We start from the raw sequence: 72089 nt of genomic DNA, 5'->3' as shown, positions 1-72089 counted from the left end.
TACGGGGATCGGGTGGAATATGTGTCGGTGCAGGCTCGATGGGCCGAAATGGCCTCTACCTGCACTGTGGGGTTTCTGTGATTCTGTGAGTACACCTCAATACGTTCCACATATGTCGCCCAATCTTCGACTTCATTGTCGAACGTAGAGATACTGCCACTCTTCGGCATCCCTGGGTGTGATTTAACTGTCAAAAATGGCATCTCCCGCGCTTCCCCTTCTTCTCCGCTGGCACAAAATGGCTTCTCCCGCGCTTTCCTTCCTTCCCGCACTCGCCGTTCTTCTCCACTGCGGCTTCTAAAAATGGCATCTCCCGCGCTCTTCCTTCTTCTCCGCGGCTCAATGGCGTCTCCCGCACTCTCCCTTCTTCTCCCTGCGGACACTGTTCAGCCCTTGAGCCCTGGCTGTGCTCTGCGCGTTCTTTTTTTTTTTTTTTCTCGACGCCGCTCGGTCCTGAACCCGGCTGTTGCTTTATCCTCGCTCCCTCCGTTTTTTTTTTTTTTTTTTCTCGACGCCGCTCGGTTTTCAACCCCTGGCTGCACCCTGTGCGCTTCCCCCTCTGTCTTACCCCGTCGACGCTGCTCAGCTTTCTCTCCGCCGTCGGTCGGCTCCAGCCGCCGCTGTCCGGGAAGGGTCTGCGCTGGACCTGTCATCAGTCTCTTGCTGATTGTCGTGGCTGGGTAACCAAGCCCGGCTCTCCACAGCCTCACCTGCGATGTTCACTCTCTGCCGGACGACTGGGCGGTTGCTCGTGGTCGACGCCCGTGTTCCTGGCTTTGACTTTTTTTTTTTGTTACACCGCCCTCCCGGAGCGAATCCTCGAAGGGAAATGCAGAGTTGCAGGTAGATTCGAATCAACACTCGTCGCCACAGAATCCGTGATTCTGAGAGTATGCTGTTTTTCAATAACCACACGGATGCTGTAACTTAACGATAAACAGGTATTTACTGGAGGAGGGTAGTCTCAAGACTGGGGGTACAGAGGCATGCGCAAGGCTTATATACAGGTGTGGTCATTGTCGGTACTACAGTATACAGGAGCTGTAAAAGTAGTTCTGTCTTAAAGGCACATACACTACAGGTTGCACATGTCAAACAGTTAGAGCATTGCATGGGTTGGTAGTGGTATAAACAAGGAATCAGTGCTGTATTCACATTTGTTCTTGGTATATACTAAAAGGTACAAGGCTGTTTTAAAAGCAGGGATCCTTGGCTTTATTAATAGAGGCATTAGGCTAAATTTTAATGGGGAAAGCAGGTTGGGGGGGTGGGGTGTTGGGGGGCTCTGAGGTGGGCGGGAAACCTGGGAGATCAGGTTTCCCGCAGGCCCTGCCGACTTTAACAGTAGGGTCTAATTTGCATGCGAGGCCTCTGTTTTCCACCTGCAGCCAACCAGATTGAGAGGCTAGCTGGCTCCAGGTGGGTAGACCTGCGGCATTAGGCCGCACAGAGGAGGGAGGGATCGCGCGGGGGCCAAGGTCAGCTGGGGCAGCAAGGGGGTGGGGGTCAGACTCACCATGATCGCGAGTTGGCGGGGGGACGTTGGACACACCCCGCTCGCAGGCTGGGAGGAGCACTGGGTGGGGGCTACTCAGCCGATGATCGCAGGCTGGGAGGAGCACAGGGGGAAGGACTCAGCCGACGATCGCGGGCTGGGAGGAGTACGGCGGCGTAGGGGGGTGGTGTCAGCCGACGATTGCGAGTCAGGAGGCGAATGGGGGGGGCTATGCGGAAGGTTGGGCGATGTGCTGTGGGTCGGCCAGTGGAGCAGGTGGGGGGTGAGGGGGGGGGGGGAAGACCTCGTGGAGGAATTGAGGCCTGGTGGGGGGGGATTAGGCAGGGTCCCTGGATCCAGGAGGTAGGTGTAAAGGCACTTGCCTCCTGGATGCAGCAGTCCTCGCCTTGCTGTAGCTGGCGGGTTTTACAAGGTGTGTAAAATCTGGCCAGCTACAGTTAAACATCAAGGGGTTGATTTTCCTGGAGCCATCAGACGGGGTTTCAGGCGTGTGGGGGGGGGGAAATCCCGAATTCGGGGGTCCCGACACCATCCCGCCCAAAACCCGCCTCCACGTAAGTTTCAGGGGAGGCAGGTACCCGCCCCGCACTGGGACCCGCCGACCCGAGGCGGGAAGGGATTAGCACCAATTAACTGCCTGTTAACAGATAGTTAACAGGCAGTTTTTAGCCTAATCCCTATTTTGAGGGGTGTCGTGTGGGATTCCCGACGGCTCCAAACCATGCCAGTTTAGAGCAGGCGGGCCGTCAGGTTGAAGGGCTTGGCGGGGTCGTGGTGTCGGTGTTCAGGTGAGTGATGGGTGCATGAGTGCAAAGGTAAGTGTGTTTGGTGTGTCTAAAGTGTGTAAAGAAGTTTAAATTACCTGTACTTACCTTAACAGCCTTTCTTCCTCTAGGTTTCGGGAGTCCATCACTCAGCCGGCACTGAAAGCAAAATGGCTGTGAGCTGTCAAAAGTGACAGCCTTCAGCTTTCATTGCCGGTGAGACTTCTAACTGAGTCTGTGTAGAAGAACTCAGGTTAGATGTCAGACTGTCAGTGCTTGACAGCTTCAAACAGCTGTGATACACTGATATTTCATCTGTCAAGACCTCTTCACAGATGAAATTTCAGTCTGTGACGTCGCCTGTTGCCGAGTGGCCCTTAATTGGCCTGCTGGGCAGGCTCAACAAGGTCAATCAAGGGAAAATCGCGTGGATTGGCCGGACATCGATGTAGGCGGGACTAAAACCCGGAAGTTGTAGTCACGCCTCCTTCCTGACAGCTTTATGAAAATCAACCCCCAAATGTAGGTTAAAGAAGAGGCTTCCAGCCTCATTGTAATATTTAAATTGGCATCCTGCCTCCTGGCAGCAGGTTGGCTGCCTGCCCCGTTGTGCCTCCCACCTGCCTCCGGTAAAACTGGAAGTGGGCGGGTTGGAGGCGGGTTGAAGTTGGAATTGTGATTTTTAACACTTTAACTGCCCCGCGTTCCTAACCCACCTGTTCTTCTTAGGTTAAAATTCCCCCATAGAGTACTAAAACAAGGAAGTTATGCTAAACCTTCATAAAACACTGGTTCGGCCTCAGCTGGCATATTGGCCCAGTAATTCCGTTCCAAACGTGTGAGTACGGTCGGGGTACTCACGCGTCTGGCCGGAGGAAATGCCGGTTTTCAGCATGCACAGCGCATGCGGAGAAAACCAGCATTTCCTGTCCTCTGAACGAAGGGGTTCAGAGGCACAGCGCGTGCGACTGCACAGGCAGCGCGTGCGCAGTGAACTTCGTCGATTTCATTCATGGATTCAGTGAGGTTAAGTCCTTACAACTTACACATGAAAAAAGCATGTGTAAAGTTGCTCCAGAGGCTGCGGAGGAAGATATATTTTATTGTGGAGCTTCTGAAAGGCAATATTTTTGTTTGGGAAAGGGAGGAAAGTTATTTTAAGAAATGATGAGGTAAGTTTTAAAGTTTAATTTTTTTTTTAAAATGGGTTTTCAGTACTGTGGGTAGAAGGAGCAATTGTGGCTGTGTGAATTGAATTTGCTGTGTTTATTAAATGTGAAAATGACTGTTCTAAAATGAGTAATGTAACATTTCCAACACTTTTAAGAAAGAAACTGTTCATCAGTAATCACAGAATCACAGAATCACAGAAACCCCACAGTGCAGATAGAGGCCATTTCGGCCCATCGAGCCTGCACTGACACATATCCCACCCGATCCCCGTAACCCCTACACCAACACATGTCCCACCCTATCCCTGTAACCCCACGTATTTAATCCCCCTAACACTAAGGGTCAATTTATCATAGCCAATCAACCTAACCCGCACATCTTTGGACTGTGGGAGGAAACCGGAGCACCCGGAGAAAACCCACGCAAACACGGGGAGAATGTGCAAACTCCACACAGACAGTCGCCCGAGGCCGGATTCGAACCCGGGTCTCTGGCGCTGTGAGGCAACAGTGCTAACCACTATGCCACCGTGCTGCCCCAAGTAATATATTCTTTTAAGTAATTATGTATGTATGTCCGTATATATTCCTTTACGTATATGTATATATTCCTTTACTTATGTGTATGAATGTATGTATTTAATTAGGATTTTCCAATAAGTTACTTTCTCTGAAAGTCACAATTAAATACATACATTCATACACATAAGTAAAGGAATATATACATACATATACGCAAAGGAATATATACAGACATACATACATAATTACTTAAAAGAATATATTACTGATGAAAAGTTTCTTTCTTAAAAATGTTGGAGTCATTTTCACATTTAATAAACACAGCAAATTCAATTCACATAGCCACAATTGCTCCTTCTACCTACAGTACTGAAAACCCGTTTTAAAAAACAAAAATAAACTTTAAAACTTACCTCAGCATTTCTTAAAATAACTTTCCTCCCTTTCCCAAACAAAAATTTTGCCTTTTAGAAGCTCCACGATAAAATATATCTTCCTCCGCAGCCTCTGGAGCAACTGTACTCATGCATTTTTCATGTGTAAGTTGTAAGGACTTAACCTCACTGAAAGCATGAATGAAACCGGCGAATTTTACTGTGCACGCGCTGCCTGTGCAGTCGCACGCGTTCTGCCTCTGAACCCCTTCGTTCAGAGGACAGGAAATGCCGGTTTTCCCCGCATGCGCTGTGCATGCTGTGCATGCATTTCCTCCGGCCAGACGCGTGAGTACCCCGACCGTACTCACGCGTTTGGAACGGAATTACTGGGCCAACATTTTACATGTCAATAAAATGAAAAATTTAACAATTGCACGATTTGCCCCCTCGCATCTGCGACTGAGGGTCCAAGGAGGTGCATTGCGCAAGAGGTCATCATCGTACGTATCCTCACACTGTTCCCTTTCGGGAACTGTATGAAGTGGTGGAAGGATTTCTGGCCACGTTAACGCCCCTTCCGTGACCATAACCATCTTCATACCAGCCATTAGGGTGGTTAGTCCTATGGCGTGAGGGTTTTACGGGCTCCCACAACCCATCTGAGGGGGGGTGCCACCCACACCCGCGGACGCAAGTATCCCGCTGGATGTCCACCCAGAATTTATAGTTGGAGCTCCGACTCCACTTGCCGGGACTGTCTGGAGCGGGGCTCGAAACCCTACTCCTTCTGGCCCAGCAGCGGGGATGCTTACCGCTACGCAAAAGGCCCACTCCGCGCAAAAGGTGACACCCATACGTTTCCTGCGCCTTTTCCCTCCCCGCGACTGGAGCCCTATGCTGCCACTTGAAAGACCAAGCTATCATCTGTCCTTTTTGCGGCGCCTTGGACTTCTCATTACCAATGATGAGCAGGCGCTGCGCCTCCACCTCATTGAGGAGATTGCTGAGGTCATCATCAGTTCAATTGTGAGTTCTTTTAATGCCGTGAATTGCGCTCATTCCAGCCATTTCACGTTGCTAATCTGAGTGGGCCTTTGGTGTAGCGGTAGCATCCCCGCCGCTGGGCCACACGGCGTAGGGTTTCTAACCCTGCTCCAGACAGTCCCGGCAAGTGGAGTCGGAGCTCCGGCTCTAAATTCTGGGTAGACATCCAGTGGGATATTTGCGTCCGTGGGTGTGGGTGGCCCCCCCCCTCGTATAGGTTGTGGGAGCCCGTAAAACCCTCCCGCCACAGGACTAACCACCCTAATGGCTGGTACAAAGATGGTTACGGTCACGGAAGGAGCGTTAATCACGGCCAGAAATCCTTCCACCACTTCATACAGTTCCCCAAAGGGAACAGTGTGAAGACACGTACGACGACGATGTTGCTAATTAAATAAATGGAATGAAAAAATGCTTTCAGGGCTTTTAAAAGTCTTTAAATCACTTTAATTCTGTTTAAAACCACTTCAGATTCTTCAAAATAATGCAAACGTTTTTAAAAGTTTATAAAAGTTACCAAAAGCTTCTTAAAAATACCAAAAACCTATTTAAAATGCTGCTCTACATGTAAAAATGCTTTGCAGCTTGTGAGAAACATTGGGGGCGTGTCCTTTTAAAATGAGACCTCAAGGGGCGTGTCTCACTTGCACTGCGCGCTCCAGGCTTCGCGCTGGCTGCACTCCTGGGCGGCGTGACGCCAGACACTGCCCGGGAGTCAACATTTTAAAACAGGAATTCCAGGCGTCCCTGAAGCTCAATGGCCGGCGCGTCGGGTAAGTGCAGATCGGGGGCTTGCACGCGCGGCAAGCCTCCGACCCGAATTTCTGCCCCATTGTTTTCAGTACTGGGTACCATACTTTAGGAAGGATGTTAAGGCTTTGAAGAGGATGCAGAAGAGATTTACTAGAATGGTACCCAGGATGAGGGATTTCATTTATGTGGATAGACTGGAGAAGCTGGGGTTGTTCGCCATAGAGCAGCGAAGGTTAAGAGGAGATTTGATAGAGGTGTTCAAAATCATGAATGGTTTTGATAGAGTAAATAAAGAGAAACAGTTCCAGTTGCAGAAGTGTCAGTAAACAGAGGACACAGATTTAAGGTAATTGGCAAAAATGCCAGGGGTAAGATGAGATTTTTTTATGCAGCAATTTGATGACCCTGAATTTGCGGTCAGCATGACGGTGAACTGTCAGCATTCGCCGTCATATCACCTTTGAAACTGACCGCAAGTTTGGATTTCCGCATCTGTGCTAAATCCTGGACTTGTGATCTGTCAAGTTATGAATACACAGAGGCTTCACTGCGTCCTTCACCTCCTGATAGAAATCAATGTGCTGCAAAAGGTTGGGCTAATTGCCCACCTACTCTGAAGTAATTACACTTTCAATTTTTAAGTCTTATGCAAGCAGATGCAAGCAGGATGCCTGTTGCACAGTGTAAGGGGACCCGAAGAAAGGTTTTTATTGGCAATGAAGTTCTAACACAAAACAATTAATAGGTATCATCGATTGTATATTATACATAGCCCTGTTAGCTGTGTATCCAGCAAGAAAATGGTTTACAATCAGCAAATGCAAATTTAGAACAATCATTGTAAATTGCCATTTTTGTTTTAATTTAAATCATGAGAACGGAAGCATTTTTATTTTTAGATGTCCTGAACATGTGTCACCAGATGGTATGTTTAGTGTTATAATTACTGAAGAAATTGACCTAGATATTTCGTAGAATATATGCTGCCAAGGACAATGACTGTCTCGCTATCTACAGTAACATAACCACATCACAGAATGATCTCGTGTCAGTCTCTCAGCCAAAACATGAACTCGTTTCCTAGCCCAGTTCAAAAGTGAAGCATGATGATTAATGCAGTTCGAGATGAAGCTGTTTGTTCAGTGCGTGTACAAATCTTTGTTGCAGAATGCGTTGCTGTAGTAAACACTAGTAAATGACAGTGCGCCACAGTGCTGAGACAGGCTCTGGCAATGATTATTGCAGCCACTTTGTCCAGCGGTCTAGATCAAATGAATGACATGGTGCTGATTTATTTCTGCCAGCAGAGTCAGCTGCTAGCTGAAGCTAAGCACAGACACACCAGCTACAGGCGGCATTAAAGCTGGAGAGACCTGAATGAATAGCTTATAGGCTAAGAATCAGCAAGTAAAAGAACCACCGCCCCACGTGATCCCAGGTTTGCATATGCACAATGGTGCACTCCTGGGCTTCATAGGGAAGTACCCTGCACGGAACTCTGCAGCGTTTTGAAGGAATTCTTGCGGGGGGAATCGCACAAGGTAGGTGGGGATTTACTTGCGATGTGGGCGTCGTACTCCTTAGCTTCACCGCCAACTGCAAATTCAGGCCCATTATGATCTGGAATGCATTGCCAGAAAGGGTGGTGGAAGCAGATACAATTGTAACTTTCAAAAGGGAATTGGATAAATACTTGAAGGGGAGAAAATTGCAGAGCTATGGGGAAAGAGCAGGCGAGTGGGATTAATTGGATAGTTCCTTCAAAGAGCTGACACAGGCTCAATGAGCCAAATGGATGTCTTCTGTGTAAGGGGTTTTGGTTTTTTTTTTTTTGCCTGGTCAGTCAGCCATGTGTCTGAGCTGTTCTAGCCCCGTGCGGTTCGAATCACTTCCCCTTTGGTTCTGACCACCGGACTTATTTCAGTAGCGATATAGACAAAACGAGACCAGTGGTTTGGTGCAAAGAAAACCAATGTTTTATTGAAAATGAAGAATAAATTGCTATACAGTGAAAATAATTATGAATACAGCACACTTTTACTTAATGGGGAGGAGAAAAGACGGACACATCGAGGGAAAATTGACTAAAAATTGCAATTTAACAAAATTCCCCTTTTGTTCCCACCCCTTATACCTATCTAGGTTGCCTTGTAATGGGCCAGAAAGTTTATGCTCACCAGTCTATGATGTTGAAACGCCTGCTCTGTGCCCTGCAGTCTGCTTTGGATTTTTCACCGCCCGAAGTAGAGATACCCCAGTAATTCAAAAGTAACTGCGGTTATTCCACTTCTTTGGGCAGGCTGTGACGGCCCTCTTGAAGGCAGGGCACCGGAGGTGAGGCGGTAGGGAGAGAGAGAGTGGCTCCCTGAGGGGCTACCTTTATACCCCATTGGGAGACCTTATATCCGCGCCCAAAACTGGACGTATCTGGGTTACACAAAAGGGACTAATCTGGCCCCATTGTCCGTAATGGGTTTGAATGCGACTGTAATGCATTTCCCATTCATTTAACTGGTTTGTGAATGGAGCTGTCCCAGTTTGAAATGTCCCGCTGGTATTTTGAGTGCTTGGTAAACAGTACCTGAATGCTCGTGTAAACAATCCTTTGTCCTGTGGTTACCGCCCAACCGCAACTTGATTGACAACAACCACTTAAGCCCTTGAGTCAACACTGCTGAGGGCTTGTGTAAATAGAGTCCTTTGTTCCGTGTTGAAACTTCCTAACCGCAGTTGATTGACAGCTTCAAGTGCTTAAGTACTCAGAAGCTGGGTTTTTTTCAATCCTTTCGTCAGCCAGTGCTGGGAGATTCTCCTTTCATATTCATACAGGCTGTCTTTCTCTTTTGCCACGGGGCCAGCTACAGCCATCTTTGATGTCCTGGGTTTTTAAAGTACATTCCAACCAGGTTTTCTTTAATCAAATAATCTTTGGGGGCTGCTGAAATTTTGTGAACCTTACAGTCCCCACTTGGATACTAAAACTTGCTTGCAGTATCCTATTAAAGGTGAGCAAAAATCTCTGACCCCCCACAAACAACCTTCCCTTATACGTATCTATATCTATCTCTGATCGCTCGACATCTCCATTCTCCTTACTCAGAGAGAATCGCAGTGCACGGTAGGCATCTATCAATAGAAAAACACGATTATTTACAATAATTCAAGCACGGAGGGGGTCCAATACCCCTGCACCACTTGTGACATCATAGAGCTTTATCACGATACAACATCTTTAATGAAATTAACACCAAGCCAAAACATATTTGTTAAAAATACAAACGGAAGAAAACGAGCTTCCCTTTTTTTTAAGAGAAAAAAACCAAACAAATCTGCCATCACTCATGATTAGCTACAATTCAGTCTTATTGACCTCCATAAAGTCAAATTTACAGAATCTCCGAAACATCTTTTCCTTGGGGTGACAATTCATATCCTCGGGCACTGGAGGGAGGCCTCCCCATACGTGAAGCCATACTGGGTTGAATTGGACCCCAGTCACCCTGGCCAGCTCCCCTCATGGGCATCTGCCTCCCGCAGACCCCTCCCATCGTGGGCTAGGGGTGCTCCCTTCCCAAGCATCCAAAGACACGATGGTCCTCTGCACCTTTCGAAACTCTGAAAAGACTTAAAAAAACATCTAGCCAGGTTCCCTGGCTCGGGGGAATGTGACCGGGTCCCGCGACCTCGGCTCACATAGACAACGCTCTGGACATACTTAAAACTTATACTTTAATACTTAAAACGACCGATTGCAATATAAAATTAAAATTAACACACTCTAACTTACTTGTACACATTATTAAACTTAAACAAAGCTATATACAAGTGCTGCCCATCTCCGGGCGGCTAGCCTAATCTCTGTTAGGACTGTTGCAGGCTACTGCCTGCAGCGAAGCTGGACTGATCCCAACTTCTGGTCCCTCGCAGCTTATGGCTGCTGGTTGGGTACCTCTGTCTTTTGGCTTCTCCCTGACTTGGGAGACTGCCCTATTCAACTGGAAAGCTGGTGACCATACATTCCTGGGCTGGGGTACCCAAAGAGACCTCCTAGGGAGTGTTGCTGATGGGGCTACCTTGGCGAGCGGACCCTTAGCTCGGGTCACAGTCCTTGCTGGCTGGGGACATTCTCCCTCAGGTCCCTCCCTTCCCAAACCTGGGCTGGGGATGGGCAATCCCTCGCCACCGGCTGCCGGTGGCTGAGAGTCTTCCCCTTCAGGTTTAAAACCTGGTTCAGGCTCCTCCCCGGAGTCCCATAAGAGAGGGGGAATCACTCGGGCCAAGTGCTGGGGAACTTCTCCCTTGAAGCACGCGACTGCGCCTGCGTGTGCAGTCTGTGTGAGTGTACCCGCTGCAGGCTGAGAATTTCTATCCTCAGACCTTGTCTCAACTGGCTGCTCTTTCTTTTCAGGTTTAAACAACTTTTAATATAACTAGCAGCCTGCCAGTAACCCTGTTCTAAATTCTTTCTCCTTACCAGGGCGGCCTTAAAGGCGGAACCTTGGGCTTGGACCTGCTTTTGGTCCGGGGCCAAAGCTATCCCCTGTGTGCCTCCCTTGTCCCGGATTGCTGCTATCGGGCCTGCTCTACAGGGGTCCCAGAACTCTCCTTCCCTGACCCCTGCTTGGCCACCTCATCGGTCTTTTAGTTACCCTCCCATGTGGTATGGAGGGAGCCTAAACCTATGGCCAAAGGTTTTGACCTTTCCCCAGCCTGCTCGTTTCCTGTGGGTCCCATTAAGCTAAATGGGACCTTGTTAGACCGGGGTGACTTGGTCAGGTCTTCTGAATGGACCACCGTGCTGGAAGCTCAAGTGTCCACCGAATATCTCCCCTGCACCGTCTTCACCCCCATACTAACATAGGACCTGCTCCCCTCAGCGTTTTCGCGGGGACACAGGTCGACAGGCTGCACTGGCTCTAGTCATTGCTGGGAGTGGGATGGGGCTGACGGGGTCAAAGCACTGGTGGTGGCTGCTATTCTCCCCTGGCTGGTCAGGAGGAGAGATTGTATCGACTCCAAGAGTGGCTCGATCGCAGCGGGAGGGATACCTGGCTCTGCCTTTTGGGCTGGGGCTGTTGGGTTCTTGGCTTTATTGTCCTTCCAAGGATTTCTACAATCCTTGCGCCAGTGGCTGTCCTTCCCGCACCCGTAACAGTTTAAATTAGTCTGGGAGGGACGGTTCCCCTCCTGGTGCCACTCTTTCTTATTCGGGCCCCCAGGTTTAACCTCATGGACTTTTCCCTTGGGTTGGTGCATCTCGGTACCCCTCATGTTTCTAAATGCTACTGTGAGCCGGCGGATCACTGCTTCTTCGGTGGTCTGGGGGTTTTGGGGGTCAAACCATGCCGCGGCCTGGGCTTGGATCTGGGGTAGGCTGCTTGTCATAAGACAACGAAGCCAGTGAGTCAATTGGGCTGGGTTCAGTGCTGCCTGCCCTGGCATTCCCGGGCATGCACCCTGGTTGACTGGCCACAGCCTGTCTGCGAACGCCTGCGGGGACTCCCCTGGGAGCTGTACCGTTCTTTCTACCCGGGCGAACGGACTACCATCATTGAGTCCCATGGCCTCCAATATCTCATTCCTCAAATCCTCATATTCTTTCTGCCCCCTTTTGCATTCGCCAGATAGGGTCTGGAGGAGATCACCTCCCAGGGAAAACAGTAGCATTTTAGCTTGCTCTGCGTCATCGCAATCATTAACACAAGCTGCTTGTTCTATCTCCCTGAAGTGCAGAGAGAGGTCTCCCTTTTTAGTGAGCTTGGGGATGTGTCTAACCATGGCCCTGAGCTGTTGGGTGCCATACGGCACCACAAACTGATTCTGGATGGCCTCTGGGTCATCGTCATCAACGGGTGCACCGTACCTCCGTTGTCGGAGGGTGTACACTGGTCCTGGTCCCGGCCTATCTAGCGGGGCCTGCTGTGCATCCTCTACCACCTCATCCTCCACCCCCCCTTGCTGCCAGAGCTCCTGAAAGCTCAGAGCTATGGGTGGCGGTTGTGGGACCTCTGATTCCCAAACCAACTTTGTTCTGTGTGTTGCCTGTGGGACGGTTCTATTTGGGTTGCCGGTAAAGTCCGACTGGCCTATCTTCGGGCTGATAAGACATATCATCCCCTTTGCCCTCTTTAAAGCCATATTCAAGCTTTCTATCTCTTCCCTACAGGGGCCATGATCTGCTTCCTCGAACCCTTGGTCGCAGGCCAGCTTATACGCTGCCTTTACCTCCCTAACCTTTTCCTCCTGCTCGCTTACTTCTTGTATGAGGCGGGCGTTCTCCTCCTGCACCCTCATCTCATTACTCTTGGCCTCTGTAACTAGGCACTTCAGGTACTCTAACTTGTGCCTCATGTGGCTTTTGCCCTCATTAAACTGGCCCACCAGGTGCTCTATCTTGGCCTGGTATTCTTCAATCTCCATTTCCTTATCCCAACTCTCTGCTTTAACTTCCCTAAGCTTGCGGGTACCTAACCACAAACAGATCAGTGGTGTGATAAAAAGAAAACCAATAACTGCTGCTCTGTCAGACCCAGACCACCGTCTGCTACATCGCATACTGTAGCCGACGCTCCTGCCACGGTCGCCATTCTGTAAGGGGTTTTGGTTTTGTTTTTTTGCCTGCTCAGTCAGCCGTGTGTCTGAGCTGTTCCAGTCCCGTGCAGTTCGAATCGCTTCCCCTTTGATTCTGACCGCCGGACTTATTTCAGTAGCGATATAGACAAAACGAGACCAGTGGTTTGGTGCAAAGAAAACCAATGTTTTATTGAAAATGAAGAATAAATTGCTATACAGTGAAAATAATTATGAATACAGCACACTTTTACTTAACGGGGAGGAGAAAAGACGGACACATTGAGGGAAAATTGACTAAAAATTGCAATTTAACAAAATTCCCCTTTTGTTCCCACCCCTTATACCTATCTAGGTTGCCTTGTAATGGGCCAGAAAGTTTATGCTCACCAGTCTACGATGTTGAAATGCCTGCTCCATGCCCTGCGGTCTGCCTTGGATTTTTCACCGCCCGAAGTAGAGATACCCCAGTAATTCAAAAGTAACTGCGGGTATTCCACTTCTTTGGGCGGGCTGTGATGGTCCTCTTGAAGGCAGGGCACCGGAGGCGAGGCGGTAGAGAGAGAGAGAGTGGCTTCCTGAGGGGCTACCTTTATACCCCATTGGGAGCCCTTATCTTCGCGCCCAAAACTGGATGTATCTGGGTTACACAAAAGGGACCAATCTGGCCCCATTGTCCGTAATGGGTTTGAATGCGGCCATAATGCGTTTCCCATTCATTTAACTGGTTTGTGAATGGAGCTGTCCCAGTTTGAAATGTCCCGCTGGTTTCCTGAGTGCTTGGTAAACAGTACTTGAATGCTCGTGTAAACAATCCTTTGTCCTGTGGTTACCGCCCAACCGCAACTTGATTGACAACAACCACCTAAGCCCTTGAGTCAACACTGCTGAGGGCTTGTGTAAAGAGAGTCCTTTGCTCCGTGTTGAAACTTCCTAACCGCAGTTGATTGACAGCTTCAAGTACTTAAGTACTCAGAAGCTGGTTTTTTTTCAATCCTTTCGTCAGCCACTGCTGGGAGATTCTCCTTTCATATTCATACAGGCTGTCTTTCTCTTTTGCCATGGGGCCGGCTACAGCCATCTTTGATGTCCTGGGTTTTTAAAGTACATTCCAACCAGGTTTTCTTTAATCAAATAATCTTCGGGGGCTGCCGAAATTTTGTGAACCTTACATCTGTGCTGTAAGATTCTATGATATTGATAATTTGGACTTGGAATTTGCTGATGACTCAAAAATAGGAGGTTTGACAGACAGTGAGGAATACCGTGAAAGTCGTCAGGCAGATTTAGACAGGTTCATGGAATAGGCAGACAAGTGACAGATGCAATTTAAGTTTAAGGTAATAAATTTTAAGAGATAACAAGAAATACAAGTATACACTTAATTGAAAGGCATTGTATGCGATGGATGAACTGAGGTATCGAGGAGTTCATATACATAATTCCCTGAAAGTGCAAATTTAAGTAGATAAAGCTATAAAAAGGCAATTATAATTTTGGAGTTTATAAATAAGGGCATAGAGTAAAGAAGTGATCATGAATTTATACAGAATATGGAGGATAGTAACAGACTTCAGGTGGACATAAACAGACTGGCGAAATAGGCAGACACATGGCAGATGAAATTTACTGCAGAGATGTGTGAAGTGATACATTTTGGTAGGAAGAATGAAGAGAGGCAATATAAACTAAATGGTACAATGTTAAAGTGGATGCAGGAACAGAGAGACCTGGGGGTATATGTACATAAATCTTTGAAGGTGGCAGGACTTGTTGAGAAGGCTGTTAAAAAAAAGCACACGGGATCCTTGGCTTTATTAATATAGGCATTGAATACAAAAGAAAGGAAGTTATGCTAAACTTTTATAAAACACTGGTTCAGCCTCAGTTGGAGTATTTTGTTCAGTACTGAGCACCACACTTTAGGAAGGACGTTAAGGCCTTAGAGATGGTGCAGAAGCAATTTACTGGAATGGTACCAGAGATGAGGGACTTCAGTTATGTGGAGAGACTAGAGTATTTGGTGTTGGTCTCCTTAGAGCAGAGAAAGTTAAGAGGAGATTTGATAAAGGTGTCCAAAATTATGAACCTTTTTGATAGAGTAAATAAGGAGAAACTGTTTCCAGTGGCAGAAGTGTCAGTAACCAGAGGACACAGGTTTAAGGTGATTGGCAAAAGAACCAGAGGAAATGAGGAAATTTTTTTAACTTATTGAATTGTTATGATCTGGAATGCACTGCCTGAAAGGGTGGTGGAGGCAGTTTCAATAATAACTTTCAAAAGGGAATTGGATAAATACTTGAAGGAAAAAAATTACAGGACTATGGGGAAAGAGCAGGGGAGTGAGATTAATTTGTCAGCTGTACCAAAGAGTTGGCACATGCACGATGGGCCAAATGGACTCCTTTTGTCCTGTATGATATTATGAAAACATTCGTTAAGCCATAGCTAGAATACAGTGTGCAGTTCTCGGTGCCCCATTATAGGAAGGACATAAAGAGCACAACTGTAGATTCAGCAGGATGGTGCCAGTGATGGGAAATATAGTTATGAAGAGCGTCTATTTCTACTGGAGCAGACACGTTTAAGAGGATATTTAAGTGAGGTTTTTAAACTTATAAAAAGTGAATAGAGAAAACCTTCCTGATGTGGAATCATCAATTTAAAATTATCACTGTGACTGAGAAGAGAGGTTAGGAGACATTTATCTACACAAAGAGCTGTTCGAAGATGGACAGCTCTACCACAGGGAGTATTGAGAGAGCGACCATTGCTGCAAGCAATTTCCTTGGGGCTTCTCCTGCTCCCCCACTGCAACTTTGGCGGAAGTTTGACAGGAATTCTGTTTGTGTGAGTAAACAGGGTTTCCACATTGGAGTGGGAGAAGGCTCAAGGAAATTCCAAGTGTGCATCTGTTCAGAGAACATTAGATAAATATTTGAATCAGAGGAAGATCCAGGTTTATGAGTAGAGAGCAGGACAGTGGAATTAGTTTTAGATTGCTCTGCAAATGCTGGCTCAGAAAAGATATTCAAAATGTCTTCCTGTAAACTTATATAGCTCTAGTAATGATATACTACATGATTTGCTATTAAACCAGATTATTTGACAAGCACTGGTATCAGGGTTTATTTAATTGAATGATACAGTGGAATCTATTGCTTGTATTGATAATACGATTTAAATACATATTTTTAAAATTACAACAAATTTAGCAGCAATCTTACCAATATTAACCATATTTGAAAAGCAAAAATTATTTTCTGAGGATTTCATTGCTGTGTCCAAGAGTGCAGTTGCATCTAAATCAACCAGGCATTGCTGAACAGTATTTACTGGTAGCTTGGTACCTACGACATGATTGAGCTTACAAGAGCACACTCGATGGGCTGGATTTTACCAGCCCTGAGGAGGCGGGGTTGGAGGCAGGATTGCTGGGAAAATCAAAAAGAATGGGAGCTGATACTGAACCCGCTCCCAACCCGCCTCCAAGCAATCTTCCCGGGAGTCGGGTCCCCGATTTGCGCAGGGACCTGACTCCTAGTGGTGGGAAGAGGATTGTAGCTACTTAACTGCCTATTAACAGGTAGTTAACAGGCAGTTAAGAGGCTTTTTCCAACCTTTAGACTTCTGCTGCAGGCTTCCCGACATCAGGGAACCCTGCCAGGTTAAGTGAGGTGTGCTGTGGGTCTGTTGTAATGTTTGTGTATAGATGACAGCTGCAGGAGTGGTGTGAAGGATGCAATGGAACACTGGTGAGTATCAGAGGTAAGGAAATGTTGGGAAAGTTATTTTTAATGTGTTTAGGTTTTTCTGTAGGTGACAAGCTTTGAAGTGTTTGTGTGGCCTCACCTCATTGGGAGAAGTGACAGATTGCTTCTATACCCTCACCTGCAGCTGCCATCTGTTTTATCCTAAGGAGAGAGTCAAAGGAGAGCCTGTGTGCAAGGACTCACCTTTGTATAGTGATTGTCAGTGTTTGACAGCACCTCAATGCTGTCAAACACTGTCAAAAATAAATGTTTCATGCCCCTTTAAGAAAACCGGCAGATGAAGCATCATCAACTGACATCATCTGCCACCAGCTTTCCCTTAATTGGCCAGCAAACCCGCAGGGTGGGCTTAACAAGGCCAATCAGGGGAAAATAGCGTCTGTGCGTCGGACGTCGCTGGGGGCGGGACTAGACCTGGAAGGCAGCAGTCCCGCCCCCAACTCATCTCGGTAAGTAAAATCCAGCCCAAAGTATTTCAGAATGTTTAGGAAAAAAAATCTGATGCATCCAATTTCAATTTCAATTTCAATTTTATTTGTCACATAACCAAATACAACAAGTGAAATCCAGTCAGTGAAATGCTATTTCCTTAACGAGCCGAGCGCACCAAGCAGCAAAGGACACTTAGCTGCTGGTACGCACGGAGCCCGCAAGGACGGCAGCCATCTTCATCAGCACCATCACAATAGGGTCCGCTCTCGCCTCGCTCCGCCTTTCCCGCACTTCTGCCCGACAATCTTCAGCCGCCGTGATATGGACGCCATCTACTGGACCGACAGCGACTCTTTAATGTCCTGCCCATGGCGCTGGTGACTCTAGTAGCCTGCGTGTCTCCTCCACACACGTGGCCTGCACATTACCCCTGGCTGTCCCACTTGATGTCCTGGTAACCGGGTTCCCTCTCCAGCTCCCGCTCCTTTCAAACTGTCCTCTCCAGCTCTCGCTCCTTTCAAACTGCTCTCCTCTCCGGCTCCTGCTCCTTTCAAACTGTCCTCTCTGGCTCCCGCTCCTTTCAAACTGCCCTCTCCGGCTCTCGCTCCTTTCAAACTGTCCTCTCCGGCTCTCGCTCCTTTCAAACTGTCCTCTCCGGCTCTCGCTCCTTTCAAACTGCTCTCCTCTCCGGCTCCTGCTCCTTTCAAACTGTGCTCTCCGGCTCCTGCTCCTTTCAAACTGTCCTCTCCGGCTCCTGCTCCTTTCAAACTGTCCTCTGCGGCTCCTGCTCCTTTCAAACTGTCCTCTCCGGCTCCTGCTCCTTTCAATCTGTCCTCTCCGGCTCTCGCTCCTTTCAAACTGTCCTCTCCGGCTCCCGCTCCTTTCAAACTGTCCTCTCCGGCTCCCGCTCCTTTCAAACTGTCCTCTCCGGCTCCTGCTCCTTTCAAACTGTCCCCTCCGGCTCTCGCTCCTTTCAAACTGTCCTCTCCGGCTCCCGCTCCTTTCAAACTGTCCTCTCCGGCTCTCGCTCCTTTCAAACTGTCCTCTCCGGCTCTCGCTCCTTTCAAACTGTGTTCTCCGGCTCCCGCTCCTTTCAAACTGTGCTCTCCGGCTCCCGCTCCTTTCAAACTGTCCTCTCCGGCTCCCGCTCCTTTCAAACTGTCCTCTCCGGCTCTCGCTCCTTTGAAACTGTGCTCTCCGGATCCCGCTCCTTTCAAACTGTCCTCTCTGGCTCTCGCTCCTTTCAAACTGTCCTCTCTGGCTCCCGCTCCTTTCAAACTGTCCTCTCCGGCTCCTGCTCCTTTCAAACTGTCCTCTCCGGCTCCCGCTCCTTTCAAACTGTCCTCTCCGGCTCCTGCTCCTTTCAAACTGTCCTCTCCGGTTCTCGCTCCTTTCAAACTGTCCTCTCCGGCTCCCGCTCCTTTCAAACTGTCCTCTCTGGCTCCCGCTCCTTTCAAACTGTCCTCTCCGGCTCTCGCTCCTTTCAAACTGTCCTCTCCGGCTCTCGCTCCTTTCAAACTGTCCTCTCCGGATCTCGTTCCTTTCAAATTGTCCTCTCCGGCTCCCGCTCCTTTCAAACTGTCCTCTCCGGCTCTCGCTCCTTTCAAACTGTCCTCTCTGGCTCTCGCTCCTTTCAAACTGTCCTCTCCGGCTCTCGCTCCTTTCAAACTGTCCTCTCCGGCTCTCGCTCCTTTCAAACTGTCCTCTCTGGCTCCCGCTCCTTTCAAACTGTCCTCTCCGGCTCTCGCTCCTTTCAAACTGTCCTCTCCGGCTCTCACTCCTTTCAAACTGTCCTCTCCGGCTCTCGCTCCTTTCAAACTGTCCTCTCCGGCTCTCGCTCCTTTCAAACTGTCCTCTCCGGCTCCCGCTCCTTTCAAACTGTCCTCTCCAGCTTTCGCTCCTTTCAAACTGTGCTCTCCGGCTCTCGCTCCTTTCAAACTGTCCTCTCCAGCTCTCGCTCCTTTCAAACTGTCCTCTCCGGCTCTCGTTCCTTTCAAACTGTGCTCTCCGGCTCTCGCTCCTTTCAAACTGTCCTCTCCAGCTCTCGCTCCTTTCAAACTGTGCTCTCCGGCTCTCGCTCCTTTCAAACTGTCCTCTCCAGCTCTCGCTCCTTTCAAACTGTCCTCTCCGGCTCTCGCTCCTTTCAAACTGTCCTCTCCGGCTCTCGCTCCTTTCAAACTGTCCTCTCCGGCTCTCGCTCCTTTCAAACTGTCCTCTCCGGCTCTCGCTCCTTTCAAACTGTCCTCTCCGGCTCCCGCTCCTTTCAAACTGTCCTCTCCGGCTCTCGCTCCTTTCAAACTGTCCTCTCCGGCTCTCGCTCCTTTCAAACTGTGCTCTCCGGCTCTCGCTCCTTTCAAACTGTCCTCTCCGGCTCTCGCTCCTTTCAAACTGTCCTCTCCAGCTTTCGCTCCTTTCAAACTGTCCTCTCCGGCTCCCGCTCCTTTCAAACTGTCCTCTCCGGCTCCCGCTCCTTTCAAACTGTCCTCTCCGGCTCTCGCTCCTTTCAAACTGTCCTCTCCGGCTCTCGCTCCTTTCAAACTGTCCTCTCGGCTCTCGCTCCTTTCAAACTGTGCTCTCCGGCTCTCGCTCCTTTCAAACTGTCCTCTCCGGCTCTCGCTCCTTTCAAACTGTCCTCTCCGGCTCTCGCTCCTTTCAAACTGTCCTCTCCGGCTCTCGCTCCTTTCAAACTGTCCTCTCCGGCTCTCGCTCCTTTCAAACTGTCCTCTCCGGCTCTCGCTCCTTTCAAACTGTCCTCTCCGGCTCTCGCTCCTTTCAAACTGTCCTCTCCGGCTCTCGGTCCTTTCAAACTGTCCTCTCCGGCTCTCGCTCCTTTCAAACTGTCCTCTCCGGCTGCCGCTCGTTTCAAACTGTCCTCTCCGGCTCTCGTTCCTTTCAAACTGTCCTCTCCGGCTCTCGCTCCTTTCAAACTGTCCTCTCCGGCTCTCGTTCCTTTCAAACTGTCCTCTCCGGCTCTCGCTCTTTTCAAACTGTCCTCTCCGGCTCTCGTTCCTTTCAAACTGTGCTCTCCGGCTCTCGCTCCTTTCAAACTGTCCTCTCCGGCTCTCGCTCCTTTCAAACTGTCCTCTCCGGCTTTCGCTCCTTTCAAACTGTCCTCTCCGGCTCTCGCTCCTTTCAAACTGTCCTCTCCGGCTCTCGCTCCTTTCAAACTGTCCTCTCCGGCTCTCGCTCCTTTCAAACTGTCCTCTCCGGCTCTCGCTCCTTTCAAACTGTCCTCTCCGGCTCCCGCTCCTTTCAAACTGTCCTCTCCAGGCTCCCGCTCCTTTCAAACTGTCCTCTCCGGCTCTCGCTCCTTTCAAACTGTGCTCTCCGGCTCTCGCTCCTTTCAAACTGTCCTCTCCGGCTCTCGCTCCTTTCAAACTGTGCTCTCCGGCTCTCGCTCCTTTCAAACTGTCCTCTCCGGCTCTCGCTCCTTTCAAACTGTCCTCTCCAGCTTTCGCTCCTTTCAAACTGTCCTCTCCGGCTCTCGCTCCTTTCAAACTGTGCTCTCCGGCTCTCGCTCCTTTCAAACTGTCCTCTCCGGCTCTCGCTCCTTTCAAACTGTCCTCTCCGGCTCTCGCTCCTTTCAAACTGTCCTCTCCGGCTCTCGCTCCTTTCAAACTGTCCTCTCCGGCTCTCGCTCCTTTCAAACTGTCCTCTCTGGCTCTCGCTCCTTTCAAACTGTCCTCTCTGGCTCTCGCTCCTTTCAAACTGTCCTCTCCGGCTCTCGCTCCTTTCAAACTGTCCTCTCCGGCTCTCGTTCCTTTCAAACTGTCCTCTCCGGCTCTCGCTCCTTTCAAACTGTCCTCTCCGGCTCTCGTTCCTTTCAAACTGTGCTCTCCGGCTCTCGCTCCTTTCAAACTGTCCTCTCCGGCTCTCGCTCCTTTCAAACTGTGCTCTCCGGCTCTCGCTCCTTTCAAACTGTCCTCTCCGGCTCTCGCTCCTTTCAAACTGTCCTCTCCGGCTCTCGCTCCTTTCAAACTGTCCTCTCCGGCTCTCGCTTCTTTCAAACTGTCCTCTCCAGCTCTCGCTCCTTTCAAACTGTCCTCTCCGGCTCTCGCTCCTTTCAAACTGTCCTCTCCGGCTCCCGCTCCTTTCAAACTGTCCTCTCCGGCTCTCGCTCCTTTCAAACTGTCCTCTCCGGCTCTCGCTCCTTTCAAACTGTGCTCTCCGGCTCTCGCTCCTTTCAAACTGTCCTCTCCGGCTCTCGCTCCTTTCAAACTGTCCTCTCCAGCTTTCGCTCCTTTCAAACTGTCCTCTCCGGCTCCCGCTCCTTTCAAACTGTCCTCTCCGGCTCCCGCTCCTTTCAAACTGTCCTCTCCGGCTCTCGCTCCTTTCAAACTGTCCTCTCCGGCTCTCGCTCCTTTCAAACTGTCCTCTCGGCTCTCGCTCCTTTCAAACTGTGCTCTCCGGCTCTCGCTCCTTTCAAACTGTCCTCTCCGGCTCTCACTCCTTTCAAACTGTCCTCTCCGGCTCTCGCTCCTTTCAAACTGTCCTCTCCGGCTCTCGCTCCTTTCAAACTGTCCTCTCCGGCTCTCGCTCCTTTCAAACTGTCCTCTCCGACTCTCGCTCCTTTCAAACTGTCCTCTCCGGCTCTCGCTCCTTTCAAACTGTCCTCTCCAGCTCTCGGTCCTTTCAAACTGTCCTCTCCGGCTCTCGCTCCTTTCAAACTGTCCTCTCCGGCTGCCGCTCCTTTCAAACTGTCCTCTCCAGCTCTCGTTCCTTTCAAACTGTCCTCTCCGGCTCTCGCTCCTTTCAAACTGTCCTCTCCGGCTCTCGTTCCTTTCAAACTGTCCTCTCCGGCTCTCGCTCCTTTCAAACTGTCCTCTCCGGCTCTCGTTCCTTTCAAACTGTGCTCTCCGGCTCTCGCTCCTTTCAAACTGTCCTCTCCGGCTCTCGCTCCTTTCAAACTGTCCTCTCCGGCTTTCGCTCCTTTCAAACTGTCCTCTCCGGCTCTCGCTCCTTTCAAACTGTCCTCTCCGGCTCTCGCTCCTTTCAAACTGTCCTCTCCGGCTCTCGCTCCTTTCAAACTGTCCTCTCCGGCTCTCGCTCCTTTCAAACTGTCCTCTCCGGCTCCCGCTCCTTTCAAACTGTCCTCTCCAGGCTCCCGCTCCTTTCAAACTGTCCTCTCCGGCTCTCGCTCCTTTCAAACTGTGCTCTCCGGCTCTCGCTCCTTTCAAACTGTCCTCTCCGGCTCTCGCTCCTTTCAAACTGTGCTCTCCGGCTCTCGCTCCTTTCAAACAGTCCTCTCCGGCTCTCGCTCCTTTCAAACTGTCCTCTCCAGCTTTCGCTCCTTTCAAACTGTCCACTCCGGCTCTCGCTCCTTTCAAACTGTGCTCTCCGGCTCTCGCTCCTTTCAAACTGTCCTCTCCGGATCTCGCTCCTTTCAAACTGTCCTCTCCGGCTCTCGCTCCTTTCAAACTGTCCTCTCCGGCTCTCGCTCCTTTCAAACTGTCCTCTCCGGCTCTCGCTCCTTTCAAACTGTCCTCTCTGGCTCTCGCTCCTTTCAAACTGTCCTCTCTGGCTCTCGCTCCTTTCAAACTGTCCTCTCCGGCTCTCGCTCCTTTCAAACTGTCCTCTCCAGCTTTCGCTCCTTTCAAACTGTCCTCTCCGGCTCTCGCTCCTTTCAAACTGTCCTCTCCGGCTCCCGCTCCTTTCAAACTGTCCTCTCCGGCTCTCGCTCCTTTCAAACTGTCCTCTCCGGCTCTCGCTCCTTTCAAACTGTCCTCTCCGGCTCTCGCTCCTTTCAAACTGTCCTCTCCGGCTCTCGCTCCTTTCAAACTGTCCTCTCCGGCTCTCGCTCCTTTCAAACTGTCCTCTCCGGCTCTCGCTCCTTTCAAACTGTGCTCTCCGGCTCTCGCTCCTTTCAAACTGTGCTCTCCGGCTCTCGCTCCTTTCAAACTGTCCTCTCCAGCTTTCGCTCCTTTCAAACTGTCCTCTCCGGCTCTCGCTCCTTTCAAACTGTCCTCTCCGGCTCCCGCTCCTTTCAAACTGTGCTCTCCGGCTCTCGCTCCTTTCAAACTGTGCTCTCCGGCTCTCGCTCCTTTCAAACTGTGCTCTCCGGCTCTCGCTCCTTTCAAACTGTCCTCTCCGGATCTCGCTCCTTTCAAACTGTCCTCTCCGGCTCTCGCTCCTTTCAAACTGTCCTCTCCGGCTCTCGCTCCTTTCAAACTGTCCTCTCCGGCTCTCGCTCCTTTCAAACTGCCCTCTCCAGCTTTCGCTCCTTTCAAACTCTCCTCTCCGGCTCTCGCTCCTTTCAAACTGTGCTCTCCGGCTCTCGCTCCTTTCAAACTGTCCTCTCCGGCTCTCGCTCCTTTCAAACTGTCCTCTCCGGCTCTCGCTCCTTTCAAACTGTCCTCTCCAGCTTTCGCTCCTTTCAAACTGTCCTCTCCGGCTCTCGCTCCTTTCAAACTGTGCTCTCCGGCTCTCGCTCCTTTCAAACTGTCCTCTCCGGCTCCCGCTCCTTTCAAACTGTCCTCTCCGGCTCTCGTTCCTTTCAAACTGTCCTCTCCGGCTCTCGCTCCTTTCAAACTGTCCTCTCCGGCTCTCGCTCCTTTCAAACTGTCCTCTCCGGCTCTCGCTCCTTTCAAACTGTCCTCTCCGGCTCTCGCTCCTTTCAAACTGTCCTCTCCGGCTCTCGCTCCTTTCAAACTGTCCTCTCCAGCTCTCGTTCCTTTCAAACTGTGCTCTCCGGCTCCCGCAGACAACAATAAAACTGACTGTGTGCAGAATACGCATTCTGAGGAATAGCTACAACAGTATTGATTACATTAACTTTTTTTCTGGTTTAAAAATACTTCAAGTGTTGTAAGCAGAAGACGTGATAGAAGACATGATAAACTGTTCCATGCTTCACGAGCTATTCAGTCAGCTTTACTTGTGCTAGTAGTTATTATGCCACACTACTGGCCATGGTATACCCTCTGTTTATCTGTATGTTCAATGTAACTATAACATGACTATTTCAACATTATTTTTTTTTAAGCGTTGTCCATACAGAATGCACAGTGCCTAATGAAACAAGCCACAATCATTACCTAAAGGAAATAAAACAGCATGGACTTTGATCAAAGTAGTTTTTTTCCCTCAAGAAACTATCCACAAATCTGCTGTCTTGGAGTTTCACTGGAGACACTTCCATCCCTTAACTCCAGTGCAGATTTGTGGCAAATTGTCATAAACCCTTGGCTGGTTAATTGGATGATGTTCAATTTTTTAATAGAAATACAATCTATGTGCTTCATAATATTATGGCTGGGTTGTACAATAGGTGGAATGGGTGTTAATGTTTATAGTTAGTTTCTCAATGAGAAAGCAGAATAAATACTCATCTTTGTTCTTACCGCCGCACTATTAGGAAACTATTTGACTGACATTACAAAGTATTATATACAAAGCAAGAGCCCTCACCTGGCTGAAAGATGCACTGCTGCTGTTTTTTTCCTGTATAAAAGTCTGCAGATATCTCTTACCCTGTGAACTAGAAAATTAGGGGCAAAAGCCCTGAAAATCAGTGTAAATTATTTAGCACCAAGAATATTCAGATAATCCAATATTTTCATTATTTTGTGCTATTAACAGATCTCCTATGGCTTTGCTTACAATGAGTCAGAATTAAGCTGTTGCAAGGGGAGGGGACAGGATTGTGCGAGGGTGGGGGAAGGTACATATATCAATGGTGATAACCCCCCCAGGTTTTTTTTAATTCATTCATGGAATGTGGGCGTCGCTGGCAAGGCCAGAATTTATTGACCATCCCTAATTGCCCTTGAAAAGGTGGTGGTGATCCAACTCCTTGAACCGCTGTGAAGGTACATCCACAGTGCTGTTAGGGAGGGAGTTCCAGGATTTTGACCCAGCGACAATGAAGGAACGGCAATATATTTCCAAGTCAGGATGATGTATTATTTGGAGGTGGTGGGGTTCCCATGCACCTGATGCCCTTGTCATTCTAGGTAGTAGAGATTGCAGGTTTGGGAGGTGTTGTCGAAGAAGCCTTGGAGAGTTTCTGCAGTGCATCTTGTAGATGGTACACACTGCAGCCACGGTACGCCGGTGATGGAGGGAGTGAATGTTTGAGGTGGTGGTTGGGGTGCCAATCAAGTGGGCTGCTTTGTTCTGGATGTTGATGGTTGGAGATTCTGTGATGATAAGGCTAATTGAATTTCAAGGGGAGGCGGGTTAGACTCTGTCTTATTGGAGATGGTCATTGTCTGGCACTTGTGTGGCGCAAATGTTAATTGCCACTTATCAGCCCCCAAGCCTGGATGTTGTTCAGGTCTTGTTGTATGCAGGCATAGACTGCTTCATTATCTGAGGAATTGTGAATGGAGCTGAACACTGCAATCATCAGCGAACAGCCCCACATCTGGCCTTATGATGGAGGGAAGGTCATTGATGAAGCAGCTGAAGATAATTTGGCTGAGGACACTGCCTGGACAAACTCCTGCAGCGATGTCCTGGGGCTGAGATGATTGGCCTCCATTGACCACAACCACCTTCCTCTGTACTAGGGATTGATTATTTGTATTCTGATTTTGATTGGTAAGTTGCAAAGCTCTTGAGTTTTGCTTTATTAATATCTTGCCAAGATAAAATGTGAGCAAATGAAGTACTTGGAATCAGCTTTAAGTTTAAAGCACTTACCGTGGTAGCAGGCCAGCTGATAGGCAAAGACAGAATTTGACAAACATACACACTGTTCCACATAGGCGGAAACCTTGAGAAGGTGATGGTAGGGACACGGAGGCTGCCCACATGCATGCTCAGCCTACAAGCTGTGTCAATATATTCTTGCCGATATATTAGAACAAAACTATCTGATTCAGAGTCTAGCAATACTTTTTTACTGAGTCCCACCAAAAGCTCTCAGCCTCTCATGCCCTTCCTACATCTTTGTTTCCAGTGCTCTCTTCCATCAATGTGTTGCTGTCCTCTGGCATTTGTGTTTCTTTCAGACTCCTGCTTCACTTCTGTTTCTCATCCTTGTCGCTTCATATCAGTTTCTAGCTCTCTTCCTCACTTCTGTCTGTCTCCTTCCTCAAATTTATCACCCTCTCATCCTTCACTTAGTCCCGCTTTAATCTTATTAAAAATCTCTGAACGTTGTGCGTTTTCAACAGATTTCCTTTCACTTTTTTTTGATAGGAGCAGGAGTAGGCCATTCAGCCCCTCGAGCCTGCTCTGCCATTCAATGCGATCATGGCTGATCATCCAAATTCAGTACCCTGTCCCTGCTTTCTCCCCATATCCCTTGATCCCCTTAGCCTTAAGAAATATATCTAACTCCTTCTTGAACATATTTAATGAATTGGCCTCAACTGTCTTCTGTGGTAGAGAATTCCACAGGTTCACCACTCTCTGGGTGAAGAAATTCCTCCTCATCTCAGTCCTAAATGGCTTACCCCTTATCCTTAGACTGTGACCCATGGTTCTGGACTCCCCCGTCATCGGGAACAGCCTTCCTGCATCTAGTCTGTCTAGTCCTGTTAGAAATTTATAAGTTTCAGTGAGATCCCCTCTCATTCTTCTAAACTCTAGCGAATATAAGCCTAATCGACCCAATCTCTCCTCATATGTCATTCCTGCCATCCCAGGTATCAGTTTGGTGAATCTTCACTGCACTCCCTCCATGGCAAGAACATCCTTCCTCAGATAAGGCGACCAAAACGGCACACAATACTCAAGGTGTGGTCTCACCAAGGCCCTGTACAACTGCAGCAAGACATCCTTGTTCCTGTACTGGAATCCTCTCGCTATGGAGGCCAGCATACCATTTGCCTTCTTAACCGCCTGCTGCACCTGCATGCTTACCTTCAGCGACTGGTGCACAAGGACACCCAGGTCTCATTGCACTTCCCCTTTTCCCAATCTATTGCCGTTCAGATAATAATCTGCCTTCCTGTTTTTGCCACCAAAGTGGATAACCTCGCATTTATCCACATTATACTGCATCTGTCATACATCTGCCCAATCACCCAACCTGTCCAAATCATACTGGAGTTTCTCGGCATCCTCCACCACGCCCACCCAGCTTTGTGTCATCTGCAAACTTGGAGATATTACATCTAGTTCCCTCGTCTAGATCATTAATATGTATTGTGAATAGCTGGGGTCCTAGCACCGATCCCTGCGGTACCCAACTAGTCACTGCCTTCCACTCAGAAAAAGACTAGTTTATTCCAAATCTTTGCTTCCTGTCTGTCAACCAGTTTTCTATCCAAGTCAGTACCTTACCCCCAATCCCATGTGCTTTAACTTTGCACACTAGTCTCTTATGCGGGACCTTATTGAAAGCCTTCTGAAAGTCCAAATACACCACATCCACTGGTTCTCCCTTATCTATCCTACCAGTTACATCCTCAAAAAATTCCAGTAGATTAGTCAAGCATCATTTACCTTTTGTAAATCCATGTTGACTTTGTCCGATCCTGTCACTGTTTTCCAAGTGCTCTGCTATTACATCTTTTTTAAAGGAATCTAGCATTTTCCCCACTACCGATGTCAGGCTTACCGGTCTATAATTCGCTCTTTTTTCTCTACCACCTTTTTTAAATAGTGGGGTTACATTAGATACCCTCCAATCCATGGGAACTGTTTCAGAATCTATAGAGTTTTGGAAGATGAACAGTGATGCATCTACTATTTCTAGGGCCAGTTGCTTAAGTACCCTAGGGTATAGTTTATCAGGCCCTGGTGATTTACTGGCCTTCAATCCCATCAATACCCTAACACCATTTCCCTACAAATACTGATTTCATTCAGTTCCTCCCTCCCATTAGACTCTATGTTCCCCGACATCTCTGGGAGTTTATTTGTGTCCTCCTTTGTGAAGACAGAACCGAAGTATTTATTTAATTGGTCAGCCATGTCTTTGTTCCCCATTATAAATTCCCCTGATTCTGACTGCAAGGGACTCACGTTTGACTTTGCCAATCTTTTTCTCTTCACATATCTATAGAAGCTTTTACAGTCAGTTTTTATGTTTCCTGCAAGCTTACTCTCATACTCTATTTTCCCCCTCTTAATTAATCCCTTTGTCCTTCTTTGGTGAATCCTAAACTGCTCCCAATCCTCAGATTTGCTGCTTTTTCTGGCCAATTTATATGTCCTCTCCTTGGAGCTTATGCTATCCCTAATTTCCCTTGTTAGCCACGGTTGAGCCACCTTTTTTGTTTTATTTTTATGCCAAACAGGGATGAACAGATTCTGTAGTTCATCCATGCGATCTTTAAATGTTTGCCATTGCCTAATCACTGTCAACCCTTTAAGTAACATTCCCCAATCCATCCTAGCCAACTCGCGCCTCATACCATCATAGTTTCCTTTATTGAAATTTAGTACCCAAGTCTCTGAATCAACTACTTCATTCTCCATCTTAATGAAGAATTCTATCATAATGGCCCTGAAATTCGGGTCGGGGGCTTCCTGCGGGTGCAAGCCCCCGACCTACACTTACCTAGCGTGCCGGCAGTTGACCTCTTGGCCTGTCCCAGAGGCCGGCGCGCTATGCTGGCATGTCCCAGGGGTGTAGTTAGTGCGATGCGTCCCCTGGGATCACGTGAGCAACAGGCAGCCAATCGGAGCAGGGAATGCTCCATTCATAAGTCTTGACAGATAGACCTGTCAAAACGTATAAATGCTGAGGCTGTAAAACTGTACTTTACCTTCAAATAAATTTTTAAAAAACATCACACTTTGTAAATAAACTATAAATGACATTAAATAACTATTTTAAACAAAAATTTAAATTTTTGAAAAAAATAATTTTATAAATAAACGGGGCTAAAAATAAACTTACCTTGCTTTAAAGTATTTAAAAGTAAAAAACCTGTGGAAAAAATGTTTTAATTTTAAATAATTGACCACTTACCTTTGAAAATGAAGTCCTTACGGCTGCTTTTTACATTTCTAAAATGTACAGACTTACCCGCACGTTAAAACCTGTGAAAAAAAAGGAAGTTCAACGCGCAGACTCCCGCGCGCACATGTTCGACCTCTGAACCCCTTGGTTCAGAGGATCGGAAGTGCCGGTTTCCCGCGCATGCGTAGTGCATGCAAGATTCCGGCACTTCCATCGGGTCCACGCGTGAGTACTCCGTCCATACTCACGCGTTGGGACCCGAATTTCTGGGCCATTATGATCGCTCCTCCCCAAGGGGCCTCGCACAGCAAGATTTCTAATTAATCCTTTCTCATTACATAATACCCAGTTTAAGACGGCCTGATCTCCAGTTGGTTCCTCGTCATATTGGTCCAGGAAACCATCCTGTATACACGCTGGGAATTCCTCTTCCACAGTATTGTTACTAATTTGGTTAGTGCAATCTATATGTAGATTAAAGTCACCCATGATAACTGCTGTGCGCTTATTGCACGCATCTCTAATTTCCAGTTTAATGCCATCCTCAACCTCAGCATTACTGTTTGGGGGTCTGTATACAACTCCCACTACCATTTTCTGCCCCTTGGTATTTCTCAGCTCTACCCATACAGATTCCACATCATCAGAGCTAATATCCTTCCTTACTATTGTGTTAATCTCCTCTTTAACCAGCAATGCTACCTCACTGCCTTTTCCTTTTTGCCTGTCCTTTCTGAATATTGAACACCCCTGGATGTTGAATTCCCAGCCTTGGTCACCCTGGAGCCATGTCTCCGTAATCCCAATTATATCATATCCGTTTACATCTATTTGCACAGCTAATTATCTACCTTATTACGAATGCTCCTCGCATTCAGACACAAAGCTTTCAGGCTTGTTTTTTTAACACTCTTAGACCTTTTAGAATTATTGTTTACTGCGGCCATGTTTGATTTACACCCTTGATTTCTCTGACTTCCACTTTTGCTTTTCTCCTTCCTGTCTTTTGCTTCTATCCTTGCTTCCCTTTCCTCTGTCTCCCTGCACAGGTTCCCAACCCCCTACCATTTTAGTTTAAACCCTCCCCAACAGCACTAGCAAACACTCCCCCTCGGACATCGGTCCCGGTCCTGCCCAGGTGCAAACCGTCCAGTTTGTATTGGTCCCACCTCCCCCAGAACCGGTTCCAATGTCCCAGGAATTTGAATCTCTCCCCCTTGCACCATTCCTCTAGCCACATATTCACCTGAAATATCCTTCTATTTCTACTCTGAGTAGCCTGAGGTTCTACCTTTGTGGTCCTATTTTTTAATTTACCTCCTAACTCCCTACTTTATTTCCTACAGGCTGGGAGTTCCCATGTAAGGAGCAGCACGGGGTAGATGAGGAAGCTGAACAGAATCTCAATCAGCCAAGGAGCGGGACTTTAAAAAGAGTTGGCGGTGAAGTTTTAAAAGAAACAGGGGCATTGGGGCTTTTTAAAAATGCAGGGCAAACAAGCATAAAGAATGGAACTTAAGAAACCCCAATGGAGTAGGACATAGAAAAAGCAGCAACACCAGAGCAGGAATAGGTCTTAAAAAGCACACCAGAGTGAGACTTAAAAATATAAGCACTGGAGCGGGAGTGAGAAAAACAAACACTGCAAGTGGGAATTAGAAGCAAACACTGGAAGCGGGAATTTAAAAAAAACAAATAGCAGAATGGGGCTTAAAAATTAAGCACCAGAGTGTGGTTACGAGGTTTCCCCTCTGTGCCACTACCAAGGCACAATCCCATAGGTCAGCATTATAACCTGCCTGCAATGAGGTGCAGCCAAGTTTCAGGCCTCAGCTGGCTGTTACTGTCCCTGCATGCGCATGCCCTCTGCTGTGTGATAGTTGCAGGTGTCCTGATGGCACAGTTTTGCATCTGCCCCTCTACCAGCCCTGAGCAGATAGGTTCCCACGGTCATTCTCGGGTAAGTTTGCCAGGGTATGGTTGGTGGCATCTTGGCATGTGCAGCAAACAACAACAACAACTTATATTTATATAGCATCTTTAACGTAGTAAAACATCCCAAGACGCTTCACAGGAGCGTTATCAAACAAAATTTGACATCGAGCCACAGAAGGAGATATTAGGGCAGCTGACCAAAAGCTTGGTCAAAGAGGTAGGTTTTAAGAGCGTCTTAAAGGAGGAAAGAGAGGTAGAGTTCTCGGAGAAATTTAGAGAAGGAATTCCAGAGCTTAGGGCCTTGGCAGCTGAAGGCACGGCCACCAATAGTGGAGCAATTAAAATCAGGGATGCGCAAGAGGCCAGAATTGGGGGAGTGCAGAGATCTCAGAGGGTTGTGGGGCTGAAGAAGATTATAGAGATAGGGAGGGGCGAGGCCATGGAGGGATTTGAAAACAAGGATGAGAATTTTAAAATCGAGGCATTGCTTAACCGGCAACACTGGCACCTAATCACCTGGCATGCCTTCTTTCATGTGGTACTATGACATGCTGTGATTCGAGTACTTCCGAAGAAATCCTCCAGCAGAATAATTTCTCAGGCATTCATGTCTGATTGTGATGCCACTCGAGGTCTACTGGCATAGCTTCCTTTGGGAAGAAAGCCTCTACCATTACAGCATCTGCCAAAATAAGGCATTCTACCTCTCCCTGCAATGTTCAGGCAACCTGCCAGTTAACCCTCCACAACTCCTCCTCTTCCTCTGAATATGTCAGCTCAGAAGATCCTTATCGACAAACCCTCTGATGCCAATAAAGAGAGCTCAGCACAAAAAAAAAGTAATTACATGTGACACAAGGGCTTATGAAAGCCTAAGCGCCACTTGAAAAATAACAAAATAAAAATACAAGAAGAGCCATTACCTGTAAAATCTGCAGAAATCCTCACCTGTAAAATCTGCAGCCCTCCTGCCCAAGGCCTTCTTCCTGCCAGGTTTCACTGGGAGAACTGTGAACTTGGCCTCCACTACACCCACAGGGTGGTAAATGGGGCTGTGCCCTTCCCTGCCCCTTTTACATAATGAAGGCCTGCTTCAAATGAGAGCTTCATATGCCCATCCCAGGCCTGACCCGAAGATTCAGTGGGGCCCTGGCAGAAGTTGATTCCGTTGGATTTCCTGGCCGCTGCCATCCCAAATCAGGGCATTAAGAGGACAAATTCAACCCCAACATGTTTTTTGTCTAGCCCCAAGCAGTAGCTTCAAAACAGTGAGAACATTTATACAGAAGAAATGTTTTATATTTCAAATATAAAAATCTGCTGAATTCTGGATTTTTCCTCTGATGAAGTTTTTCTGCAGCAGCTGTGCTCATTTGGATTTGGGTAACATCGATTTACAACAGCAAGTGACCTTTCAGCTTATCCATAATGATATATTAGGATGAAGCTGCCCTTTAATAGTGGTGAAGGTTTGCCATTTCGTAAGTGTAACTAGACAGCATTCTTAAGCTAGACTTGACAGATGGAGACCAAACTATTCATTCCTTAATATACAATGTAACGCCACCATTTCATTGGTAGCATACAAGCCAATGTTTTAGAGATAAATCGGACACAAGTGCACAGGTTTGATGTGAAATCTGCCAGCTCCCATTAGCTTTCTGCTTTCATTCTGTTTTCTTCATTAAAATTTAAAGATGTTCTTTAGAGCTCCCCTGATGGTTCAATGGCCAAAAGCACTGATTCAAGCAGACCAAGAAGGTCCCAGGTTCAATCAATGATCTGAACTGGGGTAACAGTGGGGGTGCTACAACTAACCTCAGTGACTCAAGGGTGGGGAGAGGGAATGATTGGCCAGTGCTTTTACACTGTTCCCTATTGAAGGCCAGCTTCTCCTGCAAAGAAAGAATCAGTATTTATTCTATGCACAGTGCCATGGCCATGGATGGCTTCAACCTTCTGTCTGTGCTATGATGTCTGCTTCTTTGTTCTTATCTTTATCTTATCACCCTCAATTGCAGCTTGATTCAGTCCCCCTACTATATGGTTCCTCTGGATTCTGATAGACATGCATGCACTTTGGTACCCTTCCAAGGATCAACTTCTTGCCTGTGCCATTATATCTACATGCCAGTAGGTGAGAGAGGAAACAGTTCCACCTTAACTTACTGAAATAACTGAATTAGAATCATAGAATCATAGACACATAGAATGGTTACAGCACAGAAGAAGTCCATTCAGCCCATCGAGTCCGTGCCAGCTCTCTGCAAGACCACCTCAGCTACTCCCACTCCCCCACCCTTTCCCCATAGCCCTGCAATTTTTTTTCCTTCAAATACTTATCCAACTCCCTTTTGAAAGATAAGATTGAGTCTGCCTCCAACCCTTTCAGGAAGTGCTTTCCAGATCTTAACCACTCGCTGTGTAAAACGTTTTTTTCTTATGTCGCCTTAAGTTCTTTTGCCAATCACCTTAAATCTGTGTCCTCTGGTTCTCGACCCTTCTGCCAATGGGAACAGTTTCTCTCTATCTACTCTGATAAGACCCCTCATGATTTTGGGGCATTTGTGATCACATTTGTACCTGACTAAGATTCCTTAACTGTTCCCTGTGGTGGATACTTGCTCTGTTCACATTGAAATATTCTTGATACTCTTCCAGCTGATATGGCCCATTACATGGAATTGTACAGCACAGAAACAGGCCATTTGGCCCAACAGGTCTATGGCAGTGTTTATGCTCCACATGAGCCGCCTCCTACCTTGCTTCATCTTACCCTATCAACATATCCTTCTATTCTTTTCTCTGTCATGTACATATCTAGCTTCCTGTTAAATGCATCAATGCTATTCGCTTCAACCACTTCATGTGGTACCGAGCTCCACATTTTCACAACTCTCTGAGAAAAGAAGTTTCTCCTGAATTCCTTATTGGATTGACTAGTGACTATCTTATATTTATGGCTCCTAGTTTTGGACTCCCGCAATGGTGGAAACATCTTCTCCACTAGTTTACCTTGCTACTTTTTATCAATGGAACTGACTTATCTTGAGGCATTCTTTCAAATCAAATAACTTAATCTGCATTTCAATGTAAATATGCCAGGTCCTGGGCACAACATTCATACTATCAAACAGAATCCGAATTGTTAGCTGGTCAACAATCCCAGAGATGTCAGGGGTAATTTTAAAGCCCAAGAACAGGTGGGTGAAAAGTAAAAATTTGAAAATATTTCAAACATGACCCCAACCCAATTCTTTGAAGAAGTAACCGAAAGGGTAGACAAGGGTAATTCCATTGACGCAATATTTTCAAAAGCACTTTGATAAGGTAGACTCGTGACTAAGGTCAGAACCTGTGGAGTCAGGGGACAAGTGGCATAATGGAGAGCAAGCTAGCTATAAAACAGTAAACAGAGAGTAGGGGTTAAAGGTAGTTCTTCAGACTGGCAAAAGGTGGGAAGTGGTGTTCCACAGGGATTGGTGCTGGGGCCACTGTTGTTCACCATTTACATAAATGATTTGGACTCGGGAATTGGAAGTACAATTTAAAAATTTGCGGACAACACCAAATTGAGGGGTATGGTTAATATAGAGGAGGACTGCGACAAAATACAGGAATACTTTAATAAACTTGAAGAATGGGCGTGTAATTGGTAAATGAACTTCAATATAGATAAGTGTGAGGTGGTACATTTTGGTAGGAAGATTAAGGAGGCCAGATACTCCTTGGAAAAAGTATTTAAGTGGGGTTGAGGAGCAGAAGGATCTGGGGGTACAGATACACAAATCACAAATAGTAACTAAGCAACAACAACAACAACTAGTGCCTAAGCAGGTTAATAAGGCCATTAAAAAAGCAAACAAAGCACTGGGGTTCAATTCTAGAGAGATAGACTTGCAAAGCAAAGAAGTTATTTTAAACTTGTATAGAACATTGGATAGACTACACTTGGAGTATTGTGAATAGTTCTGGGCCTAGAAATTCACTGGCGCGCCGTTTAGTCTCGCCAGGGCGCCGGAAGTACCGCCCCGGAAGGAGTCGCGAGCACCCGGTGGAAATTCAGTTTCAGCGCCCCAAACGGAAGCGCGGCGCTACTCGCGGCGCCCCGCATCCCTCTTGGGGCGCTGCAACTGAAAATCACAGCGCAATGTGCCGCAGTGCCACACGCTGCGGCACGGCGCACTGTGGTACTGCAGGCCTTCCTCCCCTTCTTAAAGGGGAGGGGCCTGCTGCAGCGCGATCGGCGATCGCGAGTGCCGGCAAAAGAGCCCAGCACCGAGGAGAAGTGCCAGGCTCTTGGGACACAACCGGCACAATGCGGGGGGGGGGTGGGCTCAGGAGGCCAGGGACAGCGGCGCGAAGAGGTGCTGGCAGGTGGCCAGCAAAAAAAATGGCCGCCCCGCACCTCAGCGCCTCTACCGCTGCAGGTAGGCCCCCTTGAACTGGTCACAAATTGCACACCGATGACATCATCGGTGGCGGCGCAGCGCTAACGGATAGCGCCGCCATTAGCGCCCCGCTAAATTTAGCGGGAGGCGTGGCCAGTGGCGCAAACCCACTAAGTGCCCTCTTTGGGCGCTAACTGGTGACGCAGCCCACTGAATTTCTAGGCCCTGGTCTCCATATTATAGCGGCAGCAGAGAAGGTGCAAAAAAGATTTACTAGGTTGATACCAGAACTGAAGGGTTGTATCTATCAGGAAAGGTTGAACATGCTGGGGCTCTTATCACAAGGAGTAGTTGAGGCAGCTAGCATAGATGCATTTAAGGGGAAACTAGATAAACACATGAGAGAGAAAAGAATAAAAGGGTATGTTGATGGGGTTAGATGAAGAAAGGTGCGAGTAGGCTCGTGTGCAGCATAAACACCGGCATGGACCTGTTGGGCTGAATGGCCTGCTTCTGTGCTGTAATTATGATGTAATACTATGTAATGTAACCTGCCTCCAACCCGCCCACTTCCAGTTTTAACGGAGGCGGGACGGGCAACCAATCCACTCTCAGGAGGCGGGTCGGTCGGTAAAAACTTTTAAGGAAGTTGGGTGCCACCATTTTTCCAAGCTTTTTATTTTTAACCCATTTCGGCCGGGTTTCCCAGGTCTCAGGAAACCCATCAGGTAAAAGGAAATGGGAAGGGCCAGATCCGTAAGGAAAATGCATTTACAGCACTGCTTGTGGGATAGGAGGAGCAGGAGTGTTTCCTCCCGGTCCAACCAGCTTACCCGCTTCCAACTCCAAGATGGATGACTGCCCCCGATCTCCTCCTCCTCATCCCACACTCATCCCCCCCTTCCTGCGATCTTTCCCCCCCCCTCCGGCCACGATCTTTTCCCCTCTCCTCTCAATGATGAGAACCCCTCCCCCCCAAATGCGATCTCTCTGTCCCTCCCTACAGGCTCTCTGCTCCTCAGCTGTGGCCTTGTGCTACAGGCTTTTCTGCCCGACAGGCAGCTAGCCTGTCAATCAAGCTGGGTGTCAGGCGGGCAACCTGCAGAAAAAAATTTAAAAGATGTCCTGCAGTTAATATCTGCAGGACGTCCAGGAATCCTGCACTTCTATGTTTCCCATCCAGAACTCCTCCCCCTGTTCCCTCCCCACCTCTCCGTAAATATCGGGGCCATCATCTCTGCATTGCCAAGACTACAGATGCCTGCAGGACTTCATTGCTCAGTCAACCAATATCGCTCAATGATCGGCCAGCCTTAAATACAGGCAAAGTGTCTGGTTTCCATTTTCACAGACAGTTATGGGATCTTACAGGCTGCAGAAAATTTAGTAACTAGTAAAAGAAAGAATCATGCTGGAAGCACTGCAAGCAAAATGGGAATCTGGGAAAACTTCATGATTAAAGTAGTAACTTTTCTGAACAATAGAGTCAGCACGTTTTTTGCTTGCAAGAGTTATTTCTAGGTCAAAGGAAGAGTGCTTTATATGGGTTCTCTAATCAGCATTCATATGCATTGCACTTTATATCCGAATTTGCAATACATCTGGGACGTTACTACTTCATTTTAAATGAAGCCTGAAAAGGTTAAGGGCCTGAAATTCCTGGGGTCGGGAAGATACAATGGTGGCACTTTCTGCATGGGGAAGGGGTCAGGTATTTGGGCCAAGACTGGATCTTCCAGGTATCTGCCCCATTTAAAATGCAATTCAAATCCTACTGTAATTGAGGACAGGAGGAAGAAGTGTCCTCTCCATAAACTGTGCAAGCATGAAAATGATGGATTTAGAGTGGGATAATATCATCTGTCCTAAATGCTGTCATTTCCAATCTGAACTCTGCTCTTTTAAGGCATAGTGGTTAGCACTGTTGCCTCACAGCGCCAGGGACCCGGGTTCAAATCCGGCCTCGGGTGACTGTCTGTGTGGAGTTTGCACATTCTCCCCGTGTTTGCGTGGGTTTCCTCCGGGTGCTCCGGTTTCCTCCCACAGTCCAAAGATGTGCGGGTTAGGTTGATTGGCCATGATAAAAAAAAATTGACCCTTAGTGTTAGGGGGGATTAAATACGTGGGGTTACGGGGTTACGGGGATAGGGTTTGGGTGGGATGGCTGTCAGTGTAGGGACCGGGTACTAGGGTTTGGATGATCAGCCATGATCTCGTTGAATGGCGGAGCAGGCTCGAAGGGCCGAATGGCCTACTCCTGCTCCTATCTTCTATGTTTCTATGTTAAAACAGGCATTCTTGCCAGGATCAGCCAACACTGGTGGAAATGGAGTCTTAAAGACACAATGTAGAAGCTGTAGTGTCCTTAAATTGTCAGAAAATTATGAACTTGACATATTAGAACAGAGGGTTAAAAAACTGTCTAGAAATAAAACCTATTTCAAAGGTCAATGCAAAACAGCTTGTATGAACAAATATGGAATCCTATGTTTTATAAATAGGGACACCAAGTTCAAAGGTTAAAGAGGTAATTTCAAATCTATTCAAATCATTGGTTAGGCCACTGAAGAATTTCACTACGATGATACCTGGGATAAGATGCTTCCATATTAGGAGAGACTAGAGAAAATGGGAGTCTTTTCATGACAAGAGATAAAGTTAAGAGAATATTTGATAGAGGTGGTCAAAATTATGACAGGTTTTGATAAGATAAATCAGGAAAAATATTACCACTGGTCAGTGAGTCAGTAACTAGAGAGCATAAATTTGAAATTGTTCCCAAAAGTATTAAGAGAGATTAGAAGATTTTTTTCTTTTTTAAGCTGTTCAGGATGTTGTGTAACCTGCTGATCTGAAAATCTCTGCTGGCAAATACAGAAAATGTGTGGCCAGACTTGGACAGTACTTAGGACTGCATCAGCGGGGGCTTTTGCAGCTGATGTGACTATCCTAGTATGGGCACTGTCATACCACTACCCACTCTTTACTACAACAACAACTTGTATTTACATAGCGCCTTATAAAATGCCGTAAGGGGCTTCACAGGAGTATTATCAAACACAATTTGACACCAAGCCACAAAAGGAAATATTAGGGCAGATGGCCAAAAGCTTGGTCAAAGAGGTAGGACTTGAGGAGAGTCTTAAAGGAGGAAAGAGAGGTAGAGAGGCGGAGAGGTTTAGGGAGTGAATTCCAGAGCTTAGGACCTTGGCAGCTGAAGACACGGCTGCCAATGATGGAGCGATTAAAATCGGGGATGCGCAAGGAGCCAGAATTGGAGGAACGCAGATATCTCAGAGGATTGTAGGGCTGGAGAAGATTACAGAGATAGGGACAGCTGCATATACCAATTATTGGGGCTGTTAAGGCATTTAATAGGTGCTGAACAGCCCCCACGCTGTTTTGATTAACATGAGTGACACAGGGAATTAAAATATCATCCAACAGAGGGCATGGGCTGAATTCCCTTCCATTAACTGAAAGTAAAGGAAAATCAGGCATGTATAATGGGCAGTCAAACTGCTACCATCCATTTTGCACACCCACCAAAGTTGAATTTTACCCCCCATTAAAAGCGTGGCCCAAATACATTCTCTGTACTGCCTCTGCTGACCATGACGTTGTTCACAGGAAAATAACTTGGGTTTCTTTAACTTTCTATTATGTCCTTCTTAAAGTTCAGATAAACTGCAGAGAGAATGTAACAATTTCTTATAGCCTATGTTTATAAGCAGATGTTACAAAAAAAGACCATTACTTAAGGGATGTCTAGGAGAGGGGCTACATCCAATCACTGAGTGCTTCACCTGAGCATTCAGCATCCTTGTTCCCAAGGTAACTCGCATCACGTTTCTGAAATGTCTATACACTGACTTTACAAGACCACAGAGCAGCCATGGCAAGGTTACCATCTGTTGGGGTAATCAAGGTTAACAGACAGACATTAAGTAAACATTTTGCTACTGATTATAAACATATTACAAATAGATGGCTGCTATTTTCAGCCGCTTATCTCATTAGCAGTGACAATGCAAATGAATTCAGTCTAATTGACAGACTGCAGCAATTTTCTTAAAGTTAATGGCCCGGATTTTGTGTTCAGGATAACAGTGAGGCTATCAGCGCTCACCGTGGAATAAATCGGACAGCAACCTCCGGCGACCGCACATGCGCAGTTAAATGCGGAAATCTGGAAGTTTCTGTCTGAGTTGCCCTGCTTCTCCTGAAGATTCGCTACACTGGTACCTCGCCCATAGATTCAACATTAAATTACAGGTAGGGCGTGAATTTGCAGTACTTACCCACTGGTTACCCAGTAAACAGGCCAGATAAAGGTGGTTTGGTGCATTCAGCTGTAAGTGAATTTTTAATGGCGTGATAAGGCCTAATGAGTACCAAACAACCTCTCTGGCTTTGAAAATTTAATTTTGCAAGCGTGGAGTTTTATTCCTTCAGTATTTAATTATTGTTGGAGATTTAAAAAAATAAAATTAATTTTTTTTAACTTTTTATTTCTGTGTCTTTTATCTCTCTTAATTCCATCTTTCTTTTCCTCTCATTTTGCTTTTTGTGTATGATTTTACATTGAATTAAATATTCTAATTTTACTTCCTGGTTTAGACTTTGAATGCCTCAGTGACGATTCTTCAATCTGATTGGTTGAAGAGACACGCTGTTGCTTCCCCTGCTCATACATGCCACAGATCCCCTGTAGGGGGCACCATGCTGAAAAGGATCTCTAAATACTGTAATTTGCCACCCAAAAGCTCACCAAAAGTCTGTGGCCAGCTGTAAGCGTAATGAACAGCGAGTGCCGTTCCTTCGCCACTGACCACAAAATCCAGGCCAATATCAATTACAAAACAGCCCAAATTCTCAGAAAGGGAGCTATCCCTGCAGGAGGTGGGACAAAACAGAACCAATTGCACGAGCGCTGAACCCACCAAAGTTTCCAGGGTCGGCTTCATTATAACATTGAGGGTAAGTTCCAGGTGTTGCAAGTTGACTGCTTGGGATGGGCCGTGCTTCTACAAGATTTAAATATCTTCAGTAGCATAACAAGAAAGTAAGAAAGAAAGACAGAAAGGAAGGGAGTGTGGCAGAGCCATCAAGAGACATTGAATAAACTGTAATAATTCCTTTAGACACCCAGTGGTGCAGTTGTGAACTGCACCTTTAAGCTGTGTGCAGCTTCTTGTATTTTCACGTGATGACGTCATGACGCCGATCACGTGACCCCCAGTTGGCACGGAAAATGTGATGATGTCATGACGTCAGTTGGCAGTTGGAAATGGCAGTTGGAAAGGTTTCTGAGAAAGGCTGTGAGGAGACACAGACCTGCTGACCTCTGTTCCTGTTAGTTAAAAGTTAAAGTATTGAGTTCATTAAAGTTTGATTAATTCTTTTCACTGCGTTGGACTTCGTTTTTTGGATAGGAACTCCCGTTCCTACATTGGTGACCCCGAGCTCGTTGGACAACTTTCTTCGAGATATTCATGATGAATACGAACGCCGTTGCCCTTAAATTGCCGCAGTTCTGGGAACAGCAACCAGAAGCATGGTTTTTCCAAGCAGAAGCCCAGTTTGGTATCCGGGACATTACAGCAGATTCAACCCGTTATTATTACGTGGTTTCAGCTCTGGACAGCGCCACGGCTTCACGTGTCGTCAGCATCCTGGGGAATCCACCGGCAGAGGGGAAGTACTCAGCTTTAAAAGAACGCTTACTACAAGTGTATGCTTTAACTAAGTCGGAACGGGCATGCAAGCTTATCGCAATGCCGGGTCTTGGGGACTCAAAACCATCAGAATTGATGAGCCAAATGCTCACGCTTTTGGGTTCGGAGCCCCAATGTTTTTTATTTCGAGAGCTCTTCCTCTGTCAGCTACCCGAGCCAGTTCAGGCAGTCTTGGCCAGTTCTACGATTACGGACTGTGCCGAACGGGCTGCGGAGGCAGATAAGTCTTTTATGGTCATACAGCAAAGTTGCGCAGCTACGAGGCCTCTTTCTCCTACGCGAGCAAAATCCAGCCCTCCTTCGTCAGGCTTATGTAAGTACCACGCCCGTTTTGGCGTCAGGGCTCGACGCTGCCGTCCACCCTGCAGTTGGGTTGAAAAAAAGGCTCCAGCAGACTCACAAGCCTCGAAGAAGACAGGGGGTGATAAACACACCCAGTTCACCATGGCAGTCGGTTCAGCAGGAAAACTCCTCTATGTTACTGATTCCGGAACCGGGCGACGATTCTTGTGTGATACTGGTTCTCAGTGCAGTATTTTGCCAGTTTCAAAGCTGGACCTACAATCCGGCAGTCACGGCCCTTCCCTTGAGGCAGCCAATGGTGCGGCCATTCGCACATTCGGTAAATGGACAGTCAATTTAACTCTTGGAGGTCAACGTTTTGTATGGGAATTTATAACGGCTAAAGTATCACAGGCCATTCTGGGGGCTGATTTTTTTTGTGCCTATGGTTTTCTGGTCGACGTCCAACATTGTCGACTCATTAATGCGTCTACCTTCCATGCAGTGCCTTGTCACCGCAGTACTGCTGTCTCCTGGTCGGTTGCCTGTGCGGTTCCATCGCAAGACGTGTTTAAGCGCATACTTGGCGAATTCTCAGAGCTCACCAGGCCTACATTCTCGGCAGCAGTTGCGAAGCACGGGGTGGTGCATTATATTACCACAACGGGATCGCCCGTTTACGCTCGTGCACGAAGATTGGAACCCGGAAAGCTTGTGGCCGCAAAGGCAGAGTTTCGTATTATGGAGCGCCTTGGGATTGTCCGACGCTCCGACAGTCCTTGGTCTTCCCCATTACACAATGGGCCAGAAATTCGCGGCCAGAAGCGTGAGTACGGTCGGCTTACTCACGCTTCTGGCCGTTGGAAATGCCGGCGTTCAGCATGAACAGCGCATGCGGGGAACGCCGGCATTTCCAGACCTTGAGCGCGTGCGACTGCACAGGCAGTGCTTGCGCAGTGAACTTCGTAGATTTCATTCATGAAATCCGTGAGGGTAAGTCCTTAGAAGTTACACTTGAAAAAAGCAAGTGTAAAGTTGTTCATTGGCTGCGGAGGAAGATATATTTTATCGTGGAGCTTTTGAAATGCAATATTTTTGTTTGGGAAAGGGAGGGAAGTTATTTTAAGAAATTTTAAGTAAGTGTTAAAGTTTAAATTTTTTTTTTTTTTAAAGGGTTTTCAGAACGGTAGGTAGAAGGAGCAATTGTGGCTGTGTGAATGGAATGTGAGAATGAGTTATGTATGTATGCCCACATATATTCCTTTACGTATATGTATGTATGTTTTATATTCCTTTACTAATGCGTATGAATGTATGTTTTTAATTATGATTTTCCAATAAGTTACTTTCTCTGAAAGTCATAATTAAATAATACATTCATACACATAAGTAAAGGAATATATACATAACACGCAAAGGAATATATACAGACATACATACTTTCAGAAGCTCCACGATAAGAACTATCTTCCTCCGCAGCCTCTGGAGCAACTGTACCCATGCTTTTTTCATGTGTAAGTTGTAATGACTTGACCTCACTGAAAGCATTAATGAAAGCGGCGAATTATACTGCGCACGCGCTGCCTGTGCAGTCGCACGCGTTCTGCCTCTGAACCCCTTCGTTCAGAGGACAGGAAATGCCGGTTTTCCCCACATGCACTGTGAATGCTGAAAACCGGCATTTCATCCGGCCAGATGCGTAAGTACCCCGACCGTACTAGCGCATTTGGAAGGGAATTACTGGGCCAACATTTTACATGTCAATAAAATAAAAAATTTAACAATTGCACGACTTGCCCCCTCGCATCTGCGACTGAGGGCCCAAGGAGGTGCATTGCGCAAGAGGTCATCATCGTACGTATCCTCACACTGTTCCCTTTGGGGAACTGTATGAAGTGGTGGAAGGATTTATGGCCGTGATTAATGCTCATTCCGTGACCATAACCATCTTTGAACCAGCCGTTAGGGTGGTTAGTCCTATGGCGGGAGGGTTTTACGGGCTCCCACAACCCATCTGAGGGGGGGGGGCCACCAACACCCACGGACGCAAGTATCCCGCTGGATGTCCACCCAGAATTTAAAGTTGGAGCTCCGACTCCACTTGCCGGGACTGTCTGGAGTGGGGTTCAAAACCCTACTCCTTCTGGCCCAGCGGCAGGGATGCTTACTGCTACGCAAAAGGCCCACTCCGCACAAAAGGTGACACCCATACGTTTCCTGCGCCTTTTCCCTCCCCGTGACTGGAGCCCTATGCTGCCATTTCACGTTGCTAATCGGATTGGGCCTTTGTCATAGCGGTAGGATCCCCGCCGCTGGGCCAGATCAGGGTAGGGTTTCGAACCCCGCTCCAGACAGTCCCGGCAAGTGGAGTCGGAGCTCCGGCTCTAAATTCTGGGTTGACATCCAGTGGGATATTTGCGTCCGTGGGTGTGGGTGGCCCCCCCTCCTTGTATAGCTTGTGGGAGCCCGTAAAACCCTCCCGCCATAGGACTAACCCCCCTAATGGCTGGTTCAAAGATGGTTACGGTCACAGAATGAGCGTTAATCATGGCCATAAATCCTTCCACCACTTCATACAGTTCCCCAAAGGGAACAGTGTGAAGACACGTATGACGACGACATTGCTAAATAAATAAATGGAATTAAAAAAATTCTTTTAGGGCTTTTAAAAGTCTTTAAATTGCTTTAATTCTCTTTAAAACTACTTCAGATTACTCAAAATAATGTAAACATTTTAAAAAGTTTATAAAAGTTACCAAAATCTTCAAAAAACTTCCAAAAACCTATTTAAACTGCTGCTTTGCATGTAAAGATGCTTAGGAGCTTGACAGAAACATTGGGGGCGTGTCCAGTGAAACTGAGACCTCAAGGGGCGTGTCTCACTTGCACTGCACGCTCCTGGCTTCGCGCTGGCTGCACTCCTGGGCGGCGTGATGTCATACGCTGCCCGGGAATGTGCTTTCTATTTCTGCAAGTTCAGGCGTCCCAGAAGCTGATCAGCACGAGTGCGGGGTAAGTGCAAATACGGGGCTTGCACGCGCTGCAAGCCCCGTTCACGAATTTCTGGGCCATTGTACCCAAACTGGGTGGCGGATGGAGACCTTGTGGGGATTACAGACGCCTTAACGAAGCCACTAGGCCGGATAGGTATCCAATACCGCATATACAAGATTTTTCGGCTCATTTGGCTGGCAATTCGATATTTTCCAAAGTGGATCTCGTCTGTGGATACCATCAAGTTCCTGTACACCCTCAAGACATCCCCAAGACGGCGGTTATCACACCGTTTGGCCTTTTTGAGTTCCTTCGCATGCCGTTTGGATTGAAAAATGCAGCTCAGGCTTTTCAGCGGCTGATGGACTCCGTGTTACGGGACCTTTCTTTCATTTTTATTTACTTGGATGATATACTCATTGCTAGTAAAAATAAGGATGAGCACATGGCTCATTTACGTGCACTCTTTGCCCGTCTCAGCCAACATGGCCTCATTATAAATCTAGCCAAATGCCAGTTTGGGTTAACCACCATTGACTTTCTAGGGCACAGGATAACCTCAGAAGGCGCTGTACCACTGGCCACTAAGGTTGAGGCAGTTACGGCTTTCCCGCGGCCTCATATAATTAAATCTCTTCAGGAGTTCCTGGGGATGGTGAATTTTTATCACCGTTTTGTCCCCAAGGCAGCTCAATTAATGCAGCCGCTGTACGAAGCACTTAAAGGGAAGTCGGGTAAAGCGGTTATCATTTGGACACCACAGATGGACCAAGCATTCCTGGACACCAAGGCGGCATTGGCAGCTGCAACTATGCTTGCACACCCACTTCCGGGCGCAACCATCGCCCTTACTACAGACGCCTCCGATTACGCCATCGGGGCAGTGCAGGAACAATGGGTTGATGGTATGTGGCAACCATTGGCCTTTTTTAGCCGCCAATTGCGTAAGAATGAACGAAAATATAGCACCTTTGATAGGGAGTTGCTGGCCTTGTTTTTGGCCATCCGGCATTTTCGTTTTCTTTTAGAAGGACGGCCTTTTACGGCATTTGTGGACCATAAACCACTTACTTTTGCAATGGCAAAAACGGCGGAGCCGTGGTCAGCCCGGCAACAGCGCCACCTTACATTCATATCTGAATTTACAACGGATTTGCGACATGTGTCTGGCAAAGATAATCTGGTGGCTGATTGCCTGTCACGTGTCCCAGTCCAGACAATTCACCTGGGAATCGATTACGTCGGGTTGGCGAAAGAACAGCAGGCGGATCCTGAAGTTCAGGCGTATCGGACCATGCCTTCTAGCTTGCAGGTAGCCGATGTTATGTTCCAATCAGCAGGAACCACGCTGTTGTGTGACATATCCATGGGAGTGCCCCGACCAATTGTGCCAGTCGAATGGCGCAAGAAGATATTTCATATTATACATGGCTTATCACACCCAGGGATGCGAGCTTCACAACGACTTATGTCCCGTAAGTTTGTGTGGAAAGGGATGCATTTAGACGTTCGTTACTGGACAAACAATTGCGTGGACTGTCAAAAGTCGAAGGTTCATCGTCATGTGAAGGCTCCAAGGGCCATCTTTCCAGTGCCTGAACGCCGTTTCGACCATATACATGTGGACTTGGTGGGCCCCCTCCCCATGTCTCGGGGTTTTATGCATCTCCTGACAATAGTAGACCATACTACCAGGTGGCCAGAGGCGATTCCCTTGGTTGCTACTACCACAGCAGACGTATCCAGGGCATTTATTTCATCGTGGGTGGCCCGTTTTGGTGTGCCATCTGATATCTCCTCTGACCGTGGTCCTCAATTTACATCAGAATTATGGAATGCAGTTGCACAGGGCTTGGGTACCAAACTGCATCGTACCACCGCTTACCATCCACAAGCAAATGGCTTATGTGAAAGATTTCATCGTTCTTTAAAGGCGCCCCTCCGTGCCAGTTTGCGTGGTTCCAACTGGGTGGACAGACTCCCTTGGGTGATGCTAGGCCTCCGTACAGCCCCCAAAGATGACCTCCAGGCTTCATCAGCTGAATTAGTATACGGTCAGGTGCTTCGAGTACCAGGGGATTTCCTCCCTTCACATACAGAATCATGGTCACCTGCTCAGCAGCTTCTTCTGCATCAAGAGGCGGCAAAGAATTTTCTGCCTATTCCAACTGCACATCACGATCTACAGAGGCCTCATGTTCCGGCAGAACTTATGAGTTCCGATTATGTTTTTATTCGGCGGGATGCTCATGGAGATACACTCAGACCACCTTATGATGGACCGTTTCGGGTTATTGCACCGGGGGAGAAATATTTTACGATCAAAATAGGAGAAAAATCGGATACCATCTCCATCGATCGACTTAAACCAGCCCATCTGGATCGGAGTGAACCGGTGGTTGTCGCTCAGCCGCCTCGCCGTGGACAACCGCCATTGGCTGCTAGACCAATCCTGAAGCGGCCTACTATTAAATTGCCTGCTTCGACGTCATCCTCATCTACACCTTCTGCTACGGTTTCCTCCACCCCAGATGTACCGCTTCAGACACAGCCAAATGTGGGCCCAGCTGATAACGATCCAGCGTCCGAAATTCGCAGTCATTCGGGCAGAATAATTAAACCTCCTACACGTTTGATGCTGTCTGTTAAAGAGAATTCTGGGGGGGCGCCTGTGGCAGAGCCGTCAAGAGACATTGAATAAACTGTAATAATTCCTTTAGACACCCAGTGGTGCAGTTGTGAACTGCACCTTTAAGCTGTGTGCAGCTTCTTGTATTTTCACGTGATGACGTCATGACGCCGATCACGTGACCCCCAGTTGGCACGGAAAACGTGATGACGTCATGACGTCAGTTGGCAGTTGGAAATGGCAGTTGGAAATGGCAGTTGGAAAGGTTTCTGAGAAAGGCTGTGAGGAGACACAGACCTGCTGACCTCTGTTCTTGTAAGTTAAAAGTTAAAGTATTGAGTTCATTAAAGTTTGATTAATTCTTTTCACTGCGTTGGACTTCGTTTTTTGGATAGGAACTCCCGTTCCTACAGGAGGAAAGAAAAGAAGGAAACATAGAAACATAGAAGATAGGAGCAGGGGTAGGCCATTTGGCCCCTCGAGCCTGTTCCGCCATTCAGTGCGATCATGGCTGATCATCCAAATTCAGTACCCTGTCCCTGCTTTCTCCCCATATCCCTTGATCCCTTTAGCCTTAAGAAATATATCTAACTCCTTCTTGAATATATGTAGTGAATTGGCCTTAACTGCCTTCTGTAGTAGAGAATTCCACAGGTTCACCACTCTCTGGGTGAAGAATTTCATCCTCAACTCAGTACTAAATGGCTTACCCCTTATTCTTAGACTGTGACCCTTGGTTCTGGACTCCCCTGCCATCGGGAACATCCTTCCTGCACCTAGTCTGTCTAGTCCTGTTAGAATTTTATAAGTTTCAATGAGATCCCCTCTCATTCTTCTAAACTCTAGCGAATATAAGCCTAATCAACCCAATCTCTCTTCATATGTCATTCCTGCCATCCCAGGTATCAGCCTGGTGAATGTTTGCTGCACTCCCTCCATGGCAAGAACATCCTTCCTCAGATAAGGTGACCAAAACTGCACACAATACTCAAGGTGTGGCCTCACCAAGGCCCTGTACAACTGCAGCAAGACATCTTTGCCCCTGTACTCGAATCCTCTCGCTATGATGGCCATTATACCATTTGCCTTCTTAACTGCCTACTGCACCTGCATGCTTACCTTCAGTGACTGGTGCACAAGGACTCCCAGGTCTTGTTGCACTTCCCCTTTTCCCAATCTATTGTCGTTCAGATAATAATCTGTCTTCCTATTTTTGCTACCAAAGTGGATAACCTCGCATTTATCCACATTATACTGCATCTGCCATGCATCTGCCCAATCACCCAACCTGTCCAAATCATGCTGGAGTTTCTCTGCATCCTCCTCACAGCACACACGCCCACCCAGCTTTGTGTCGTCTGCAAACTTGGAGATATTACAACTAGTTCCCTTGTCTAGATCATTAATATATATTGTGAATAGCTGGGGTCCTGATGTGCCAAATGATGGTGGCATAGTGGTTAGCACTGTTGCCTCACAGCGCCAGGAACCCGGGTTCAAATCCGGCCTCGGGTGACTGTCTGTGTGGAGCTTGCACATTCTCCCCGTGTTTGCGTGGGTTTTCTCCGGGTGCTCCGGTTTCCTCCCACAGTCCAAAGATGTGCGGGTTAGGTTGATTGGCTATGATAAATTGACCCTTAATGTTAGGGGGATTAAATACATGGGGTTACGGGGATAGGGTGGGATATGTGTTGGTGTAGGGGTTATGGGGATCGGGTGGGATGTGTGTCGGTGCAGGCTCGATGGGCCGAAATGGCCTCTATCTGCACTGTGGGGTTTCTGTGTGATTCTGTGTGAATCCAAGAGGTTAAAGCTTAAAACTAAAGGCTTTTTTAAGTAAGAACATGGCATCAAGTTAACACAGGGCAACCATCATTCATCACTGACGCAGTCCTTATGAGTAAGACCCAGCTCTTATAAGTAAGAATCACACCAATCCGGAGGATCCAGAGGGGCGGGGCTAGGGAGGAGCATTAGTGGTTACACCTGTAGAACATTCCAGACATTAACAAGTACAACAACAACAGACAATACAAATGCCAGAACACAGAGTTATTTCATCACATTCACCCCCTGCTATAGATTCAGTCTGTCAGGAGGTCTGATAGTCCCCTGGGAATGACATAACTCTTGCTGAGGCTCCTCCCAGAGTACTAACTCCGGTTCATTCGAATTCCCAGAATCATCAGTGTTTTCCACACTGAGGGTTTGAGTCTCTGAAGGTCCAATACCACAACTGAAAACTCTACTCTCAGAGTCAAACTCTTTTTGAGCTCCAGCAGATGCAAGATCTTTAATAGAGACCGTATCCTCTCGCCCATCCGGATATTGAATGTACGCATACTGGGGATTAGCATGGAGGAGTTGTACTTCCTTCACCAGTGGATCAGTCTTGTGGCCTCTCACATATCTGCGCAACAGCACAGGGCCCGTGGTCGTCAACCATGTGGGTAACAATACTCCATCAGTAGCTTTTCTTGGAAAACTAAACATCCTTTCATGACGGGTGGCATTCGTCGCTGTACACAAAAAAGACCTTATGGAATGCACCACGTCTGGCAGGACATCCTGCCAGTGAGAGGTCGGCAGGCCTCGTGACTTCAGAGACAGTACGATAGCCTTCCACACTGTCGCATTTTCTTTCTCGACCTGCCCATTACCACGAGGGTTATAGCTGGTAGTTCTACTCGTTCCAATCCCTTTCGATAGCAAAAACTGTCGCAATTCTTCGCTCATAAAGGAAGAACCCCTATCACTATGTATATAGTTAGGCATGGCAAACAAGGAAAACAGTTGGCAGAGGCATTTAATTACAACAGCACTAGTCACATCCGGACAGGGGATAACAAAAGGGAACCGAGAGTACTCGTTTATAATATTAAGAAAATAGACATTACGATCGCTCGATGGAAGGGGACCTTTAAAATCGAAACTCAAACACTCAAATGGTCGAGTTGCTTTAATAAGATGAGCTGGCTCGGACAGCTTATAGAAGCGAGGTTTGCATTCAGCACAAACACGACAGGTTCTGGTCATTGTCCGGACCTCCTCAATAGAGTAGGGTAGATTGTGGGACTTAATGAAGTGGTTCATTCTGGTAACCCCAGGGTGGCAGAGTGCGTCATGGAGACTTTGAAGCTTATCTATACCTAGACTAGCACATACTCCTCGTGACAAAGCATCCGATGGCTCATTGAATACTCCAGGCCTGTACTGAATATCATAGTCATATGTTGACAGTTCTATTCGCCATCTTAAAATCTTTTCATTTTTGATCTTGCCTCTCTGCTTAGTATTGAACATAAAGGCCACAGATCGCTGGTCAGTAATGAGCGTAAAACGTTGGCCAGCGAGATAATGTCTCCAATACCTGACTAATTCGATAATCGCCTGTGCCTCCTTTTCCACTGAAGAATGTCGAACTTCTGGTCCTTGCAATGTACAAGAGAAAAAAGTGTACCTTCAATACTACACATTTGTGTATTCTTGGTTGCGTTGTGGAGAATGGGGTAATTGGGCCAGATCCTGAAAGATTATGCCCGCTTAAGGAATTACCTTTACCTCACACTGTAAAAGCTTTAAGAAGGTGTCTGGGATTCTTCTGGGCTACATCTAACAATCGAGCAGTAGCGACGACCATTTTTAAAACTAACGAGTCATTCTCGAGGAATCTCTGTCTAATATAATTAGATCGGAGGCCAGATATGAAAGAATCGCGGATGGCTTCTTCCTGATACAATATGGCAGAGACAGCCTTGTAGTTGCAATCATTAGCCAAAGCCTTAAGGTCCTGCAGGAAATCGTCCAGGGATTCCTCGGGTAATTGCCTGCGAGTAGACAAAAGATACCTGGTGTATACTTCGTTAACCGACTTAAGGTACTGGGCCTTAAGGGCTGCGAGGGCCTCTTCATATGTAGTAATATCTTCAATTATAGAGTAAGTTTGATGACTTACCAAGTTGGTTAGAAAACCCAACTTGTTAACCATCGGATCGAACGATGCGATGAAGTGTTCAAAACATCGAAGTCAATGCGTAAATTTCTTCGACGTGTCTGCCAAATGGGGATCGATATCCAGACGCTCTGGGTTCAAAAATCGATCCATCTTCCAAAAGTTGTTACTTAATAAAATTGATATGCCAAATAACGGCCTGAATCCAAGAGGTTAAAAGCTTAAAACTAAAGGCTTTTATTAAGTAAGAACATGGCATCAAGTTAACACAGGGCAACGATCATTCATCACCAACCCAGCCCTTATGAGTAAGACCCAGCTCTTATAAGTAAGACTCACACCAATCCGGAGGATCCAGAGGGGCGGGGCTAGGGAGGAGCACTAGTGGTTACACCTGTAGGACATTCCAGACATTAACAAGTACAACAACAACAGACAATACAAATGCCAGAACACAGAGTTATTCATCACAGGTCCTAGCACTGATCCCTGCGGTACCCCACTAGTCACTGCCTTCCACTCAGAAAAAGACCCGTTTATTCCAACTCTTTGCTTCCTGTCTGCCAATCAGTTCTCTATCCAAGTCAGTACCTTACCCCCAATCCCATGTGCTTTAACTTTGCACGCCAATCTCTTATGCGGTACCTTATCGAAAGCCTTTTGAAAGTCCAAATACACCACATCCACTGGTTCTCCCTTATCTACTCCACCAGTTACATCCTCAAAAAATTCCAGTAGATTAGTCATGCATGATTTACCTTTTGTAAATCCATGTTGACTTTGTCCGATCCTGTCACTATTTTCCAAGTGCTCTACTATTACATCTTTTATAATGGACTCCAGCATATTCCCCCCCTACCGATGTCAGGCTTACTGGTCTATAATTCCCCATTTTCCCTCTACCACCTTTTTAAATAGTGGGGTTATGTTAGCTACCCTCCAATCCATGGGAACTGTGCCAGAGTCTATAGAATTTTGGAAGATGACCACCAATCCATCCATTATTTCTAGGGCCACTTCCTTAAGTACCCTGGGATGTAGATTATCAGGCCCTGGGAATTTATTGGCCTTCAATGCCATCAATTTCCCTAACACCATTTCCCTACAAATACTGATTTCATTCAATTCCTCCCTCTCATTAGACCCTATGTTCTCCGACATCACTGCAAGGTTATTTGTGTCCTCCTTTGTGAAGACAGAACCAAAGTATGTATTTAATTGATCAGCCATGTCTTTGTTCCCTATTATAAATTCCCCTGATTCTGACTGCAAGGGGTCTACACTTGACTTCACCAATCTTTTTCTCTTCACATATCTATAGAAGCTTTTACAGTCAGTTTTTATGTACCCTGCAAGCTTACTCTCACATTCTATTTTCCCCCTCTTAATTAATCCCTTTGTCCTCCTTTGCTGAATCCTAAACTGCTCCCAATCCTCAGGTTTGCTGCTTTTTCTGGCCAATTTATATGTCCTCTCCTTGGATCTTCTGCTATCCCTAATTTGCCTTGTTAGCCACGGTTGAGTCACCTTTTATGTTTTATTTTTATGCCAAACAGGGATGAACAAATTCTGTAGTTCATCCATGCGATCTTTAAATGTTTGCCATTGCCTATCCACAGTCAACCCTTTAAGTAACATTCCCCAATCCATCCTAGCCAACTCGTGCCTCATAACATCGTAGTTTCCTTTATATAAATTCAGGACCCTAGTCTCTGAGTCAACTAATTCACTCTCCATCTTAATGAAGAATTCTTTCATAATATGATCGCTCCTCCCCGAGGGGCCTCGCACAACAAGATTGCTAATTAATCTTTTCTCATTTCATAATACCCAGTCTAAGATGCCCTGATCTCGAGTTGGTTCCTCGACATATTGGTTCAGGAAACCATCCCGTATACACTCTAGGAATTCCTCCTCCACAGTATTGTTACTAATTTGCTTAGCCCAATCTATATGTAGATTAAAGTCACCCATGATAACTGCTGTACCCTTATTGCACACATCTCTAATTTCCCATTTAATGCCATCCCCAACCTCAGCATTACTGTTTGGGGGTCTGTACACAACTCCCACTAATGTTTTCTGCCCCTTGGTATTTCTCAGCTCTACCCATACAGATTCTACATCTTCAGAGCTAATATCCTTCCTTACCATTGTGTTAATCACCTCTTTTACCAGCAATGCTACCCCTCCTCCTTTTCCTTTTTGCCTGTCCTTCCTGAATATTGAATACCCCTGGATGTTGAATTCCCAGACTTGGTCACCCTGAAGCCATATCTCCGTAATTCCAAATACATCATATTCAATTACATCTATTTGCACAGCTAATTCATCCACCTTATTACGAATGCTCCTCGCATTAAGACACAAAGCCTTCAGGCTTGTTTTTTTAACACTCTTAGTCCTTTTAGAATTATTATTTACTCTAGCTCTGTTTGATTTACACCCTTGATTTCTCTGCATTCCACTTTTGCTTTTCTCCTTCCTGCCTTTTGCTTCTATCCTTGCTTCCCTTTCCTCTGTCTCCCTGCACAGGTTCCCAGCCCCCTGCCATTTTAGTTTAAACCCTCCCCAACAGTACTAGCAAAGACTCCCCCCTAGGACATTGGTCCCAGTCCCGCCCAGGTGCAAACCGTCCAGTTTGTACTGGTCCCACCTCCCCCAGAACCTGTTCCAATGTCCCAGGAATTTGAATCCCTCCCCCTTGCACCATTCCTCTAGCCACGTATTCATCTGAAATATCCTTCTATTTCTACTCTGACTAGCACATGGCATTGGTAGCAATCCTGAGATTACTAACTTTAATGTTGTAGAATTCGCAAAATTAATATTGCACTATAAGGGTCCTTTGGCAGAAGAGGCCTTGATTTTAATAGACTGTTTTAAAAGAAGCCCAGAAAAAGTGGGGCATATAAAATGCCCGCCAGACCCCATGACTGACTTTTGAACATTTTAAAATGGTTCCTGCAGCCCCCAGACAGCCTTTGTGGATTCAACCCACAGTAAGTTCTAGAAGCCGTTTCTGAGAGAACGAAACCAGACACATACACATACATATAGATTGGATACATATCCAGTCAAGATCCACTCCAAGGGTAGTAAATCTATGGAATTTGCTACCCCAGAGAGCTGTGGAAGCTGCAACATTAAATAAATTTAAAATGGAGATAGACATTTTCCTAGCAGATAAGGGAATTAGGGGTTACGGGGAGAGGGCAGGGAAGTGGACGTGAGTCTAGATTCAGATCAGCCATGATCCTATTGAATGGCGGAGCAGGCCCGAGGGGCTGTATGGCCTACTCCTGCTCCTGTTTCTTATGTTCTTATGTTCTTATGTTCTTAAGATTGGCCTGTAGATAAAGGCCATCTAAATGTTTACCCAGACAAAGGGGAACAGTTTCATATTCATGAGGAAAGCATCAAGGACCCATTTAAGACATCAAGAAGACATTAAAACATTACCAGGTCGTTCCAGACCAGAGATGGCCGTCACCGGCCATCCTAAAGCAGTTTAAAATATAATAACACCGTTGTGATCCAAGCCCGCCAAAAGGTAAACAAAGACTAACCTTGATTTGGCGGGAGATAAAGGACTCATCTGAGAAGTATAATTGGAAACACCCGGGGTAGCGATCGGGAGCCATCAGAGCCATCACCGAGAGCTTCAGAGTGCTTCATAGAATCTTCTTTACAACGATAGAAGGAATCTTCAGAGAGGTATCCAGAGACCAAGAAGATGGTTCGAGTTGACATCCCGCCCCGGGGTAACCATCGGGAGATCGTCGACAAACCCCGGGCCGTTTGATGAGACAAAACTACAGAAGAAACCTATATGAAAGCCGGCTAGAGGCTTCCAACCGTGGTCAAGCAGATGGTCTCCTCTTCCCCCACATCGACATCCAGGCCCGCTGAGATCCAGCCTGTCCGTGACCTTCACCTCGAGGAAGAGAAGGCATGTCATAGCTCACAGCCCGCAGCACTGACCACGAGGAGACAGGATGCCTGAAAGGATCAAAACGCAGACCTGTTTCAAAACCTTGCAATTCCTAGTTGGATTGGTGAGCATGTTTCTGGACCTACATAATCGGATCTAGGTAGGTTTAAGGGGGTGGACATTTTGGGTATAATTAACATGAGTTGTTGTCCCTCGATGTTCCGTGTGTTTCCCCATTTCATGATGATCTTTGTAAAGTATAATATGCCTGTATCTATTTTAGCTAGTACTGTGTTGTTATGATTTGTTTTTTTTCCCTCCCATGTACCCTCTTATTTTGCTTGCATTTGATTTGTTTTTCCTTATGCAATAAAATTTCATTTTGTTTCATTAAACTTGGTCTATAAGAGTATTCTCTGCATTGTAGTTCCTGCACCTAAGTCCAGTGTCTAGAACCTAAGAGGCGAGTGGGTCGAACCACTCAATGTTTTACTGTGCAAAAGAGAGAGAGAGGCCTCTGGCGAGAGAAACATCTGCGACCTCGGAGAGAAAACCCCTTACAATGTCCTATTTTTAAATTTACCTCCTGACACCCTATATTCAGCTTTTAGGACCTCATCCCATTTTTATATAGTTGGTACCTTTATGCACCATGACAACTGGTTGTTCTCCCTCCCCCTCCAGAATGCCCTGCAGCCGCACCGAGACACCCTTCACCCTTGCACCAGGGAGGCAACATACCATCCTGGAGTCTCGTTTGCGGCCGCAGAAATGCTTATCTATTCCCCTTACAATAGAATCCCCTATCACTATAGCTCTCCCACTCTTTTTCCTCCTGTCCTGTGCAGCAGAACCACCCATGGTGCCAAGAAGTTGGCTGCTGCTGCCTTCCCCCGATAAGCCATCTCCCTCAACAATATCCAAAGTGGTATATCTGTTTGAGAGGGGGATGGCCACAGGGGACCCCTGCACTACATGCCTGCACCTACTACTCTGCCTGGTGGTCACCCATTCCCTTCCTGCCTGTGCAGTCTTTACCTGCAGTGTGACCTACTCCCTATACCTGCTATCCATGATGTCCTCAGCATCGCGAATGATTCAGTATGTAGCCATTCGCAGCTCCAGCACTGCAATGCGGTCTGTTAGTAGCTGCAGCTGGATACACTTCCCGCACATATGGTCGTCAGGGACACAGGAAGTGTCCCTGATTTCCCACATAGTGCAGGAGGAGCATGCCAAGGGGCCGAGCTGTCTTGCTATGACTTACCCTTTAATTAATTTAAATTATATTAAATCAAATCAATACCACTAATTACACTATAATTAAATGATATACTCAAGGGCCCTTGGTTACTAGCACTCCCCGATACACAACAGAGACCTTAGAAACTATAACCACAAGAATTAAGACCTTCTAAATTTTATAAACTATTAATCTTAACTGTCAAACTATAGAGTAGTATAAATAGTCTCCTGGCCGTACTCACCCAATCAGCTGCTTCCTCTTGTCTGCATCACTTTTTGAATCGTGACGTGGCTCCGGAACGCTGCCGCCGGTTTGTGAGATTGATAAGCCTCTGTAAAAAAGCCCACGAAAGTGCGTTTGAATACTTACTGTACTGCCGCTCTCTGCTCCTCCCGACACTGGCCTCTGTAAAAAAGCCCATGAAAGTGAGTTTAAGTACTCACTGTGCCGCCGCTCTCTGCTCCTCCCGACACTGGCCTCTGAAGGAAAGGACAGAAAGAGAGGAACAAAGAAAGTGAGGAAGAGGAGAAAGGAAGGAAGGAAGGAAGGATATAGCTCCTTTCATGACACCAAAGTGCATTACAGCAAAAAACACGACAGCTGATTTGCACTCAGTAAGGTTGCACTCCAGAGAGAGAGGATCACCTGGTGGTGGATTCCCTCTGTCCCCTCCCCCACCTCTGCCCTTTCACCTATACAAAGAGGAAGCTGTTCTTCATAACATTCTGTTACTCCTGCTTATTATAGTAATCTGGGATGTTATGATTAAGGTTATCCACCAGGTGGTGCTGTAGCCAGTGCTGCTGCTAAGGTCAGAGGTTTGCTCCCTGTTAAGGTCAGAGGTTTGCTTCCTGTCAAGGTCAGCAAAGGTGAAATGCCAGGATGCAGGCATGATGTTTGTTACTCTGTTAATAAACTACTCGTGCTAATTCTACGATATCGCCTCTTCGAGTCCTTGTCTCACTACATGGATTTATCACATTTGGCGACGAGGATGAGAAGCGACATTAGGTACAGCTAAGGTAACTGTGCAACACAGGGACACAGTGGAACAGCTACCTGTAATTATAGTATCGGGTACCGGACCAAACCTGTTAGGTCGGGGCTGGATAAAAGAACTTAAATTAGACTGGGGAGCAGTACATCAAATAGATGCGGGCAACCAGTTGACTTTGCAAGAAGTGTTGAGTGAACATGAGAATGTGTTCAAGGAGGAACTTGGCACATTTAATGGCCCCCCAGCTAAGATTTATATAGACAAGGAGGCACCGCCAAGGTTTTTTAAACAACGACCTGTGCCTTATGCCATGAAGCCAAAGGTAGAGGCTGAGCTTGACCGTCTATTGAGAGAGAACATACTGGAGCCAGTGAAATGTTCGGAATGGGCAGCTCCCATAGTACCTGTTTTAAAACCGGACAATTCGGTAAGACTCTGTGGAGACTATAAATTGACAGTCAATCGGGTGTCCAAACTAGAGCAGTATCCGATTCCCAAAACAGAGGATCTCTTTGCAAACCTGGCTGGAGGAAAGAAATTCACAAAGTTGGATATGAGTCATGCCTACTTGCAGATTACACTGGATGACGAATCAAAGAAACATGTCACCATAAATACACACAAGGGCTTGTTTACATATAACCGCTTACCGTTTGGTGTCTCATCTAGTCCAGCTATCTTCCAGAGGACAATCGAAGGTGTACTGCAAGGGATTCCACATGTTTCCATCTACCTGGATGGCATTCTGGTGACGGGAAGAACCGACCAGGAGCATCTGAGCACTCTGAGAGAGGTACTACAGAGATTGACGAGGGCAGGGTTCCGGCTCAAGAGGAGTAAGTGCACTTTCCTGGGGAATGAGGCAGTGTTCCTGGGACACAGAGTGGATGCCACCGGGCTCCATCCACTCAAGGAGAAGATACAAGCACTGCAGGATGCCCCTGCTCCTACAAATGTGGTTGAGTTAAAAGCTTACCTGGGACTGCTGAACTATTATAACAGGTTTTTACCAAACTTGTCAACTGTGTTAGCACCTCTTCACAAACTACTGCGCAAAGAGACACAGTGGCAGTGGGGAGAGGAGCAGGGGGTTTCATTTGAACAGTCCAAGAAACTGATGCTGTCGTCGGATGTGCTGCTTCACTACAATGCAGAGAAAGACATCATTCTCTCTTGTGACGCTTCACCTTACGGGGTGGGGGCAGTTCTTTCACACTGCATGGAAGATGGAACTGAAAGACCAATATGGTTTATGTCCCGAGCTCTAACACCAGCAGAAAAAAACTATTCCCAGTTAGACAAAGAGGGGTTAGCAGTAATGTTTGGGTTACAGAGGTTCCACAAGTACATATATGGCAGGAAGTTCACCGTATGCACCGATCATAAACCTCTTCTCTCTCTTTCCAATGAAATGAAAGCAGTTCCACAGATGGTGTCACACTGGATCCAGAGGTGGGCAGTGAGGTTGAGGGCATATGAGTATGTCATCATCTACAAGGTGGGCAAGTACCATGGGAACACAGATGCCTTGAGCCATCTTCCACTGCCAGGCACACCTATTCATGCAGCTCAAGAGGACAGAGTTTTGATGTTGGAGGACACTGACACGGCACTTGTGACTGCAGAGCAAGTAAGAACATGGACAGGTAAAGATCCAGTACTGTCTAGAGTTCGAGAATATGTGGTGAGGGGATGGCCACAGCATCCAGAAGGGGCTGACTTCACACCCTACAGTGTCAGGAAAACAGAGCTGAGTGTGCAGGATGGTTGCGTGTTGTGGGGAGCACGAGTGATTATTCCACAGCCAGCATGACAGTCTATCCTAGAGCAACTACATCAGTGTCATCCTGGGGTCTCGCGTATGAAAGCCTTGGCTAGGAGTTACTTGTGGTGGCCAAAGCTAGATGAGGAGATAGAAAATCTAGTCAAGACATGCAGCACTTGTCAGGAACACCGGAAGGCACCAGCAGCGGCTCCTCTCCACCCCTGGGAGTGACCGGATAAACCATGGAGAAGATTGCACTTAGATTATGCGGGTCCATTCATGGGGAAGATGTTCCTCATAATCATTGATGCACATTCCAAATGGATGGATGTTTATCCTGTAAATTCTGCTTCCGCCACTACTACTACAGACTGCCTGCGATGGAGTTTCAGTAATCAAGGGCTACCGGAGATCGTGGTGAGTGACAATGCCACTTGTTTTGTGAGTACAGAGACAAAAGTGTTCTTGAGAAAAAATGGCATAGTGCAGGTGACCTCAGCTCCATATCATCCATCCTCGAATGGACTTGTGGAGAGAGCTGTACAAACATTTAAGGAGATGATGAAAAAAAGTGCAGAAGGGAGTTTAGCAGCCAAAGTGTCACGGGTTCTGTTCAGCTACAGAATAACACCTCAATCCACCACAGGACTCTCTCCTGCTGAGATGTTATTAGGTCGTAGACTACGCTTCACTCTTGGCCTTGTCCACCCAGACCTAAAAAGGAAAATGGAAAACAGACAAAACAAACAAAAAGAGAACCATGACAAAAGAACAAAGAGCTGAAGTTTTGGAGAACGAGATGCGGTCCTTACCAAGAATTTCAGTTATGGACCAAAGTGGATTCCTGGCTTCATAAACTCAATGACAGGTCCAGTATCATACAAGGTCATGTTGGGAGATGGTAGGGTAGTACGCAGACATGTAGATCAGATACTTCCCAGACAAGGGGAAATTGAAATGAAGGTTCCAGATGCAATGACTGAAGACAGGGTTGCCCCCAGTTATCCAAGTGCATCTGTGGTGCCACCACCAGGGACAGAGACAATTCCACAGGAACCTATTCGTCAAGAGGAAACCATCGTTGCAGAGTCAGATACTCTGAGCACTGCTCAGGAGCAGCTGGTGGCTTCACCACAAACAAGCAGGGACTTTACTGTTAGACATTCACAAAGGACTCACAAGCCACCAGAGAGATTGATACTGAACTGTTAGATTCGTCAAGTATGGAACATGATGAATGGAGACTCCTTATGTGACCCTCAGGAATGGTTGTTTGTTAAGAATTTCAGACTGAAATCTTAAGGGGGGAGGGATATAGTAATCTGGGATGTTATGATTAAGGTTATCCACCAGGTGGTGCTGTAGCCAATGCTGCTGCTAAGGTCAGAGGTTTGCTTCCTGTTAAGGTCAGAGGTTTGCTTCCTGTCAAGGTCAGCAAAGGTGAAATGCCAGGAGGCAGGCATGATGTTTGTTACTCTGTTTGTTAATAAAGTACTCGTGCTAATTCTACGATATCGCCTCTTCGAGTCCCTGTCTCACTACATGGATTTATCACACTTATCATCCCATTCCGCTCCACATTATCTGTCAGAAAACTAGATTGACAAAGTCTCATATTACACCTTCTACTGAAAGCCATGTGTGAACTCTATTGCTCAGCAACCAAATTTAATCTCTCTTCTTCTCCTCCAGATGTGCCCAACCAAGAAGAAGCAGAGGAGGAAGAGGAACAACTAGGGCCCTCTGCTCACAGCCCTATGATGGTCACCTCACATACAATGCAAAGGAAACGTATCGGATTAGCAAAAACACTCAAAATACCAATGGAGGCCAAAACAACTGCCTGTTATCTATAATATCCATGACCCCTTCAAAAATATCAAACAGATATTCTGGGCTGCCTTTTCCTCCATTATCCCACGCCAATCATGTGGGATAGTGGCAGAGATAGTGGTGAATATTGGGCGGCAAGACTTACTACCCCCTATCCACCTCAAGCAAATTTCCATCCACCCTCATCCATCAGGATGGCCACCCCTTCCTCAGCTTCTTACTGTTGCTCCCTGGGACCACAAGGAAAAGTCTGGCAGTAGCCACGGAGGTAGCAATGGGTAAGCCCCAAAAGTCACTGGATGGAGGGAAAGGGTTCAGTGATGGCCTCCTTTACTTCCATTTTACCCCAATCTCTCACCCATCTAATTTTGATCTTTAGAGCACTTCTGCACCTTTTAAATATTCTCCACCTCTTCCAATGATAGTTCTGCTGCAGCAGTGGAAGAATTTCCTGGCAGCTGACCATCCCTGCATACATATTGACTCCCGCCAACAGCCGCAATCCAGGAAAATTGTTTGGGGTTATGGTGGGGCCAGGCCAACTGGTGGAAGTCCTCCTGGGTCAGTGTGTGTGTGAACATGGGCAAATCTTTGGTGTGCGGTTTTCAGGCTGAGCACTATGCACAACCTAATCAATTTTCCGAACACACATCAGGAAATTATGGGTGAGCAACCTTTGAAATTAATAGATGGAAAATCATGAGCAGCATGCCCATGATTTCTTGATGTGAGAGGCTGATGGGCAAAGATCTCCACCAGCAGTGCAAATTCAGAATATGGTGTCAACTCACACCAGAACCAAAAAGATGGTAAGCTGTACTTGTCACATGGGCTGCAGGGGGCAGCCAAGTGGCATCAATGGTCTCTCTTCCTTAATCTCTTTTCTACTGTCCTTTGTTCTGTTACTCCCATTTCCCCATTTCTGTATTTTGCTTTCTCTCTTCACAACCCATCTGACCACACGGAATGCAACTGATTTGCTTTCTCATTGGAGAAGCAGCTCTACACCAGCACCTATAATGATAGTGAATTCCCGCTATTAAAGCCCACTACAGACCCTATAATTTTAATAGAGCTTTCACAATCACGATGAATGCTTGAATACTCCCATAGTGATCTCTTGCTCTTCAAAAAGAAAAAGCAAGAGAAATGCTGAGATACCAACACAGCTACCACATCCTAGAATCAGTTTCCTGGGTTACCTGCAAGCCAGTTTGTAAATCCCATGCATTCTTACGCTGCAACACATACACTCATATTCTTGTACAGTATGAAAGTAAGGTATGACAATGTGTTGTAACCTAAGTACAATTGCAGAATGAAAGACATGCATTTAGCAGCGGGTGTGGTGCTTAGGCGGATGTTTGGCGGAATGAGTTTCCTGGCTACCCAGATGTTGTGATCCAGAACCCATTCCAAGTCCCAGTGATAGGGTTATCTAATTGGTTAGGGTGGGCCACAGACACCTTCAAGGACACACCAGTAGTACCCTCCCCAACAAAGGCTCTGAAAATTAAAGTGGTTCCATGTCACATTGAGGGCAGAAAGGCTCAATGAACAAAGTAGTTATTTTTTCTTTGGTTTCCAATGTTGCCGGGGTGTCTGTTCCTGAATAATATCTATTGCTTTTGCCTTCTAAAGTTTGGAGTCTTTTGGCTCGATTTTCCAAGCCCCGAGGAGGCGGATTTGGAGGCGGGAGTGGTGGGAAAATTGCAGAATCGGGGAGCAGGAACCCATCCCGCCCCCAACCCGCCTCCGTGCCAAAGTCCCAGGAGGCGGTTACCCAACCTGTGCTGGGAGCCGCCTCCCCGAGGCAGGAAGGGGATTAGTGGGAAGCGAGGTGGACTGTCGGTCTGCAGGGGTTGGAGGATCGAGATGACCGTTGTGCAGGTGAGTGATGGGCACATGTGTGCAGAAGTAAGTGCGTGAGGTAAGTGTAAAGTGTTTTAATAAGTTTTATTTACCTTTACTTTCTCCTGCAGGCTTCCTTCCTTCAGTTCTCGGGAATCCCTCAGCTCACCGGCACAGAAAGCAGAATGGCCGCTGAACTGTCAAAAGCTGCAGCCTCTGCTTTCTGGTCTGGAGAGCTCTCTAACTGAGCCTGAGTAGAAGGACCTGTAAGGGGTTTTAGATCGCAGAGGTTTCTCTCTCTAGAGGCCTCTCTCTCTTGCACAGTAAAACCTTGAGTGGTTCGACCCACTCGCCCCTTAGATTCTATACTCTGGGCTTTGGGGCAGGAACTACCATGTAGAGAAAACTCTTGTAGACCAAGTTTGATGAAACGAAATGACATTTTATTGCATAAGGAAAAATAAATCAAATGCAAGCAGATAAGAGAGTACATGGGAGGGAAAAACACAAACAAATCATAACGACACAATACTAACTAAGGCAAATACAGGCATCCTATACTCTACAAAGATCATCATGAAATAAGGAAACACACGGAACATCAAGGGACAACAACTCATGTTAATTGTACCCTTAAATCCACCCCCTTATTAAACCTATCTAGATCTGATTGTGAAGGGCCAGAAACATGCTCACCAATCCAACTAGGAAGTGCAAGGTTTTGAACCAGTCTGCGTTTGATCCTTTCAGGCGTTCCGTCTCCACGTGGATCGTGGAGCCCCAGCGAGCTGCGCCACACCTCTCTCCTGAGGTGGGGGTCGGGGGTGGCTGGACACCGGCTGGTTCTGGCTGTCGGCGGGGTCGGGGATCGTCGGCTCGACCCCGGTCAGAGGAACGTTGGGCTGGCTCCCATTGTTTCTTCAGTTCGTTTTTGTCTCTTCTCCCGAGTTGGGTCGATGGCCTCTCGTTTCGTCAATGGCCCGGGGATGGTCGATGATCTCCCGATGTTTTCCCCAGGGCGGGATGCCGGCTTCGAACGGCCTTCCTGATGTTGGCTTTATTCTTCTTTCACCTCCAGTGGTGGAGAGGCATTTGCTGATCTTCTCCCGAAGCGACTCCTCTTCACCCACTGCCACTCGGTCGTGGGTCTCTGCCCCTGTAACTGTCTCCAACGTGTCTTCTCAACTACAACTCCGGTGTCTGTCTCTTCCTGCGTGTTTTCTGAGTGTCCATACAACTCCAACTCCTCCAGTTATACCTTTCTTCAGGAGTCTCCACTTCCCGCCCAAAATCAGGTTAGTCTTTGTTTAACTTTTGGCGGGCTGGGAGCACAGCGGGGTAGTTATTATATTTTAAAATGTTTTAGATGGCCAGTAAAGGCCCATCTCTGGTCTGGAATGACCTTCATTGTTTTTAATGTCCTGCTGATCTTGTTATCTAGTCCTTGGTGCTGTTCTCATGAATATGAAATTGTCCCCTTTTGCCTGGGTCAACATTTAGATGGCCTCTGTCTCCAGGCCGATCTTGACTGGATCTGCATCTAATCCATATGTATATGTGTGGGTCTGGTTTCGTTCTCTCAGAAATGGCTTCCAGAACTTACTGTGGGTTGAATCCACAAAGCTGTCTGAGGTGTCCCAGTAAGCCAGTCACATGGTATGGTGGCCATTTTGTATGCCCCTTTTTCTGGGCTTCTTTTAAAACAGTCTTTAAAATCATGGCCTCTTCTGCCATTTGACCCTTATTAATGTAAAGTCCAATTTTGCAAATCCTACAGACCCAAGTTAGAAGACGGATTGTCAGTGTTAGACAGCTTCACAGAGCTGTCAAATGCTGATTTTTCATCTGTCAAAAGCTCTTGACAGATGACATGTCAATCGCTGATGTCACCAATAACCAGGTGTCCCTTAATTGGCCTGCTGAGCTCGCTGGGCAGGTTTAACAAGGTCAATCAAGGGAAAATAGTGTGGGTTTGGCCACAAGTCTATGGAGGCGGGACTACAACCCAACAAGTGGGAGTCCTGCCTCCAAAAGCTCCCCATTGACAAAATCAAGCCCTTTGGTGGGTCTTCAGCAGAACTCATTCAACATTCAGCTCATCATCATTGTATCCTATCTTCACACTCTTCCCGATCACAAGGCTACCAGGATGAATGGGTTAGTCATCATTGGTATATAGAAACATAGAAACATAGAAGATAGGAGCAGGAGTAGGCCATTCGGCCCTTCAAGCCTGCTCCGCCATTCAACGAGATCATGGCTGATCATCCAAACCCTAGCACCCGGTCCCTATACCGACAGCCATCCCACCCAAGCCCTATCCCCGTAACCCCACGTATTTAATCCCCCCTAACACTAAGGGCCAATTTTTATCATGGCCAATCAACCTAACCCGCACATCTTTGGACTGTGGGAGGAAACCGGAGCACCCGGAGAAAACCCACGCAAACACGGGGAGAATGTGCAAACTCCACACAGACAGTCACCCGAGGCTGGATTTGAACCCGGATCCCTGGCGCTGTGAGGCAACAGTGCTAACCACTATGCCACCGTGCTGGTGGCATATTTATACATATTGAATAGCATTGGCGCAAGCACACTACCTTGTGGGAGCCCATTCCATTGCCCACGCTGTTGACTCTTTTTTTTCACATTGTTCCTTGAAAAAAATGGTGATTCGCTAATAAAGTTCGGACAAGCATCCTTTGTCATGTTAAAAACCTGCTGCACAGGTATGTGGTGATTAACAGTATCATAGGCAGCTGACAGTTCAACAAAGACAGCTCCAGTTATTAGGCCTTGTTCAAATCCATCTTCAATATGCTGGGTCAGATTAAGTAGTTGGTTTGTGTGTGATTTTCCAAGGTGGCAACCTGCCTGTTCTGGGGTAAGCTGTTGCACATGGGGGGAGAGCGAATTCAAAATGAGGCGTTCGAATAACTTATTCATGTAACACAGTAGAAAAATTTGTCTGATGTTCTTTGAGCTTGTAGGGCCTTTACCTTCTTTCAAAATGGCTACATTACTTGCCAGCATCGTATTTTGGGGATCTGAGCATTAGTTGAACATAAGGGGGTTCTGCTTTGGGTGCAGTCGGGAAACTGGGTGTAAATTGCGCTTGAAATTGCGCTGTTTTTCCAAAGTGAAGTTATGGCTCAAGTTTCTGCTCCAACTCATTTGCATAATCACAAACATAAAATCTTCCATGAACCAGTGCACTCGGGCAGCGTAATAGAACGTAATCAACTTTTTTTCTTCGCATTAAAAAATATTCCTTGATGTATTTAAGAGTGGTAACCTGGTGCAGTTTTATTAATACAGCTGAAAATGGGTTTATTACCAAAAATAAGCATTTTTAATAAGTGTCTCACCCACCACCTGTGAGGAACCTGATTTTAAATCACTGAAAATGTTGTTAAAAAACTACACAGAACCATTTACTAGTTTCATTGGTGTACACTAATCAGTTTCTTAGTAAATTAATTATTTTTTAGTATGTAAAAACTTTTAAAACATGCCTTCTTGTACCTGTGTGCCTAAGAAAGCAAACTTAATTTGAAGAGCCTCCTCGAATGGTCGCAAACTGGCACAGTTGGTGGAAACTCGCCATGCTCTTTATTTCGATCGGGGGATGGGGCCAGTGTTGTGGGTGGGGCCGTCGTTGGGCGAAATGATTTTTAAACCACAGAAACTCGATTTACAGTAGATGTAACTTGCGTTTAAAGCTCCCTGATCTTTTGCGCTGGTTCGGCCAATTTCAGCCATTTTGCGCTGATAATATTAGTGCAAACTAATGGAAACTCGACCTCAAGATGATTAAATTAACCGCTGTGACCCACAGCTAGGGTTCCCAACCCTCCCGGATTGACCAAATTTTCCCGGAATCAGTGTTTCCTCCCTGAGCGCTGCCTCCAGCTGCCCAGAAGATCAGTGATTTAAATTTCCCGCCGCAGTGCGCCCTCCACTCCATGGGCTGGATTTTCATTCAGCAGTCAGGAAGGAGGTGGGACTACAACTTTCGGGTTTTAGTCCTGCCTCCATCGAGATGCGGCCAATCCACGCGATTTTCGTTTGATTGACCTTGTTGAGCCTGCCCAGCGGGCTCAGCAGGCCAATTAAGGGCCACCCGGCAACAGGTGACGTCACAGACTGAAATTTAATCTGTCAAGACGTGTTGACAGATGAAATATCAGTGTTTCACAGCTGTTTGAAGCTGTCAAACACTAACAGTCTTACTTATAACATGAGTCCTTCTACGCAGACTCAGTTAGAAATCTCGCCGGCACTGAAAGCTGCAGGCTGTCACTTTTGACAGATTGCAGCCATTTTGCTTTCTGTGCCGGCTGAATGATGGACTCCCGAAGCTTAGAGGAAGGAAGGCTGTAAAGGTAAGTACAGGAAATTTAAACTTCTTTACACACTTTAGACACACCAAACACACTTACCTTTGCACTCATGCACCCATCACTCACCTGAACACTGACATCTCGACCCCTCCAAGTCCTTCAACCCGACGGCCCAACTCCTCTAACCTGGCGTGGCTTGGAGCCATTGGGAATCCCACACGACAACCTTCAAAATAGGGATTCGGCTAAAAACTGCCTGTTAACTTCCAGTTAACAGGCAGTTAATTGGCACTAATCCCTTCCCGCCTTGGGTCGGTGGGTCTCAGTGCAGGGCAGGTACCTGCCTCCTTTGAAACTTACATGGAGGCGGGTCACCAACAATGATGAGTCAGCCTACAGGCAGGAGGTCCAGCATCTCGTGAAGTGGTGTGCCGATAACAACCTGGCCCTTAACATCAAGAAAACCAAAGAAATCATTGTGGACTTCAGGAAGTCCAAAGGCGGAAGTCACACCCCCATCCACATCCATGGGGCTGTGGTGGAAAGGATGGACAGCTTTAAGTTCCTCGGAGTCCACATCACGGAAGACCTCTCCTGGTCACTCAACACCTCCTCTCTGGTGAAGAAGGCCTAGCAGCGCCTTTATTTCCTAAGGAGGCTGAAGGGATGTAACCTGTCACCCCTGATCCTCTCTAACTTTTACCGCTGCACTATAGAAAGCATCCTGACAAACTGTATCACAGTATGGTATGGCAGCTGTAGCTACTATGACCAGAAAGCCCTGCAGCGGGTAGTCAAAACTGCCCAACGAATTACCGGCACCCGGCTACCGACCATAGAGCACATATACCAGAAACGCTGTCTACGGAGGTCACGGTCCATCATCAAAGACCCTGCCCACCCCAGCCATGGTCTGTTCACCCTCCTGCCATCTGGGAGACGCTACAGATGCATTCGCACCCGTACGACCAGATTTAGGAACAGCTTCTTTCCCAGGGCTGTCATCCTACTGAACTCCACAAATAAACTCTAAAGCCTGCACATCTGCCAATGCACTTTATTAGGGTTATGTTTATGTTAATTATACTACAAGCCAAATGTATGTTGAATGTTTAAATGTCTTAATCCAAATGTACACTCTCGGGAGCCACAAGCCTACATTTCATTGTACTGCACTTGTGCACTAACAATGACAATAAAAGTTGATTTGATTGATTTGATTTGATTTGATTTTGGGCGGGATGGTGTCGGGACCCCTGAATTTGGGATTTTAGCCCCCCGCACACCTAAAAGCCCGTTTCACGGCACACTGAAAATCGACCCCATGTCTGCAGAGCCATGACCACGTGTAGCTCAGTTGGGAGGAGGCTGCTGGAGAGTCAGAAACCAGGGAGCCTGGAATCAGGGGTGTCAATATTTGAGGAGTCTCGACGATCGGTGGCCTCTGAAATGGGGGTCTCTGATATGGGAGTTGTCTGAAATCTGAAATGGGAATGGTCTCGGAAATATAGGTTCTCTGAAATGTGGAGGTCTGAAATGGGGAGTGGGAGGAGGGTTCCTCGGTTTTCCCCCTTTCCTGTCCTTGATTTCCCCTCTTTGCCTACTTCCGGGTGGCTTGGAACTTCTCGCATAACAGCTGCTGGGGAGAAACCATGAGCAAAAATACTCAACTGCAGGAGTCCCAACCATTATAAGGTAAATGCAATAATATTTGTAGAAGCCATGTGATCAGCTGTCACATGGTCAGATGTCATGCGGTCAGAATGTCACGAGATCAATCCTCCAGGAACATGAACAACCAGAGTTGGAAACCCTTCCCTTAGCAACAGGAATGCTTGGCGGACCATACGAATACTCAGCAATTAATCCACAAAATTGAACACACACTGCAATGTCACAGCAGATCAAGTTGGCCACCAGCTATTCCTAAATAGACAAGGAAGTTCCAACCATAGTGCAAAAGGAGCAAATGAGGCCCTTTGATTCTCTAACCCTGGGTTTAGAAGAGCATTTAACATGTCCAAAGTCATAAATGGTATCAAGATAAAGCAGTGACCTCAGTGACATCCAATGTGAGTAGATCAAACACTTTAGATCGAAAACATTTCCTTGGCTGGTTGGTTTGTTCAGCTTAGAGCTGGTGAGAGATCTGTTGAGGACTACTGAGGGTGTAATGGTAAGAATTCCCAGGGTAGTCCGAGAACTCACCCAGACATGCCCCCTTGACATAGGGGAGCAGGTAGAAGATTCACTCTTGTAATCCCTCTCTGAACGTTCTCCCAAGAGTACAAATGGGCCAGTATCCAGGCAGAACTAGGTTCTGCCATATTTCCCGGCCATCGAATGGAGCTCTACCCACTCATACATTGGCCCAAATTAGAATTTTGGATACATTGGGGTCGATATTAACTCCCCCACAACAGGCGGGAGGGGGTCAGGCTTGAGGTAAAAATTGCAAAACATGACCCCAACCTGTCGCATATGCGCCTGCTGCCATTTTATGGCGGAGGGTTGTGTGGCGTGTCTCTGTCCCATCTTTGAAAGGCGGGACACTTTATTATAATATTTAAATCAGGCTCCCACAGTGCAGTAAATTTAATGGCTGCAGCCCCATTTTTCGTTGCCCCATTGGAGAAGGTAAGTGCTTTTTAGATCACTGCTAGAGCAGAATAGCTCCCCCCAACCCCTCAAGCAAACCTTTTGCCGATTGCAGCCTCTCCTTGCTGCGGTGATGGGCTGACCCCCTCCAACCTCCGACCTTTGACTGCCTGCCCCGCAATCTGCTGAGCACCCCCTCTCCAACCCGCGATCCCAAGCCTTCCGTCCTGCGATCTTTCTCTCCCTACTTTCTCTCCCTCCATATGTCGGAGGTGCCGTCTTTTGGATGAGACGTTAAACTGAGGCCCTGTCTGCCCTCTCATGTGGCCGTAAAAGATCTCGTGGCATTATTTCGAAGAAGAGCAGGGGAGTTATCCCTGGTGTCATGGCCAATATTTCTCCCTCAACCAACATAACAAAAACAGATTATCTGGTCATTTTCACATTGCTGTTTGTGGGAGCTTGCTGTGTGCAAATTGGCTGCTGCATTTCCCACATTACAACAGTGACTTCACTTCAAAAAGTACTTCATTGGCTGTAAAGTGCTCTGCGGCGTCTGGTGGTTGTGAAAGGCACTATATAAATGCAAGTCTTTCTTTCTTTATTGCCGGTCCGACCCCTCACCTCCTGCCCCACGATCTTTCTCTCTCTTCTGATTGCAGGTCCGACCCCCCCGCTTCTGCGCTACGATCGTTCCCGATTGCCGGGGATCGTCCTAATGGTCCCCAGCTGCGCTCTTCTGCCGTTGACATCCCCACTCGGCAGCCAGCCAGCCTGTCAATTTGGTTGGCTGCCAGGTGGGAAACGTAATTAAACAATGATAATGAGGTCCCTCTCCCCACCACAACCATGCTCCCCGCCTCCCGTAAATATCGGGGGCTTTGTGTTTGATTGCATAAAACTTTTTAAAAAAATACGACAGACACAATGAAAGAAACAACAGAAATTAATCTTGGAGGTGACCAAATGAAGCGAATTCACATATAGAAAGAAATTTGTGAAGTCTTTATAAACCTGCACTTGTGAACTATTTTGTTTCCCAATAAGTGAACGCAATTAAATGATAATCATCACCAATTGACTGAAGGCTGAGATTTTCATGTATATCACTCAATAGTGTCAACAACAATGTACAGCTTCGGCAGTGATGTTGTTATTCTTGTTGTGTATGTAATATGTGTGCTACTTTGAACCTATGGACAGGACTGCACTACTTGTAGGGCGTAGTGATACGCAGTACCACTCCTGGCCATAGGGGTATAAATAGTACTGTGGGTACTGATCTCCCCTCAGTTCCCGCCTGTGGGCATGAAGTAAAGACCTACGTATAGTCCCTACCTCCAACCAGTAAAGACCTGTTTGAGTTATACGTTTAAGTCTTTGTGTTAATTGTTCAATACAATACACATACTTAACAATTCTTATTACAAATATTTTTAGAGAGCAGATTATCTGATATCTTGGAAGTGATTAAAGCAAGTGTTGGGTTTTGGAACATGATAAATTTGATTGAGGAGGACTGGACTCCAAGCGGTCACGTACCCTCCAAAAAACAAAGGCATAAACTTCAACAGCTCATAATTTCAGAGCAGTAATTTTTTTTAATTTGTTTTTGTGGGATGTGGGATGTGGGCGTCGCTGGCAGGGCCAGCATTTATTGTTGCAGCTCACCGGTTTCCTGCTATTATGCCCCAGGATTTCCAGGGCTTCCCCTAATGGGCATCTATAATAACTATAGGTCCAGTGTTCAAATCTAAATTGTTATTTTGTGCTTTACGGCATGGGGTGCCCATGATGGACTTTTTTAAAAATTAGTTCCTGGGATGTGGGCGTCATTGCCAAGGTCAGCATTTATTGCCCATCCCTAATTGCCCTTCAGAAGGTGGAGGTGAGCTGCCTTCTTGAACCACTGCAGTCCTTGTGGTGAAGTTACTCCCACAGTGTTGTTAGGGAGGGAGTTCCAGGATTTTGATCTAGTGACGATGAAAGATCGGCAATATATTTCCAAGTCAGGATGGTGTGTGACTTGGAGGGGAACTTGGAGGTGGTGGTGTTCCCATGCGCCTGCTGCCCTTGTCCTTCTAGGTGGAAGAGGTTGCGGGTTTGGGAGGTGCTGCCGAAGAAGCCTTGGCAAGTTGCTGCAGTGCATCTTGTAGATGGTACACACTGCAGCCACGGTACACCAGTGGTGGAGGGAGTGAATGTTTAAGGTGGTGTATGGGTGCCAATCAAGCGGGCTGCTTTGTCCTGGATGGTGTAGAGCTTCTTGAGTGTTGTTGGAGCTACACTCATCCAGGCAAGTGGAGAGTATTCCATCACACTCCTTATTTGTGCCTTGTAGATGGTGGAAAGGCTTTGGAGAGTCAGAAGGTGAGACACTCACAGCAGAATACCTAGCCTCTGACCTGCTCTTGTTGCCACAGTATTTATGTGGCTGGTCCACTTAAGTTTCTGGTCAATGGTGACCCCCAGGATGTTGATGGTGGTGGATTCAGCGATGGTAAGCAGTTGAATGTCAAGGGGCAGTGGTTAGACTCTCGCTTGTTGGAGAAAGTCATTACCTGGCACTTCTGTGGCGCGAATGTTACCTGCCACTTATCAGCCCAAGCCTGAACGTCGTCCAGGTCTTGTTACATGCGGGCATCGACTGCTTCATTATTTGAAGCGTTATGAATGGCTCTGAACACTGTGCAGTCATTAGCGAACATCTCCATTTCTGACCTTATGTTAGAGATAAGGTCATTGATGAAGCAGCTGAAGATGGTTGGGCCTAGGACACTGCCCTGAGGAACTCCTGCAGCGATATCCTGTGACT

This window comes from Somniosus microcephalus, chromosome 7 (assembly GCF_052327205.1).
Source record: "Somniosus microcephalus isolate GS21.2 chromosome 7, FLI_Smic_1.0, whole genome shotgun sequence".
NCBI classification, from domain to species: Eukaryota; Metazoa; Chordata; class Chondrichthyes; order Squaliformes; family Somniosidae; genus Somniosus; species Somniosus microcephalus.
Note: the sequence above shows the minus strand (reverse complement) of the source record.